This window comes from Triticum aestivum, chromosome 1A (assembly GCF_018294505.1).
Source record: "Triticum aestivum cultivar Chinese Spring chromosome 1A, IWGSC CS RefSeq v2.1, whole genome shotgun sequence".
Lineage (NCBI taxonomy): Eukaryota > Viridiplantae > Streptophyta > Magnoliopsida > Poales > Poaceae > Triticum > Triticum aestivum.
The window spans coordinates 301352605-301424693 of NC_057794.1; the positions used below are offsets into that span (position 1 = coordinate 301352605).

Here is a 72089-nt window from a genome sequence, read left to right on the forward strand (position 1 = left end):
GTTGTTTTTTGCTTGTTTTTTACATCGCAGAAAATCAATACCAAACGGAGTCCAAACGCGGCAAAACTTTTTGGAGAATTTTTATGGACCAGAAGACACAACTTGGGCCAAAGAAGTACCGGAGGGGTGCCTCGAGGGGGGCACAACCCACCTGGGCATGCCTGGGGGCCCAGGTGCGCCCTGGTGGGTTGTGCCCACCTCAGTGGCCTCCCGCACCGCCTCTTAGCCCTATAAATACCCAAATATTCCAGAAACCCTAGGGGAGTCGACGAAACACAATTCTAGCCACCGCAAGTTCTAGAACCAAGAGATCCAATCTAGACACCATCACGGAGGGGTTCATCATCCTCATTGGTAGATGGCTTCCCGTCTCTCTTTTGATTCTCAATACAATAGTCTCTTGGAGATCTATTTGATGTAACTCTTTTTTGCGGTGTGTTTATTGGGATCCGATGAACTTTGAGTTTATGATCAGATCTATATATCCATGAAAGCTATTTGAGTCTTCTTTTGATCTCTTATATGCATGATTATTTATAGCCTCGTATTTCTTCTTCAAATCTTTGGTTTAGTTAGGCCAACTAGATCGATTTTTCTTCCAATGAGAAGAGGTGCTTTGTGTTGGGTTCGATCGTGCGGTGTTCTTTCCCAGTGACAGAAGGGGCAACAAGACACACATGTATCACTGATATTAAGGATAACAAGATGGGGGCTATTCCTACATGAATATATCTCGTCTACATCATTTCATCGTTCTTATTGCATTACTCTATTTCTCCATGAACTTAATACACTAGATGCATGCTGGATAGCGGTCGATGTGTGGAGTAATAGTAGTAGATGCAGGCAGAAGTCGGTCTACTAATCTTGGAAGTGATGCCTATATATTTATCATTGCCTGAATATCATCATAATTATTCGAGATTCTATCAATTGCCCAACAGTAATTTGTTTACCCATCGTGTGCTATTTCTTGAGAGAAGCCACTAGTGAAACCTACGACCCCCGGGTCTATTCTTTATCATATTTGCGTTCCGATCTATTATTTGCCTTTGAGATCTATTTTTTATTTGCTTTTATTTTCAGATCTATTATTCCAAAAACCCAAAAATACTCTGTTGCATTTTTATTTGCATATTTTATTTCACATTTATTCGAGATCTATCTATCCAATCTATCACAATTTTATCCCGTCAACTTGACAACTTTCTACGCCGTTACTCGTAAGAGGGATTGACAACCCCTCGTAAGCGTCGGGTTGTAAGTATTTATTCTTTGTGTGCAGGTACTGTTTACATAGTGTTGCTTGGTTCTCCTATTGGATTGATACATTGGTTTCATACCTGAGGGAAATACCTATTGTAGCTGTGCTGCATCATCCCTTCCTATTTGGGGAAATGCCGACGTAGTTCAAGGGACATCAGACAACTACTGTGCCACTCTTGCCAGTTGCTATCCCCGAGGCAAATGTTGCCGCCGCCACCTAAGAAGCAACATCGATCGTTTGGTCTACCTTGGTCGCCCGGTCGCAGAATGCGGCCGCGCTCACGCAACTTGTTAGCACGTGCATGCGGCTACGGCCGCGCTCTTGCCGGAGTGGGCTGCCGAAGTTGCCCTCACGACGCGGGTCCATGTCCCCATGTTTCACCAGCGACGATTAAACAACAAAATGCTATTTGCAGAGCGATCTAGTGTGCTTGACGCGCCAGCTGTGGACTATAGTCGACGCACCTTCTTGCGTAAGCCATATACGTATTATACTCCAACGGTGCTCCAAGATATTTTGTCGTGCATCTCACACGGTTGGTGATAATAAAATGTGTGCGATCTACTTGATTTTTCGTCTTGATTTGAAATACATAATGGGGTCACAGCGGCAAAGGAATGTGTTTGAATTGCTAGAACTTTTATCTGCGGTGAACATGCAACTATAGGTGTGCTGTCAAAAAAATTGGAATTATTCAGGGTTCGTTTGGACATTTTTATACATGAACTTGGTTTTCTAGGCATTTCAGGTGCATAATTCAAAATTAAACTGCATGCACATGATCTGGTGCACCAAAATGGGTTGTAAAATCATATATGTGGCCATGGGTTGATGCTTATGTCCCATGCAAGAAATGAGTATGAATTTCAAATGCCTCGACATCGTGGCTCACCGGCAAATGTTGAGATGCTTGCTTTTGTAATTTTAGTAAATCCAAAACTCGTCTGGAATTCATGAACCTTGGCATGCTATAATAGAATGCCATCAACATGATGGAGTAAAAAAATCGTCCCATTTGGGGCAGGTTTTGGTATAAGCTTCTCACAAGAAGCCTCATGGTTCCGGTAGGGCATGTGTCACCTTTGTGGATGAAACGATATTAGTTGCCTCTTATTGCTTTCAAAAATGTTCTGGTGTCAACATAGAATAACAGGAGTGTCGTGTTAAATTTTGGAATTTTTCGGAGTTTGTTTGGACAATTTTATATGTGAACTGAGTTTTATAGGCATTTATGTGCATAATTCAAATTTGATCTATAGGGACATGCTCCAGTGCATAAAATGGGTTGAAAAATCAAATGTGTGTCCTTGGTTGCATGCTTAGGTCACATGCAAGAAATGAGAATGAATGTCAAACACCTTACCGCCGTCGCTCGACTGCTAACATTGAGATACATGGTTTTAAAATTCTAGTAAATTGAAAACTTGTCTGATATTCATGAAACTTGACATGCTATCATGAAACGACATCAACATGCTATGGTAAAAATATTGTCCCATTTGGGACAGGTTTGGGTATAAGCTTCTCACAATAAGCCTCATGGTTCTGTTAGGGAACGTGCCACCTTTGTGGACGAAATGATATCTGTTGCCACTTCTTGCTTTCAAATTTTTCTAGTGTCAACATAGAACAATAGGAGTGTTGTGTTAAATTTTGGGATTTTTCGGGGTTCGCTTGGACATTTTTATACATTAACCGAGTTCTCTATGCATTTATGTGGATACTTCAAATTTGAACTACAGGCACATGCTCCAGTGCATATAAATGGGTTCAAAAATCAAATGTGTGTCCTTGATTGCATGCTTAGGTCCCATGCAAGAAATAAGAATGAATGCCAAACACCTTGCCACCGTCGCTCGGTTGCTAACATTGAGATACATGGTTTTTAAATTCTAGTAAATCAAAAACCTGTCTAAAATTTATGAAACTTGACATGCTATCATGGAACGGCATCAACATGGTGTGGCGACCACGGCAACAGACAGTGGGGTGGCGGCAACGGCGGTCGGCAACAACTACCACCGGGCAGCGGCGATGGAGCTTATGGTGGGTGTTACGCGCACACCCAACAGGGACGCCACCCGCACTACACTACGCCAGGGACTGCGCCGCCGCCGCGATGTAGCCTCCTAGCTGGAGCTGTCCTCTAATGACGGCGGAGTGGCCGAGCTACGACGACGGACCGGTGCCATTGGCGATTGTGGGAGAAGCAGATGAGATAAGCTACAGGGAGGGAGGGGAAAATGTGACGCGGGACTCGCCGACCATGAGGGTTTATATAGTAGGTCGGTAAGCATTGGGATTTTGGAGGATTTCGCCGAGTCGGGCAAGAAGCTTGCGCGGTTATGCGTGGGAACCTGCGAGGTTGCGCGGGAACAGGCTCACTGACAATTCATTGGCGCCACTTCAAGCCACCGTTTGGCCAAAAGAACGCCCCTGCGCTGCTCAAGCTTGCGCTCGAAGCCGTCTGCGGTAGCGGGGTGACAAGACGTGCGAGAGGAGGACGAAATGACACATACACATACGGTTAATAAAAAAACATTTGCGATTTAATTACCTACTACACCCGTCCTGGTTTATAAGTCTTCTTTGTATTTTTGTGCCAAATTTTAACTAGAGATTTAACTGATAAAATACGAATGCATGTCGCTAAAGATTATATCATTGAATTTGTATTTGAACATAGTTTCCAACTATATTATTTTTATAACATGCATTAACATTTTCTTAGTTAAATTTAAGGTTAAAATATGGCACGGAATATAAAGGGGACTATTAGACCAAGACGAAGGTAGTAGCACATGGTCGCTCTCTATGCAGTATCGTGAACGATTGTTCGACCACCATGTGATGTGGAACGTGACGCGGTTTCACATCATGCCGCCGTCGCGCAACTGTCGGTCGGCTTGTAGACGACCATTCCCTACGTGTTCAACTACTCTATGCGTGTGGTTGCTTGTGGTTGAGGCGGCCGTGGCGCGCTCTGCTCCCGCCCCGCCGCACACGCTGTGCTCTCGCGTCCCTCCGCACACTCTGCCCATGTCCCTCCACGTGCGCTGCCATTGTTTGGGGCCGGCGCATGATCACGTGCGTTTGTGCTGCCATTATGCATGCGGTTGTGCCGGGCACGGGGCCACGATGCAGTTACCCGCTGTAAAAACTGTCATACGGACGTGACAAGAATTCATGCCGCCCAGCCCCCATTTTATTCCCGTGGCCATTTACCTTCATCTCTCACGCCAGATGACACAATAAGCACACCCATGACGATACACACAGAGAGGACATCCAGCGGTTCCGATGGCGCTCCCCGTGGCTCCAATGGTGCTCCCAAAGGCTGGCGATGACAATGGGGGGTAGTACTGAAGGAATTATGCCCTAGAGGTAATAATAAAGTTGTTATTTATATTTTCTTATATCATGATAAATGTTTATTATTCATGCTATAATTGTATTAACCGAAAACTTAGTACATGTGTGAATACATAGACAAACAGTATGTCCCTAGTATGCCTCTACTAGACTAGCTCGTTAATCAGAGATGGTTAAGTTTCCTTACCATAGACATATGTTGTCATTTGATCAACAAGATCACATCATTAAAGAATGATGTGATGGACAAGACCCATCCGTTAGCTTAGCATAATCATCGTTAAATTTTATTACTATTGCTTTCTTCATGACTTATACATATTCCTTTGACTATGAGATTATGCAACTCCCGAATACCAGAGGAACACCTTATGTGCTATCAAATGTCACAACGTAACTGGGTGCTTATAAAGGTGCTCTACAGGTGTCTCCGAAGGTGTTTGTTGGCTTGGCATAGATCAAGATTAGGATTTGTCACTCCGAGTATCGGAGAGGTATCTCTAGGCCCTCTCGGTAATGCACATCATAATAAGCCTTGCAAGCAATGTGACTAATGAGTTAGTTACGGGATGATGTATTACAAAACGAGTAAAGAGACTTGCTAGTAACGAGATTGAACTAGGTATGAAGATACCGACGATGAATCTCGGGCAAGTAACATACCGATGACAAAGGGAATGACATATGTTGTCATAACAGTTTGACCGATAAAGATCTTCGTAGAATATGTAGGAGTCAATATGGGCATCCAGATTACGCTATTGGTTATTGACCAGAGAGGTTTCTCGGTCATGTCTACATAGTGGTCGAACCCGTAGGGTCCGCATGCTTAACATTCGTTGATGATATAGTATTATATGAGTTATGTATGTTGGTGACAAAATGTTGTTCGGAGTCCCGGATGAGATCACAGACATGACGAGGAACTCCAGAATGGCCCGGAAATAAAGATTGATATATGGGATAATAGTGTTTGGTCTCCGAAAGGGTTCCAGAATTCACCGGAAGGGGTTCCGGATGTTTCCCGAAATGTTTGGGTACTAGAACGCTTTATTTGGGCCAAAAGGGAAAGCCCACAAGGTTTTTGGAAAGCGCAAAAGGAAGTTTTGCGGAGTCCAGGGGCAAGACGCCAGGGTGGCGTCTGGCCCTGGAGTCCGAGAAGGACTCTTGCCTTTCGGGTGAAACCGACTTTGTGGAGGCTTTTACTCCAAGTTTCGACCCAAGGCTCAACATATAAATAGAGGGGCAAGGATAGCACCCAAGACACATCAAGAAACACTAAGCCGTGTGTCGGCAACCCCGTCCCCTCTAGTTTATACTCTATCATAGTTTTCGCAGTGCTTAGGCGAGGCCTGCGGAGATTGTTATTCACCAACACCGTCACCACGCCCTCGTGCTGCAGGAACTCATCTCCTACTTCGCCCCTCTTGCTGGATCAAGAAGGCGAGGACGTCATCGAGCTGAATGTGTGCTGAACGCGGAGGTGTCGTACATTCGGTACTTGATCGGGACGGATCATGAAGGTGTACGACTACACCAACTGCGTTGATAAACGCTTCCGCTTTCGGTCTACGAGGGTACGTAGACACACTCTCCCCTCTCGTTGCTATGCATCTCCTAGATAGATCTTGCGTGATCATAGGATTTTTTCTTTGAAATACTGCATTCCCAATAAGTACACCACACATCACGTAGTGGACACCCACATGAGGGGAAGGACCTTGCGGTGGTCTACACGAACGAGCCGGTCTCGATGGAGAGTCCCATCCAAACTATGGAGTAGTTGCTTACTAAGGACAAGTACAAAGTGGTTGGCTTTGACCTCAAGTTCACTGGCGGTCGTGCGAGGCAAGATCAGAAGGTTGTCATCGCCCCGTTGTGCGTGCGACATGATGTCCTCATCTACCACTACCACCTGGGCACAAGGCCTTGCGAGCGTTTCGTCACGTTTATCAACAACACCGACTACAGTCTCGCTATGGTGGACACCACCAACGATCTAAAAGCGCTCAATGTTTCAGGTTTGACCTGCCAAAATCTTGTCAACATCCGTGACCACCACAAGGTCTGGGGCAGCACCAAGAACAAACATAACTCCCTGATTGACCTCGCCTCGGCCATCATCAACCCGTACCACATGAAGATGGAGGATGAGAGTAAGAAGGACAAGATCGCCTAGCACAGTGCCTGGGATCAGAGACTGGATGAAGAACACGTCAAGTACGCGTACACAAGCTATGAGATGTACATGCGGATCGTTGACATGAGGAAGTGTCTTTGTCCTTCCCCAGACGAGGGATCGAGCCACAGAGCAGTGGTGGGAGCGTCACAAGAAGTAGATGACTAGATGATCGTTTCTCCTAGTTTAGAATGCATGCAATTGTTTTATTGAGGTGTGTGTGAATGATCTGTATAGTCACTTATGTAATTGGATGTTTATTTTAGTTATATATATGTTGTTCTTCTACAGACAGAGCAAATCACACGGCTTATTAGCAGCAATTCTCTATGTTATTATTGGTCTTCGCACACATTTCTCATCACGGACCTATTGCCGTGTACCACACACATCTTGTTCAGTTGAACTGTTTCTGTTGTCTTGGCTCATCGCAAATAGTTCATCTGAATGAACTGTATGCCCTCCATCGCACACACCTTGATCTGGCTGACAGTTTCTGTTGTGTTGCCTAATCACAGGCAGTTCATCCCAGTGAACTGTATCCGTATATCGCATACACCCTCATTTGGCTGACCGTTTCTGTTGTTCTGGATCATCGCAAACAGTTCGTATGGATTCACCGTATACCACGCATCGCACACGCAGCTCTGATCTAAATCGTGTTTGATGTGTGCGCCATCGCAAATAGTCCGTCACATTTTGACGGTTTTCTTACACCACCGTTTGTGATTAATGCATCGCAGACAGTTTCGTCGAAGGGTCTTTGATTGGACTATCGCGTTTGGACCATCTTGTAGTAGTGCTAGCGAGGCATAATGTGTAGTTTGAAGTGTTTTCATATTTAGTTTCTAACTCCTCAATCACACATCCATATTTCCTAGGAGTTCTAGCATACAAGTTTTTAATGATCACACTCCTAGGAACAAAATGAAGAGATTTATTTTCATATATCGGTTCCTTTATCAAATCAACGAAATTGAGGTGAACACTAATCATTTTAAGGTCTTCATTGTTATTGCTAGGTGTAGCACCATTGTTTTTAGGAACATAAATAACTAGCAATTCTTGCTAGAAGGAGTTTTTTCAATAGTTTTAACGGAAGAAAAAGCGGAACCTAAATTATTAATAATTTCTTCCAACTTATCAATCCTAGCGGGACTTTGCTCCACATTTTCATTAATTATCGGTTCTTTTTATTTTAGCATCTTAAGAGTCATTAAGTGACATGATTATAAATCTTTTTATCCAAATTTTCAATATGCTCCACAGTAGGCATTTTATTTTGAATAGCGTCCAATCTTTGCATAACATGTTTCAAAGTTAAAGTTGTTTCATTAATAGTGATAGGTGGTGATCCCACTAAATTTCCCATACCATTGAAAGCATCCATAGGGTGACTACTCAAAAAATTCCCTCCGTAATAGTATCAAGCACAAATCTATACCAAGTAGTAATACCCACATAAAAATTGCGAAGAAGAACGATAGTGGACCGCTTACGAGTTGATCTATTCTGAGCATAGCAAATCCTATATCAAGCATCTTTTAAATCCCCCCTATTGTTTAAAATCGAGAACTTCATTTTCAGGGGTACATGTAAGAAGAGAACTAGCCATAACGATAAAGTGGGCAAGCAAGCAAACAAACAAGCAAACAGAAAAAGGCAAACGGAAAATATTTTTTGTAATTTTTTTTAGAAGTGGGGGAGATGAAAATGAGAGGCAAATAGCAAATAATGTAAATGCAAGGAGATGAAAATTTATGCGTAGGTACTTGATAGATGTTTTGGATGTCTCCCCGACAACAGCGCCAGAAATTCTTCCTGCTACTTGTGAACTACGTTGGGATTTCCCCGAAGAGGAGATGATGATGCAGTACAGTAGAGATAAGTATTTCCTCAGTCAAGAACCAAGGTTATCAATCTAGTACGAGAACTATGCAACACCTTGTTAGCAGTACCTGCACACAAATTAACAAATCTTTGCAACCCAACGCGAACAAGGGGTTGTCAATCCCTTGGCGGTTACTTGCAAGATTAAATGGTGTAGTGATTGATAGATAGATTGAAAAAAATACAAAATAAAATAAATAAATTAAAATTACAGCAAGGTACTTTTAGAATTTTTATGATAAAAGTAGACCTGCGGGTCATAGTTTCACTAGAGGCTTCTCTCTTGAAAATAGCATACAATGGGTAAACAAATTAATATTGGGCAATTGATAGAAAAGCAAATAATAACAACGATATCCAAGACAATGATCATTTATATATGTATCACGTCTGACACAAGTAGACCGATTCCTGCCCGTATCTACTACTATTACTCCACACATCGACCGCTATCCAGCATACATCTAGAGTATTAAGTTTATAAAGAATGGAGTAATGTCTTAATCAAGATGACATGATGTAGACAAAATAAACTCACACATGAATAAACTCTAGTTTTTTTATCCTTAATGGCAACAATACAAATACGTGTCATGTCTCTTTCTGTCACTGGGTTTGAGCATCGCAAGATAAAACCCATTACAAAGCACCTCTCCCATCAGAAAAATCAATCTAGTTGGCCAAACCAAATCAATAGATCCGAGAGAAATATGAAGCTATAATAATCATGCATAAAATAGTTCATAGAAAACTCAAATGATATTCATGGGTAATCTGATCATAACCTCACAATTCTTCGGATCCTAACAAACACACCGCAAAAAATGATTGCATTGAATAGAACTCCAAGAACATCGAGGAGAACGTTGTATTGAACATCAAAAGGGAAGAGAGCGCCATCTAGCTACTAACTATGGATCTGTAGGTTTGTGGTAAACAACTCATACATCATGGGAAGGACTGTAAGGTTGATGTAGAGTCCCTCCGTGATTGATTCCCCCTCCAGCAGAGTGCCGGAAAAGGCCTCCAGACGGGATCTCGCGAGAACTGGAACTTGCTGTGGCAGAAAAGTATTTTGGCTGGCTCCCTGTTGGTTTCCTGATTTTAGAGAATTTATAGAGGCGAAGTTAGGTCAAACGGATCCATGTGGGCCCCACCAGCCACCAGGGCGCGCCCACCCACTGGGCGCGCACTATTGCCTCGTGGGCCACTGCTCCATCTTCTGGTCCTCTCCCGAAGCTTCCATGGTATCTTATGTCCATAAAAAATCTCTAAAAAGTTTCGTGGCATTTGGACTTCGTTTGATACTGATATTCTGAAAAACTAAAAACATGCAAAAAACAACAACTGGCACCGGGCACTGAGTTAATAGGTTAGTCCCAAAAATGATATATAATTGCTTATAAATGCACATAAAACATCCACGTTGGAGACATATCAGTCCATCATCCCCGCCATGCAACTAGCCGCTCCGTCTGATGAAGGATGAGCTTGTCTCGCCCCCGCGCAACCGCAGTGTCCAAATCGAACGCCGCCCCCGCCCTCGCGCAATCGCGGTGTCCAGACTGAACGTCGCGTCAAGGACGAGCTGACATCCCCGCCACGGTACGTTGCACCACCACGCCTCCAATGCCGCGACATCAAGGAGGAGTTGTCGCCTACGATCACAAAGGGGGCCGCATCCTCCATTACCTCGGAGGAGGCGGTTATGCCAGTGCCTTCGCCTCTAGGGCCGCGGTGTTCGAGGCGGAGCACGCAGCGCGGCGGCAGGCGAGGTATGACAAGTGAAATGCTGGTCGTCACTCCGCGTTCGCCAAGAGCGACATGGCATCGGAAATGGATCCAAAACGATCCAGACCTTGTCGCCGCATGGGCGCTCGACCGCTCCGTGACCACCGTGGAGAAGGCCGCCAGGCGCCGTTGTCGTCTTGACGGCGAGCTCGCCAAGATCGGCGAGGATTGGTAGCTTAGCGACCGCTCTGCGAACACCGGTCGCGACAAGGCCGCCTCCAGGGCTCCGAAGGCCATGTCGGCACTGGCCACGACGACCCTTCGCACGACGCATCAGGAGACGGAGAGGCTCCTCCGTGAGTGGAAGGCAGTCGTCGGACAAGGATGCCGCGGCCCTCCGGTGACGTACCGATGCTGGAGGGACGGCGACGACAACACGGACAACAATGATGGTGCGGCAGGGCAGCTGCGCGTACAAGGTGGTCGTCTGGTATAGGGTCTAGTTTTTTTAGTTAAATGATCGAAATATCAATCATTGTATCTGAATGTTAATGAAACTCGTTGTGTTCGCATGACGTTCAGTTGATTCGAATGCGACTAACGTTAGATGACGTCCTCATCATTGGTGTTCGTGGACTGATTCAGCTGTTCCGTGGGGCAAAATTTCGTGTTTTGACCTTTTTTTGAAATCTATTCGTGATCTGACCCTCGATTAAATTTTTTTCGAGATCTGACCCTTTTGCTACCGCCAGAGTCCATGGCGGTAGGGTCTAACAGCCTACCGTCAACGATTTTGACGGTTGGAAACATCACTACCGCCAAACGGGCTGACGGTAGCCTGCACAACCTACCGCCAAAGTGCTTGACGGTAGGCACAAGCACACACTGTGTTCAATACTTAGAAGGTTTTTGACGATAAGGCGTGCAACCCTACCGCTAGGGTCCTTGGCGGTAGGCTGTTATACCCTACCGCCATGATCCCTGGCGGTAGCAAAAGGGTCAAATCTTGAAAAAAAATTCAAACTAGAATCAGATCTATCTTTAATAGGTTTAGAAAAAAAGTCAAAACACGAAATTTAGCCGTTCCGTGGATTGCAGGCCCTTATCGCCGAACAAGCACACGTGCGAACCATCGAACTCGGCCGGGCTGCTAGTAGACTGCTCGGTCGCCGCACGTGCCCCCCTCGACTGGTGAGGCGAAGCGAAGAAGAGGTCGAGACATGGGCCAAAAGGTTAATTAGGGGAGGATCTCCCCTCTGATTGGTTGCATTCTTCATTCGACAGTACCCCACTTTCCACGCTACTCGTACCAAAGAAAAAAAAAACGAGCCTGTCACGGCCTCAGTCGTCGTCTCGTCTCTACACCCAAACACGCCGCCTCCACCGTGCTCCGTCCACCTCGCGCGCCACCTGCTCCTCCCAGCGCGCAGCCTCCTGCTTCCCCCAGAGCTCGCCTCCCTCCCTGCTGACCCTTCCCGCCCCCACCGTCCACCCGCACATCTCCCCGCTGCGCCGCCCTCCGTCAACAACGACGTCAATGGCGGCAGGGCGGTGATCCAGCGGCGACGGCGACCGTGACCGCATGATCGAGCGGCGGTATTGACGAGGATTTCGGCGGCAAACATGGTACGTTGCTTCTGTTCTGTGCGAGCGGCGATCAGCGAATTCGAGCCCCGATCTGGATCAGTCCAGCAGGGTCCGGGATCGGGGTTCCACGGTGGTCTGGACAATCCGATAACCGTGCTTGTATGCTTCAAGGGGAAGAAAGGCACCAATAGTGCATTTTCTGATACATATGTTTCATCGTATGATGGTCTGACCATGACACTAGCTGCTGGTTTGGTATGAATTTTCTGGGTATTTTTTTGGCTGTAATAGCTTAAAAACAGAGCGAGTGGGTTCAGTGTAGAACTGAAATGCTTGAGTCAGATACATATTGCAGTAGTTCTTACTTTAGTTTGATCCAGTCGGTAACTGATTACTGATGGCTAAGCTTCGGCCCTGTTGGTAACATCTCCGTATCCTCAGTTTGTCAAATGTATTGAAGATTTGACGCATCACTTCTTCCCTTGCCCAAGTCAGCTCGAACATCACCACATTGTACCTGGCACACATCCCACACACACTGGTCCTAGCTAACATTTTCCCAGGCCTCGACTTCCAGCTCAAGGATGCTCTTACATGCATCTCAATTGGCCTCCCAACTACTCCACCTTAACCCAAACTACGAGTGCCAAAAAGATGAAACAATGCGCAGCAGCCACAAAGAACTGGCATTTCGTCAACCTCAACAAGCGACAAATATCCGAAGCTGGTTCCTACTCCACTTTGGGCAGTTGACTAGTTAAGTCTTATGAGTACAATGTCATTTAGCAGAAATGTTCTCTTTAGGACTCTACATAGGGAATTGAGCCCAATGGCACTGACATAGGGGTTATATGATATTACTGACTAGCATCACTTGAGAAAATTAGGATTTGTACTCACTTTTCTGTTCCTCATCTTGAATCATGTCCACCTAAATAATGGGATAATGTATAATGATGCTTTCTGAAAATTTATTTTCATTTCCAGTTTACGTTTTATTCTTTGATGAACAAACTTAGGTTGTGTATTTGTAATTACTAGTTGTAACACTGACACAATGGGCCTGTAGCATTTGGTATTCCATAACTGCTCGACTCTCTGTTTGTCAGTAATGTTGCTCCAGGGTTGTGATCATTCGTTGATATTTTGGCTTGTTATCATTATTATTTTCAGTTTTTGATTCAGTCAGTTAACAATGTCATTCGTTCACAATGCCATGCCCTCCTCACGCGTTTATGAATATTCAATTGTAGGCATCCATGGGCCGCTTTACAGTGGGTTCTCAGGTTTGGGTCGAGGATGCTGATGTGGCTTGGATTGATGGTCTGGTGGAGGAGGTCCATGGGGATGAATTAATAATAAACTGCACTTCTGGGAAGAAGGTACTCTCAGTTTCTCGATAACTTGCATTCTTTCTTGAAAATTAAAATTTAAGAATGTGTATAAACCAAACGTGGATCATTTCTACTCATGCTACCAGGGCTATTACGTTTTTCTCCTGAAATATTTGTTAAATCTCAATTAATCATTATTTAGCTTCCAACTGTGAATTTGCTAGTGCCAGAATCCTATGCCTGTAGCTTTTAATTGTAAGTTAATGCACTGAAAGAAATTCCTAACTAAAATCAAACATTTGTGCACTTACTCTCAAGTTTTTATCTTATTACAGGTTACTGCCAATGTGTCAAGTGTCTATCCTAAGGATGTAGAAGTAAAACGATGTGGTGTTGAGGATATGACAAGGCTAGCTTATCTGCATGAACCAGGAGTTCTCCGGAACTTGAAGTCAAGATATGGAATGAATGAAATATATGTGCGTTGAGTGGTGCAGTATATGATTTCTTCTTATGCTATTGATATTTGATAATGCACACATTTTCTCTAGGCTGCTAGTTGAATTATCTGATGAATTTACACCTGTACAATTGTCAGTTCTTATGTTTTGTAGTCTACAACATTTCACTTGTGTAGTTGTGTTTACCATTTAGTGTTTGTAGTTTGTACAATTATGGAACTTGGAATTTATCAACACTATTTATGTTTGACCTGCTCTAATTGGTTAGTTGTTAATATGGTGACATTTAATTGATTAAACTGTTCTTCCAGACTTATACTGGGAACATATTGATAGCTGTAAATCCGTTTCAAAGACTTCCTCACCTTTATAATGATCATATGATGGAAATGTACAAAGGAGCCGAATTTGGTGAGCTGAGTCCCCATCCTTTTGCCATGGCAGACCGTGCATATAGGTGTGTTTTCAGAAAACAATGAGCTTTTGAGTTTTTTTTTTGTGTGTTGGAATTTGTATATATATCTTAATATACCCATGGTGCAGGCTTATGATGAATTATGGTACCAGTCAAGCCATTTTGGTGAGTGGCGAAAGTGGAGCTGGTAAGACAGAAAGCACTAAAATGCTTATGCAATATCTTGCTTTTATGGGTGGCAAAGTTGAATCTGATGGGAGGTCAGTGCAACAACAAGTACTGGAGGTGAGGCCCTCATTATTGCTCTATTTCTCTTAAACAACCATGAAATAGTGGATACATGGATTATGGGCTATCATTTTTGACTATTTTGTAATCCATCCCTTCATTCTTCAGGACTGCATCAAATTCGTATTTCATTAATTAAAGATAATGTTATATCACTGACTTATGTTTTCTAATTTACCTGTTCGATTACCACAGTCCAATCCTGTTCTCGAGGCATTTGGAAATGCAAAAACAGTCAGGAATAATAATTCGAGGTAATTAACTTCAATGGAACTATGATTCTGTTACTTTACCTTGTTTTCCTTGATAGTGTTTGTGTATTTAGCAGAAGTTTACGTTTTTCTTCTTACAATATGGCTCTACACATTTCTTGTGCCTCATAATGCAGTCGTTTCGGCAAATTTGTTGAGCTTCAGTTTGATCAGAATGGGAAGATCTCAGGAGCTGCTATAAGGACTTACCTTTTGGAAAGATCTCGTGTCTGTCAAATATCTGACCCAGAAAGAAATTATCACTGCTTTTACATGCTATGTGCTGCACCACCAGAGGTAACATGGCCGACACAATCAAATTAATGTGTAGGATACTGTAAGTGAAATTTGTGGAATCACTATATTTTCTAACTGCCAGAGCCATGAGTTGGTTGCGAGATCTTATGGGTTTCACCTCTAGCCTACCCCAACTTGTTTGGGACTAAAGGCTTTGTTGTTGTTGTTGTTGTTGTTGTTGTTGTTTGTACTATATTGTCTAACTTTCTGCATGCCATCATATGGGGTGCTTTTATGATATGATACCAATATGTTTCTGGATAATCTGTGTAAGAGAAAACTGCAAACTGGGTACAAACATACCATCTGTACATAATCTGTGCCATCAGAGATACTGCGTTATACACTTAGTCAGTTGAGATGCCACATTATTAAATTACTTTCTCTGTAGGAAATAGTTCTTTGCTATTAAGTTCTTCAGGCATTTAACAGCAAGCATAAATAAAATATATAATACACTGTGTTGGTATTGCCTCTTATTTGCTTACCTGTTTCAGTTAGGGTAGCCATTATGATTTGTGCTCTTAGTTGCCATTTTTATCTTTTTTGGCGAACCACATTAACTACAACTTCTGATCTGTACTCAAATACTTGTGTTTCAGGACCGTGAGAGATATAAATTGGGAGATGCCTCATTGTTTCACTATCTCAATCAGTCTAACTGCATTAAGCTTGATGGAATGGATGATTCTTCAGAATATATAGCAACCAGGAGAGCAATGGATATTGTAGGCATTAGTTCTGATGAGCAGGTAGCCCAAGGTTTTGTTTGAAACTAGCTTAGTTCATCAGAAAGGTCATCTTTGCTTAGGATTTCTGTTGCATCGCAGGATGCCATATTCAGAGTTGTAGCTGCTATTCTTCATCTGGGCAATGTGGAATTTTCAGAAGGGAGCGAAGCAGATTCTTCTGTACCCAAAGATGACAAATCCCAGTTCCATCTCCGGACAGCTGCGGAGCTTTTCATGTAATACTCCTGGTCCAGGGTTCTGTCCACTGTATTTTTCGGTCATCTTTGACATGACATGCATTTGGCAACACTCTGCAGGTGTGATGAAAAGTCTTTGGAGGAATCTTTATGTAAGCGTGTTATGGTAACACGTGGTGAGAGTATTGTAAGAAACTTGGATTCACGAGCAGCAGCTCTTAGTAGAGATGCATTGGCCAGAATGGTTTACTCCCGTTTGTTTGATTGGTAAGTTTCAAAACATTAGTCTAGAAGGTACTTGTCATGTTGCCACCTATTATGTCACTGCCATTGCCAGAACAATAACTTTCACTTCTGTTCTTTAGGCTTGTGAATAAGATCAATACTACAATAGGACAGGATCCTACTTCGAAGCTTTTGATTGGTGTGCTGGATATTTATGGATTTGAAAGTTTCAAGACAAACAGGTACTTGTCTGGAATGCTTTTGCATTTGGCCCTGTGTTAGGCTCAGTTTGCAGTTGCTGAACTGTGTCGTGCTGAACTTGTTTATAATCTGTTGTTGGAAAATGGCAGCAAGAATGAACATAATTTGGTTAGCCAACATAAAATATGTAAAAACTGGTTAGTCTAATAAGATTATCACATCCACCACTATGCTAAATGCAGTCTTAATCTTAAGAAAACAATAAATTAGAGTATTTGCTGCAAAGAAATATTCGTTTTATTCGTTGAGTTCCTTTCAGTCAGCAGGAACGTCATTGTATAAATATCTCATTAACTTCACTGCTTAGGCTGCACTTCTGCAAAACAGAGAAACTTGGCTTATTCCACCAAATGAGATATAGCTATTATGTTAAATGTATGCAGTGACTTATATATGCAGAATCAGAATCATAGTTAAGATTTCAAGACGTTTTTTACTGTAAAACATTACCCCTAATAGGAAAACCTTGATGGACTAAACATTGTGTAGCTGACATTAATGAGGACATCATGTAGGCTGGAAGTTATATGCGTTCTTTTTTTTTCAGTTACATGGATGTTCTGTTGCAACTGGTTGTAGCAACACGACAACAGGGTTGCTAATATAGTATTGGCATTTTTAGAAAGATCTCATTATTGGATGGTAGCATTCACATCTTTGCATGTTGTTGCTACAAGCTGCTATATAGTCAATTGCTCAGTTGCACAGAAACATGCTGCTGCTACGAAAGATTGAGTGTGATTTTGCGATTATGCTTTGACCGGGTATCTGTATTACAAAACTGAACCAGCACTGGTTAGATTTATTGATGGCGTTTATTGGGCAAGAAAGAGCTCCCATTTGATTGCTGTAAAAAGTAGAAAGTGGTGTGTGTCTCGGTACAAATAGTAGACATGGCATGTGCCTCAGAGGAAACTTGTGAAAGCACGTGAACATGGAAGAAAAATAGGGAAGCATGCTTTTGCTTTTAGGCATGAAAATACAATAGTGTAGAGATAAATCACTATAATATCTTCAACTCGATGCTATCTGCAGAATAATTCTCTAATTAGTAATTACTACCAGTTGACATGAAACTATCTACTCATGATATGGGGGATGATACCTTCTGTATGTTGATTTTTTGCTATGCCACAGTTTCGAGCAGTTCTGTATCAACTTAACTAATGAGAAGCTCCAGCAACACTTTAATCAGGTTAGGGAGTTGAGGTCTAACTGATAAAATGTTCTACTTATGTTATATTATGGTCATTAAGTTTTACACTAATTCTACAATTTTCTGTGAGCAGCATGTTTTCAAGATGGAGCAAGAAGAATATACAAAAGAAGAGATTGATTGGAGTTACATCCAGTTTGTGGACAACCAAGAGATTCTTGATCTCATTGAGAAGGTGAACTGTTAAGTATACTAGTTGTACTACTGTAGTTGTGTAGTTTCTCTCTTGCATATGGTGTTACTTGCATTTTTGCCATACTCTTGTACATGTGCATATCCCGGCCTTTTGGCCCAATAATAAATAATCTAAGGCCCAATTGCTACAACATTTGGTGTTTGTTGCAACATATCTTCTTATTATCTATATACACTTTCCTATATTGATAGTTTGCACTTGGCACACAATAACCTCTCATTTTGACCCTTTTTTCTATATAGAAGTAAAACCCAGAACTGGATGTGAAATTGGCTTTTGGTCAGAATTGGTAAACAGACTAGAATATCTCAGTTATATGCATATCTTGTGATTACATAGGATCCACTGATCGGTTCCAATGAGGTTGAGCCATGCTATGAAATATCATGTCTGATTTCTGATTTCCTGCAATGCAGAAACCAGGGGGGATAATTGCTCTACTGGATGAGACTTGGTATGTACAAGTACTGGTGTAGGTTCCTTTTCTGTTTGATTATTATCTGATTCTTTCTAACATCCCTTATCTTATACTTCAGCATGTTGCGAAATTCGAACCATGAAACATTCGCTGAAAAGCTATATCAAAAATTCAAGGACAATCCACATTTCAGCAGGCCAAAATTTTCACGGTCTGATTTTACTATTCATCACTATGCGGGAAATGTAAGTGTCAAATTTCTCAAGTCTGTCTTAGTGAATAGACAGTTGTGTAGAACACATGTTGGATTTTGTACTGCTGATGCATTCGTCGTAGTGAGTAGTGACAGCAAAACAGGGAATCTCAGACTATACCAGTTTGAATGAAATATAGCTCAAAATCTGTTGGAGCTCTACATAATCAAGAGCCAACAACAAATAAACATACTTCTGCCCTATAATGGGATTTGTATTTTTAAACATTGATTAAACAAGAATTTATCAAGTTGAACTCCCAAAGCTTGATGTCTGCTAAAGAAAGTTTTGTGTGCTGCCCTCTGGTCTATTGAGTTACATTGTTGGATTATAAAACATGGTGAATGCCAAATAACCGTCTAATTTACACGGAGATTTGTGTGATTTTTTCTTTTTTGGGGTTTCTGTTTGTTCCTTGTTGCACGTTTTACGCCTTTCTTACTTTCTTTTATGGGTTTCCATTTTTTTTTGTTTTCCATTAGTGGAACTACAGTTGCATGTTCGTCGGCTCTGTGTGCAACTGTTGTTTCTGGTTTTTCCCATTCCTTGGTACACGTTTTACGCCTTCTTTATCATTTTTTCTACTTTTTGTTTCTGTCCAGAACTACGGTTGCACGCCCGTCTGGCCGCGCACAACTACACTTGCACGCCCGTCATCCCCATGCAACTAAAGTTGCACGTCCGCTGCCCACACGCAACTACAGTTGCACGCCCGCGTACAACTGAATTGCATGCGCCACACTCCACGCGCCTAGTGGTTCTTTTTTATTTTTGCTTTCTATTTTATTTCACAGATGCAACCAAATTTTTGGTTGATTTTTTTTTTGAAAATTTCCTATAAGTTGCACACCGCCCCCTACAGGCTAATCTACTAAGCAGGCTTCAACATGCTGAAGCCTGCCCTCCAATAAATCAAACTTTTCTACTAATACCATTCTTGCTCAGCCCATCAGACCAGCTCTCAGCCCGTGCAGTATGCCATGCCATCCACGGCTTCACACACGCACAACCGCCAGTAGGAGTGAACGCGGTGATTGAACAGGAAGCTCCAACCCTAACGAGCGGACGCGGGGCAAGCTGCAGCCGATGACCGGTGAGGCAGCGCCACTGGTTGCCCTGTCCGGTGGGGAGTGTTGCACGCCCACACGCTTGCGCCTGCGCCCGTGCACTCAGCTAGTGAGCCTAGGACTGCGGCGCCCGCGCCCACGCACCGACGGCCAAATCTCTAACTAGTTCATGAACTGTTAATTGACGTTCAATGCAACTTATTTGTAGATTTACAAAAATGAAGAGAAAGAATATGAATATGCACAATTTCTATATGAGTAGCTCAAGCAGTCCTCCTGTCAAACCTGAAGCTGTCCCAGTTAATTGTAAGTCAACTACTGCAAGCTTTGCAAAGGAAAAATCAAAATATTTGGACAAAAGGATTAAGCAGATATTGGCTAGTTTGCTAGACAGATTTAAATGTTGATTGGAAATTTGATATTTTTTCAAAACATTCAGATTTTTTTAGTAAACTAGTAATAATGTACGTGCAATGCACGTTTATATTAGGTAGGATATTAGTTGCGCGTTATATTAGGTAAGATATATCTGTTGCACGTTGGTATTTGTTAAGATATCAATTACTTTTTCGCGGGAATGGTAGGATATTAATTACATGGCAGATTTCAAGGGATAGCGTTGAGTCAAAACGTGTTTATAGCCAATGGCAGTGGTGGGTAATTAGAGTGTTAAACGTGTTTGGTGCTCAACATTGGAGCGATTTGAATCGCTAGATAGCATGACTTGACGGTCAATATGGTTTGGATCTGCCCATTTGGGTCTTTTTATATTGGTATAGATATAGATACTATATGTTCCAGGTAGTAATGTTGGAAATTTTGAGCCTATTTGGATAAAAGGATTAGCATATAATGGCTATTTTACTAGACAGATTCAAATTTTGGTTTAAAATTTAATATTTCCATCCAGAAAAATTCCAGCAAATACTACATGTTTCTAATAGTATATTCTGGGAATTTTTGAGCTTATTTGGACAACATAGGAGGTAATGGTTGTTTTCCTTCAAAAAGGCGTTCAGTTTTCCCGCCGTTAACTTTGAGCCCACCCTCCATTTTCTTCCTAGCTTCATCATTGCCGGCCCCTTCGCGTACAGTTGCACGAGGCGCACCCTGCGCGTAATTGCAAGTGCACCAACATGCGTGCAACTAGGGTTTTTCTTTTTCACCGCGTGCTGCGGGCATGACTTTTTATTTCCTATTTTTTTTCACTTGCAACTGAAAAAAGTAAAACATAAAATACAAAAATTACTTTTAAAAACATGCTGATGTCTGCTGTCTTAGACTTAACCAAGTCTAAGTCGAGTGAGCTTTAGTCACACCCTGTTTTATTATCAATCTAATGAAACTAATTTGGTGTTGTAGATGTTATATTTTTTTAGACTTGTTCAATTTTCTTTTTACTAACAAAGCTAGAACTTCAATTAATTTGGAATGGAGGGAGTATTTGTGATAGTACGCTGACCACCTTTTCCAGTCATATATGTCTTCATCTCTTTTCGCTTGGACATCAACTATAATATAATCAATGCTGTAAAAAGAAGAACTCCCCCAAAACAATCATACAACGTAGAATCTGTACTTACACTGGTGATGGATTAGTCAGTTGGGCAAGGTAGTGCCACCACATCTGAGTCTCTACAGTTGAGATTGACACGCTTATGTACTAAGAACTTCTTTCTTTTGCAGGTTACATACCAAACGGATCTATTCTTAGATAAGAACATAGATTATGCTGTCAACGAGCATCAAGATTTGTTACATGCTTCTACATCTCCATTTGTTTCAAGTCTTTTTCCTCCTTCTGAAGAATCGACTAAATCGAATAAATCCACAAAGTTCACATCAATAGGTTCGAGCTTTAAGGTAAAGAAGTCATTGCTTGTTTTATTTCAGCCTGTACTAGATTTGTTATGACAATTTTTTTTATCTGTAACATAACAGCAACAATTACAAGGTTTGTTAGAAACTCTCAGCTCAACAGAACCACATTACATGCGCTGCATAAAGCCTAATAATGTTCTCAAGCCAGCAATTTTTGAGAACAGTAATGTTCTCCAGCAACTTCGATGTGGGGTAAGAAATTAATACCGTTTTTAGTTATTTACTGGAAGTATGTACTTGGATTATTTTTCTTTTCTTACTGCAGTGTACATACTGATATTTATACAAGGTCCAAGAGAACATCAAGTCATCTTTTTATGTATACAAGTATTCCATACCATTGGCCGACCTGGAAATGAATCAAAGGGTTACTAACTTGCAAATTTCACTAGATTGCAGTTAACTTAAATTATAGCAAAAGCAAATTACACCACTGAAACAAACACCAATATTAATATAGAAATGAAAATAGACAAATGCTATGAAATGATGTATTCTATCTAGGCAGATACCGATTAAGTAAGATTCGATCTACCAAAGCTTGTGACATGTCTCCACTCTACATTGGCACCAACTTCCTCTGTCAGTCACCCCCGCCCTTTATTGTAGCACTGCCAACTTCCTGTCAGTCACCATGTCCACAAAAGGCACTACAGCAGCTATGCATATATACATATACTGCTCTTGTTTCGGAAAGAATTAAAAACAAATCCCCATCGACATCACTAACAAAAGCTGGGTAGCCGCTACCATCCATCCCGAAATCTTCTACGTGGTGTAGAAGTATACATTCGGTGTAGCTGTTCTTTCCACAAACATAAATACAACTTCTATCATTGAATAGGAGGAAAGGTGGAGAACCAAGAGGAAGCATAAGCACCGGCATTGGAAGAGTTGAAGGAAGGTGCAACTAACTGGCACACTATGTTGGCCAGAGCCCGGGGGAGGGAGTGGCTACCCTTGCAGCCTAGCAAGGTCGGGATTGAGGATTTTCAGCTGCTGCATTGTGTTATTGTGTGGTACATGCGGGAGAGTGGGCAGTGAGAGTTGAGGCATTACTTATTGGGAATGAGAAGTAACAGTGCACTCGCTTGGGAGGGTGGCTTAGTGCAGGCCTAGGGTTTCTGGGAGGTTGTGCTTCACAATTTTGGGCCAATTATGAAAACTTGCTATCGACCCCCATTGGGGCAACTATGCCAAAATTTGGGCTTTCTGCAGTTTTCTAAGAGCTAGCGTTTTGAGAGTGACACTGTTATATTTTGTATACAGGGGGTGCTAGAGGCAATAAGAATAAGCTGTCTAGGATATCCGACAAGGCGGACTTTTGAAGAATTTGTTGATCGCTTTAGTGTTTTACGACCAGAAGTTCTTGGTTTATGGTAATTCTAAGGTGTTTTGATTCGTGTTTTTGGATTTTTTTTCTTTGTGTTTAAGCACTCTAAACTAATCCTCCATTGGCAGTTATGATGAAGTTACTGCCACAAACATGGTCCTTGAGAAAGTAAACCTCACAGGTTATCAGGTGACTACTAAGTACTGAAACGAGTGGTGGTAATGTGTCCAGTTTAATCCATATCCTGTTCCAGCTGTACAAGATTAGTCTTTCTTTGGCTTCTCATATGTTTTCCTCTAATGTCAAGGCCGCAATTTATTTCCTATTTTCCATATTGTAAACATGCCAGTCAGATAAGCAGTTTAAGTTGCATCTTGCATGGTCTATCTGTATATATGTTCACGAACTTAACCTTTACGCGGGTTACTGCAAATGCCTAAAATAATAGAGTAATATATGTTGTAGATATCATATTATTCTATCACAGAGGTTACTCTTTTGGAGCAGTGTTATTGTAGTTTCTTAGTTGAATGCAAACCAGACTTGGCCAAATCCAATTCAGACACAGGATCTTGTGGTACTACGATAAAATTATTACCAAGCATCCCAGAAAGGTTGAATCACTGACCACAGAGTTTCATGCATATTCTGTCAATAGATCCATCAAATTTATTGGTAGGATGAATAATAAGTTTAATGCGGTATCACATCCCTATCTGCACAAATTATTTCTTCTATACTTCAATGCTGATGTTGGTTTTAATTCCTTTTGGTTTATCCTATGGTCTGATGTCCAATCTACAGATAGGGAAAACAAAAGTGTTTCTGCGTGCTGGCCAGATGGCTGAATTAGATGCTCGGAGGACTGAGGTCTTGAGCTATTCTGCTAGTAAAATCCAGCGAAAAGTTCGGTCGTTCCTGGCTCGCAGAAATTTCATTCAGCTGCGAATGTCTTCTGTTCAGCTTCAGGCAATGTGCAGAGGTAATTTTTCTTTGATTTATGTGGCAAATAGTATCACATTTCAGCATTTGATTTTTCTGTGGAGATAATGACTTTTGAGCTGTGATAACTGAAGGACAAATTGCAAGGCATTATTATGAAGATCTCCGTAGGAAGGCTGCTTCATTAAAAATTCAGACCTACTATCGTATGCACTTTGCAAGGAAAAACTACAAAGCTCTCTATTCTGCATCAACTACTATACAATCAGGTCTACGTGGTATGGCTGCTCGCAACGAATTCCATTTCCGTCAGCAAACAAAAGCGGCAGTGATTATTCAGGTGTGTTTTCGGGTCTCATGTTATCGTGGGTAATAAGATGTTCAGAATAGAATGGTCAAGTTTCTTTGGCTACTCAAACTCATGTAGTGCTCTTTGTATGAGTAAAATTTTCAGATCATAATTCTAATACGGCCTAGATATTACGGTGTTGGCTTTTCAGTATCCAAAATCTTTTGTTACCTTAAGTTGTATTCGTGGCACTTGTACTCCCAACAAAACATGCACATTTAGGTGATATGTTAAATGCCACATTGGATGAACTATAACTTTGTCTAATTGGAAGTACTCTACACATTATATCATGCAACCACATCTTACTAATGTAAGATATTGAACGTAGTAGATGAAATAACTGTTAGCTAGTAAAATACATGAATCTTTTTTTTTCTGAATGGAAAACTGTAAAGGAGGCCCATGAATCATGGTTCTTTTGTTCATGTTAAACAATTAAACCTTCCTGCCATTTGTCTTAATTGCCATAATATTCTCCCATTTCCAATATCTCTTCTTCTTCAAGTGTGTATCTATCTTGGTGATATACTCAAGCCTATGCATATGTATATCTCCCTTTTCTTACCATTCACTCTTAACCTCATATATGTTACATTATCTTAACTTTAATCTCAATGATTTCGTCCACCGCAGAGTTGCTGCCGTAGTGATTTAGCAAGCTCACGGTATATGGGCTTAAAGAAGGCAGCGATCACAACCCAATGTGCTTGGAGAGGAAGGGTGGCCAGAAGAGAACTTAGAAAACTTAAAATGGTAGGAAAAAATGTCCCGACTATCCTTATCTTTCATTGCCCGCTGTTATAGTATTATTTGATTCATTAGTAATGTGCCATAAGAGATCAATTATCTCTAGTGACATGCGGTGCTGTCACTGTCATTGTGAATTGCTGTTGGTCACAGGAAGTTCAAAACTTGGTCAATTCATAATGTAGCAATGCTATTTGAAAATTTGAAACTTCACCGGTGCTACTAGAACTTATAGCTTCATTAATTTATGTTGAACATTCTCCAATTGTATATTCTACCTTAGATTACCTCCTATAGATGAAAAATATCACCATGCTAGCTTAAACGTTGTTCCTAAAACCCTGTTACCTGCAAGCTCACTTAATGTCCAATATGTCCACAGCTGTCACTCTTCTGGTACTCTGGAAGTCTGGATCATCAATGAGCACATATATAAGGGTTTAATACATGCTCTATTGACATGATTTCTTCTTTATTATTTTTAGGCTGCAAAAGAAAGTGGTGCTCTGCAAGCTGCAAAGAATAAGTTAGAGAAGCAAGTTGAGGAGCTCACTTGGCGGTTGCAACTGGAGAAACGCATGAGGGTAAACTACTGGATTACTGTACTTTACTGTCTTACTATTTATGTTGCACAGGCCTATGTTTGATAAAGTATTTGCTATTATGTCATGCATACTGGATTGTTATTCTTCTCAATAAGCTATTATCAGTGTCTGTGTGTGTGAGAAAGGAGATGCCTCCAAAGGAAAAAAGGCAGGATTATGTGAGCCAGCCTGATCTTTTCACTCGGTGTGAACGCATCTCCTGTCGTTTTGCCCTCATCAATCGTGACTCTTGCACCCCCACGGACAGATTGGCCAGTCCCCACCAACCGATGCGTGTGTGTGCTCACGTCCGCCTGATTAGATCGGATGGCAGCGACAAGCACGCACTCTGTAGCACACAAGGCTGCACAGTTAAGAATTAGTTTTCTCGAAAGCATAATAGTAAATCTGCCACTAGCTTCTAATTCTATGACATATACAATCTACAATGCCATTGTAGCCATTTCATCTTGCCGTTTTATCAAGGTGATTTAGCTTGGCCTTCGAACTTATCCCAGTCCAAGCTGTGGATGGGCAGACTCGCTCGACGGGCCTGGCCTGAAAGCCCGGTGCCCGGGCTGGCTTGGGCCTCATTTTTTGCCAGAAGCCATACGCGAGAGCCCAAAAAAGGCCGGGAGGAGTCATTTCCCCCCCTAGAAATTAGCTATATACTAAATTATTTTATCCCAAAATGATAATTTAATATTTTCTTAATATGAAATAAGTGTTTTTCCAGGCCTTGGGCCAGGCCAGGCTTGGCACTTTCAGGTCGGGTTTTGCAAGTCCCGGCCTGGCCCGGGGTATGACCAGGTTTATTCTCAAGGAGGAGGTTATTCTCAATTATGCGGCCAAGTTAGATGCAATTTGCCGAAATCAGCACAGCGTCTTGCTTTGGGAAGAGTAATGACCCACTTAGGCTCTGTTTGCGGTTGCTAAACTATTTTGTGCTAAACTTATTTTATAACTGTGCTGGAAATAGACACAGAAGCAAGAAAATGGTTGTTAGACAAATGAAAGTATAAGCAAAAGTTGGTTGGAAAAGCTGGATTCAGATTATAATATCCACCTCAATGACAAACGCAGCCTTTAGACGGAATTAGGGAGGTAAATCTGCGTTTTGATAGTTGTGGGTATACTTGTGAATGCGGTATAAGTTTTGGGACCAAGAGTGCACTTCACTCTACTCAATCAATGTGTTTTGAAAGCATAGTAAGTACATTCTCTAGACAATGCATCTGTTCTTCCCCAGAACTTAGAATTTCATAACTTGTGCATTTTGTTGGTGAATTTTGTTTTTTAGGTGTTGTTTTCCCCCAAACTAATGAAATTAAGTAACACTAGAAGTAAAATGTGAACAACGAGCACTTTTACAAGACGATTAAAGTTAATATGGTTCCAAGAGCATGATAACTTCATGAACAATGTTTTTTAGTTTCATGCTGCATAATGATGTTTACATGGCCATATGAACCATTATTCACTTTTGCATCTAGACAAGCCTGCAGTTGCTTTAACACATGAATGCATTTGAGTAGGTGTTTGCAATTTATTAGCATCATATGTTTATTTGTGAATTGGTAAATGGACATAAGTTCCTTCCAGTCGAGCTGCATTTTTTTATAATGATACTTTATCATGGTCATTCTTGCGGTTCCAAATTAACAATTACTTATTCTTTTTCAACTCCATATGCTGCTCATATCAATTGCTTGAACACGCGAATACATTTGAATGAATGCGCGTATCATGACCATTCTCCTATTTTTGCACTGTGAATTGCTAAATGAATGTAGATCCTTTCCAGTCCATTTTAGAGTCAATTGCAACTATTCTTTATAGTGATACTTTATCGTAGTCAACTTTTTGCATCTGATCTGCACATCTTGGCGACTGGTAGATTTGTTCCTAGTATCGAACTTCTAATCACACTATGTCAATCGAGTAGTCCGTTATAAAATTACAGTACCACGATATATCACAATAACTGAAATTCACACTTAATCTAATACACAATTAAGTTAAATTAGTGGGTAACTATGTAAAATGGATATTACTGTTGGCACAACCTAGGTCGTAATAAGCATTCAATCTAGTTTCCCTTTTAAATCATTATTTAAGTGCCTTGTGCATTTTGCTGGCCTGCAGACTGACATGGAAGAAGCCAAGACACAAGAAAATAAGAAGTTGCAACAACAATTACAGGAATTGCAATTCCAGTCCAAGGAGACAAAAGATATATTAAGAAGGGAACAGGAAAACACAAAAACAGCATTGGAGAAAGCTGCCTTAGTACCAGAGATCCAAATTGATACAACTCATGTTGACAAGCTTACTGCTGAAAATGAGAATCTTAAGGTGAACGTGATACTGATAGTATCATCTTTTATCTTTACTGCAGTAGTTTCATTGTGTTTCTCAGTCTGTCCACTCTGGTGGAGTCATGGTAACCTGCAAAACCATTCGCCGTGAGTGGAATGTATGATGTCAGGCCATTATATGTGCTGAGTTGATTGAAGGCAATATATGCATCACAATATGTGATGAGAGTTCAAGCACAATTAAGAGAGTGCAATGTTTCACGGCCTAACTTTAAGCATGAGCTAACTAGTTGTATGTGGTATAACGGGGATATTTATACCGACTCCCCAAGCATGACGGTTCTCTAGCTGGTAATGGTGCTGCTACCTTGACCAGTGTAGAAAACATTATCCCATGCTAATAGTGTCACTTGTTAGGTCCTAATGGATATTTTCTCCGAACTATTTTTTATGAACATATTACACATGCAAAACCATAAGTTGGAGCTAACACAATACTTTAATCATTTTTGGAAGTCATGGTATTAGGCTTGATTACCATTGATGCAAATTAACTAAGTCGCTTCAGTAGTGAAAACTAGAACTGAGAACAAATGTATTGTCTAGTTTAATTCTTTGATCTGTTAAAAGTGATTAGACTTTGAATCCGTTCTAAAAACAGCTAATTTGTTTGGCACACTATGCAAATAATCATTTCTTCTCCAATAGTTTTTGCTGCCTCTGCATGGCTTCATATACCTATATTTTAGACTAACTCGACGCCTAAGAAACTGTCATAACTTATTTAATAATGACTAAAAAGGACCATGATGAAATACCCATCCTAATCCTGCACCATTTGCTTGAAGGAAAGTTAACTCGACAAGCGAGTAATGCTGATCAAATGTGTTCCCGAGCATTTTTTGGCCCTTACAGTAAACCTAGTGACATTATCAATTAATTTCTCCTATTCATATCTATATATTGTTATTTCAAGTGAATGACTGAAACAATTTCCTTTAATATTTTTAGACACTGGTGATTTCTCTTGAGACAAAAATTGAAGAAACAGAACAGAAGTTTGAAGAAATGAAGAAAGGCAGAGAAGAATTGCTGAAGATAGCTACAGATGCCGAGTCAAAGATAAATGAACTGACCAACACAATGCTAAGGTTACCTCGATCTGGATAAATCTTGTAAAGGCATTGATTTTCCAATTAGCTTACACAATTTTCTTTATATTGTGTGACCGGCAGTTTTCAAGAAAAGTTGACTAATATGGAAGCTGAAAATCAACTTCTCCGGCAGCAGGCTCTGTTGCATTCTCGCCTGAAAACAATATCTGAGAACACTTCTCCGAAATCTGTACGTGGTCTCTATGTCTAACCCTGCTTCCTTCCATCCCAACCTTGTTCATTATAGCGCATTTTTTATTTACATGCAAGTGTTTGAACACAGACATAGGTCTGCTGGTATTTATTTTCCATTTATACATGTTTCCATGTTTTTATTACTGACATACTTCTATTGCCTTCCACCTTTGCAGAATTCGACTAATGGCAGCCCACACTATGAGGAACAGATGGTCAGAAGAAATTGTCTTATACAATATGTTAAGTCGCTTCACTGTTTGTTTCTATGTTTGAATCTAAACTGGTCATTTCTACCCAGACACCTCATGGCACTCCTCGAGCGCCCAAGGATTATGGGAACTTCGCACATCCAAGGGCATCCTTTTCTGAGAGGCAGCATGTATGTTCAATTTGTTATATTTAAATGTTTAAACAACGTAGTGAAGTTATAAAACATATACCTTATGATGATTGGTTTTGCCCTTTTATTTTTCTGCAGGATACTGTGGATGCACTTATAAACTGTGTTACTGAAAATATTGGCTTTAGTGAAGGAAAGCCAGTTGCTGCAATTACCATATACAAATGTCTTGTTCACTGGAAGATCTTTGAAACAGAAAAAACATCTGTTTTTGATAGGCTTATTCAAATTTTTGGTTCTGCGATGCAGGTATTCTCTGCTGCTTTTGATCCTATTTTTTACAATGAATTGTTTTGCAAGATTTTTGTTTCTCGTGCATCTCTACCAGTTTAACCAATCTGTTCTTAAAGCATGGCATTGTCTGTATTTCAGAATCATGATAGCAATGAGGATCTTGCATACTGGCTATCGAACTCATCGACTTTATTGATTATACTACAAAAGAGCCTAAAAGCTGTTGGCTCAACCGGAACCACTCCACATAAAAGACCACAGAATCAGTCATCGTTCCTTGGGAGGATGGTATGTTTCATTGCTTATGTACTATAGGATCAGCATATTGATCATATGGGTCGGGAAGCCCTTGAAATTTAGAGTAACCTGTGTTCTAAACTATCAATACTGATTCTGTTCTTTTTTTTAACTACTAAAATAATTTGATCACTCATGTATCTGAATGCCCCCTATTTTTCATAAAAAGGAGCATGTGAAATGACATTAGTAGATTTGTTAATACTACCTTCACCGTGTCATATTTGATAATTTCAGCAACATTATAATTGAAGAAAATTATCAAGATAAGAGTAGGAGGGGGGTATAGTGGATGAAAGGTCTTGAGTGTGTAACAAATAGTTAGTACTCCATCTGTGATTCCATGAGAGATGTTTTACATTCGTGCAGTCAAATTCTCTGAAATTTGCTCTCTGAATCTGAGAGCACTTTTTGGCCTCCTGCTTCGGCGGACTACCAATAATCCACCCCTACATCTCCTTTTTCTTATATTTCCCTTATATTGTGCATCTGCAGAAATGTAGGGAAAGGCTGCGTACAATAGACCCAAAGTGGTCGGACCCTTCCCCAGACCCTGCGCAAGCGGGAGCTACATGCACTGGGGCTGCCCTTTATTGTGCATCTGCACCATGTTGATGTCATTTTCACGTCATAATAATTCAAACTTCTATGTTTGTAGCACATACAATTTGACAACGTTTCAAATTCATAATTTTTTAAATTCAAACATAACACAGGGTCCAAATGTATTAACATGATCATCCAAAACAAAATATCATTCATCTAAATTGCATCAGATGTTGAAATATATTGCCCGCCTCCTCCATCAGTTCGGACTTTTGGATGAGTTGGCTGGAGTATAAATTCAATATGGTATCCGAGCCAAGAGGTCTTGAGTTCAAGACCCTTCCAACGCAGTATTAAATAAAATAAATAAAATGATTCTGCGGCCTACATCGATCCCACGTCTAAGGACTAAAATAGCCTAGACGTGAGAGGTGTTAGAGTTATAATATAAGTCATGTACCCCTTTATATTTATCTCGTTGTATGAGGGGTTTCCTGCATATGTTCCACACCTGTACATGTATATATATATCGGCCTATGGCCTCATGGGAATACAAGTTGCATATTCCTAACATGGTATTAGAGCTAGGTCAATTTTTTTGCACGCTGCAACTCGTGCTTTTTGATCCGTCTGTTCGATCGAAGCAATCCGCTCGATCTCCTCTTCGTCTCTCGATCGAAGCAGGGGGCTCGTCCGCAGGAGCCCCCGATCTCCTCTTCAGCCAGCCGCTAGCAGGGCTTCTGCTGCCGGCCCCGTCCCGATCGGGTGTCTTCCAGCCGCTCGGCTGCCGGCCCGTCCCGCTCCCGTCCAGCCGGCGCTCAGGAGCCCCCGATCTCCTACCCAGCCGCCCGTCCCGCTCCCGTCCAGCCGGCGCTCAGAGAGCTCGGCTGCTGGCCTGTCCCGCTCGGGCGCCACCCAGCCGCCCTTCCCGCAGGCGCCCAGGGCGTCAGATCGGCCCAGGGGGCTCGTCCTGCAGGCGCCCTTGATCTCCTCTCCCGCCGGCTCTCGCTGCTCCCGTAGCAGCGCCTGATTCCGATCCGGTCGTTCTCATCGGATCTAAAAAACAAAAAAAAAATGTCTGCTGCATCGGGTTATGTTGCTGTTCCTCGCTGTCCGGTGATCTTTGATGGTACTAACTACACCGAGTTCACTGGCTTCATGCGCATTCACATGCGTGGCATCCGTCTTTGGGGTGTTCTTTCTGGCGAGGTCTGTTGTCCGCCACGTCCAGTTCCTCCGGTGGCCCCTACCCCGCCAACTCCATCGGTTCTTCCTACGGATGCTAATCAGGCTGCCAAGGATGCGGCTAAGGTTGCTGATGAGGTTGCTGATCGTGCTTATGATGAGAGGGTTTTGGCTTATGAGGAGGCTCTTCAGTTGTATCATGGTGCTCTGTCTGCTTACACCCAGTGGCTTGCTGATGATGCCCGTGCTGCAGCTGTTCTCACTGCTAGTGTTCTGCCTCAGTTTGCTTCTGAATTTCTGGGTCTTTCTACTGTCTTTGAGATGTGGACCCGTCTTCGTGAGCGCTATCAGCCCTCTGGTGATGCCTTATACCTCTCTGTGATCCGCCAGGAGCATGCTCTTCAGCAGGGTGACTCTACTGTTGATGACTTCTATGCACAGAGTTCTGCTATCTGGCGTCAGCTTGATTCTCTCCGTAGTGCTGGGTGTCGTACCTGCCCCTGTTGCCAGGCTGTCCAGGCCAATTTGGAGTTTCATCGCGTCTATGAGTTCTTGTCTCGGCTTCGTAAGGAGTTTGAGCCCCGGCGTGCTCAGTTGTTTGCTCGTGGCCGTATTTCTCTCATGGAGGCGCTTTCTGAGATTCGTGCAGAGGAGACTCGCTTACGTGGTGCTGGTTTGCTGGAGGTTCCCTCTGTGCTTGCTACTCGTGCTCCTCCGCCACCTGCTCCATCGACCACTTCTCGCTCGAGTGCTCCGCCGCTCTTGCCCACTCCTTCTGGAGGCTCCGGTCGCCCCCGTCCACACTGCGCCTATTGCAACAATGATGGTCATCTTGAGTCTCAGTGCTACACGAAGAAGAAACACCTGCGCAAGGCTCGATCATCATCTTCAGGGACTTCGTCGTCTACCTCGACAGCTTCAGCCATTGCTTTGACTGAGCAGGATATTCTGAGACTTAAGCGTCTGCTCGCGGCTTCAGGTTCTTCCTCGACGGGTACTGCCGGTTCTGTGACTGATGCTTCCCGCACTGAGCAATCACCCTCTACACAGTCAGGTACATCCCCATGGGTTCTGGACTCTGGAGCTTCTTTTCATATGTCTTCTCATTCCTCCACTTTGTCCTCTCTTCGATCACTGGATTCTCCTCTTCATGTCTTCACTGCTGATGGTACTCCACTTTCTGTTGCTAGTAGAGGCAATCTTACTACTCCTTCTTATTCTGTTCCTGATGTTGCTCATGTTCCTCGACTTACCATGAATTTGTTTTCTGCTGGTCAACTTACGGATTCTGGTTGTCGTGTCATCCTTGACGTTGACTCTTGTTCTGTTCAAGACCGTCACACGCACACTCTGGTTGGGGCTGGCCCTCGCCGCCGTGATTCTCAGGGTCTTTGGGAGTTGGACTGGCTTCATGTTCCTTCTGCTGCTACCACCATCGCCAGTTCTTCCGCTTCTGTTGCCTCTGTCACTGGTTCCTTCCAGCAGTGGCATCATCGCCTTGGTCATCTGTGTGGATCTCGGTTGTCTTCTTTAGTTCGTCGAGGCCTTCTGGGGTCTGTCTCAGGAGATGTCTCTTTAGAGTGTCAGGGTTGTCGTCTTGGTAAGCAGATTCAGTTACCATATTCACATAGTGAGTCCGTGTCTAAGCGTCCTTTCGATTTAGTCCATTCTGATGTATGGGGTCCGGCCCCTTTCGCTTCGAAAGGTGGTCATAAATACTATATTATTTTCATAGATGATTTCTCTCGTTACACATGGCTTTATTTCATGACTTCTCGTTCTGAGGTGTTGTCTATTTATAAGCGTTTTGCTGCCATGGTTCATACTCAGTTCTCTTCACCCATTCGTGTTTTTCGTGCTGACTCCGCTGGCGAGTATATCTCTAAGATGTTGCGTGGTGTTCTTGCTGAACACGGGACTCTCTCTCAATTCTCTTGTCCTGGTGCTCATGCTCAGAATGGTGTGGCTGAGCGAAAGCATCGACATCTTCTTGAGACGGCTCGTGCATTGATGATTGCTGCCTCTCTCCCGCCTCATTTTTGGGCTGAGGCCGTCTCCACATCCACCTATCTTATCAATATACAGCCTTCCGCTGCTCTACAGGGTGGTGTTCCTTTCGAGCGACTTTTTGATCGTTCTCCCGATTATTCGATGCTTCGCTTGTTTGGTTGTGTTTGCTATGTTCTTCTTGCCCCTCGCGAACGCACCAAACTGACTGCTCAGTCTGTTGAGTGCGTTTTCTTAGGCTACAGTGATGAGCATAAGGGCTATCGTTGTTGGGATCCTATTGGTCGTCGGATGCGTATCTCTCGAGATGTGACTTTTGACGAGTCTCGTCCTTTCTACCCACGCCCATCTTCCTCGACTTTTTCAGTGCAGGATATCTCTTTCCTCACTTTTCCTGACACACCTATCACCCTCGCCGACACTGTACCTCTCTGTTCCACTTCCTCTCCTTCTCCACATCTCGTTGACTTGCAGTCACCTTCCTCCCCGGTCTCCTCGTCTAGCTTGTCACCGGGTTCTCCACCTTCATCTCCGGTGACTTCCTCTCCCAGTTTGTCACCGGATTCTACACCTTCATCTCCGGTGACTTCTTCGTCGTCACCCCCTGATTCTACCTTGCCGATTCCTCCTTCTATTATTCCATCTCTTCCTCAACATTACACTCGTCGTCCACGACCAGTTGATGCCTCCGTGGATGGGTCGTCATCTTTCTCTCAGCCTACTTATGGTTTGCGTTCTCGTCCTCGTCCGCCTGTTGATCGCTTTGGATTTCCCACTGCTGGTGCTGCTGTTCTTGAGCCGACTTCTTACCGTCAGGCTGTTGTTCATCCTGAATGGCAGTTTGCGATGGCAGAGGAGATTGCTGCTCTTGAACGCACTGGTACTTGGGATCTTGTTTCTCTTCCTCCCGGAGTCCGTCCGATCACTTGTAAGTGGGTCTACAAGGTTAAGACTCGCTCCGATGGTTCTCTTGAGCGTCACAAAGCTCGTCTTGTGGCTCGTGGTTTTCAGCAGGAGCATGGTCGTGATTATGACGAGACTTTTGCTCCTGTGGCTCATATGACCACTGTTCGTACCCTTCTTGCCGTTGCCTCTGCACGCCACTGGTCTATATCTCAGCTTGATGTTAAGAATGCCTTTCTTAATGGTGAGTTGCGTGAGGAGGTGTACATGCAGCCACCACCTGGGTATTCTGTTCCTGATGGCATGGTATGTCGTCTTCGTCGCTCTCTCTATGGCCTTAAGCAAGCCCCCCGCGCCTGGTTTGAGCGCTTTGCCTCTGTGATCACTGCTGCTGGTTTTTTAGCAAGTGCTCATGATCCCGCATTGTTTATTCACCTTTCTCCTCGTGGTCGGACTCTTCTTCTTCTTTATGTTGATGACATGATCATCACGGGGGATGATCCCGAGTATATTGCCTTTGTAAAGGCCCGTCTTAGTGAGCAGTTTCTTATGTCTGATCTTGGACCTCTTCGCTACTTTCTTGGGATTGAAGTCTCTTCTACCTCTGATGGCTTTTTTATATCCCAGGAAAAGTATATCCAGGATCTTCTTGCTCGTGCTGCTCTTACTGACGAGCGCATTGTTGAGACTCCTATGGAGCTCAATGTTCACCTCCGTGCTACTGATGGTGATCCTCTCCCTGATCCGACGCGTTATCGTCATCTTGTTGGCAGTCTTGTCTATCTAGCTGTCACTCGTCCGGACATCTCTTATCCGGTTCATATTCTGAGTCAGTTTGTCTCTGCCCCCACCTCGGTTCACTATAGTCATCTCCTTCGTATTCTTCGATATCTTCGAGGCACGATCTCTCACCGTCTATTCTTTCCTCGCTCCAGTTCTTTACAGCTCCAGGCCTATTCTGATGCTACGTGGGCTAGTGATCCTTCCGATCGCCGTTCACTTTCTGCTTACTGTGTTTTTCTTGGTGGTTCTCTCATTGCCTGGAAGACGAAGAAACAGCTTGCAGTTTCCCGTTCGAGTGCCGAGGCTGAGTTGCGAGCAATGGCTCTTTTGACGGCAGAGGTGACTTGGTTACGGTGGTTACTTCAGGATTTTGGTGTTTCTGTCACTACACCGACTCTGCTTCTATCTGACAGTACAGGTGCTATCAGCATTGCACGCGATCCTGTGAAGCATGAGCTCACCAAGCATATTGGTGTTGATGCTTTCTATGTGCGCGCTGCTGTGCAGGATGAGGTTATTGCTCTTCAGTATGTGCCTTCCGAGTTACAGTTGGCGGATTTCCTGACAAAGGCTCAGACTAGAGCACAACATGGCTTTTATCTCTCCAAACTCAGTGTTGTTCATCCACCATGAGTTTGAGGGGGGGTGTTAGAGTTATAATATAAGTCATGTACCCCTTTATATTTATCTCGTTGTATGAGGGGTTTCCTGCATATGTTCCACACCTGTACATGTATATATATATCGGCCTATGGCCTCATGGGAATACAAGTTGCATATTCCTAACAAGAGGGAGTGTTGAAATATATTGCCCGCCTCCCTCCCATCGGTTCGGACTTTTGGATGAGTTGGCTGGAGTATGAATTCAATATCAGACACTTTCACTGCCACTACCGCCCATAACCCCCCCCCCCCTCTTTGAAGCCAAGATCAACATTCACATATGACATCTTTGGATCATCATGGTCAGCCGTGCTCATCTCCATCTTGGTAAGAACCTTCTCGATCATGACCCTCAGCTCATCCTCAATAGCATGTGTTCCTCGATGACCTTTTAGCTCCATCCACCTTGCCTCCTTCTCTTGCTTCCTCCCAGCATCCATTTCTTTCGTTCCTGAGATCAAATCTTGGAGAGCATCCATGTAGGTAGCATCCTGTCCTCCTCTCTTCAACTTCTCTTTTCTCTTGCTTCCTCCGTGGAGGTCTACTCATTGGCGTCAGGGAGCTTGGAGGGCAACTTCTATCGCTCTCCTCAACATCAAGATTATGGCCGGACGGTGTGGGATACCGCGGCAGCTGGCGGTGACGGATAGAGGGGAGGGGCTTGCGCGTGCGCCCGCCCGGGGGGGGGGGGGGAGTGTTGTGGCCTTTGGCGCTGCTATCTTGCGTGTGGTGGTCTTCCGAGCTGCCTACCACATTGGGTCGGTACCGGGAGTGACGGTGCCGAGGGGGCGGATGGGAGTGGCAGAGGCAGTGGTTGGCATGACGACATCGTCTGCAGTGACTTCTGCTCACCGGCTCCGTGTCAGCCGGGTGCTGCCCTTGGTGGTGGCAACAGCAGCCTGGAGGTGGTGAGTCTGGGGTGGCTTGATGGGCGAAAATTTCAGCTTGCCAAAAAATGTTGGTATTAGGGTGTGGGGTGTCAGAGCATCTCCAGCCGTTCGGCCCCCCAGGACGCCGAAAAAGCGCTGTCTGGGGCCGAACCGGCGTTTAATTTCGGCATGGGGGCGATTGTGTTCCCAGGCGCCGCCCCCAAATCGGCGCAAACACGGCACAAACTCAGCGATTTTCATTCAAATTTTTACAAAAAAAAAGAAAACAACTACGCCTAGCCCTACTATGCCGCTGCCACCGCCCGCCTTCTACATGCCGAGGAGCCTGTAGAACCGGGTTTAGTCACCGCCGCCGCCGTCGTCATTGTCGCCGCTACCCTGCGTCCCGCCGGAGCCGCCACCGTCCTTGCTGCACCCCTGACCGGCCCGGGCGTGTCCTCGTCGTCGCTATCGAGGATGACGACGCCGCCCTCGTCGCGTCCGCGGCGCCGAGCTTCGCCCACTTGAGGGCGGTTTCGTCGTCGACGGCCATCTCCGCGCGCTCCTTCTTGATGGGGAGCAACCCCGACTCGGTCTTCGGCCGGACGAGGCGGAGGGAACGGGGGGAGGGGCCGCCCTTGTTGATGACGAGGGCGCCACCGCGGGTGCGGCGCCCAAGTGGCGTCTCCTGCGGCTCCGGCTTGACGGGGCAAAGCGCCGGCGAGCCGGAGGACAGAGAGCCGGAACCCGACGGCGACGACGTCGCCGTCTCCATTTGCCGCGGCGTCCAGGAGCTGCCGCGGCGGCGAGAGAAGGAGGGGGGCGCAGGGTACTCCAGGCGCGGCGTGTTGCCGACCTCGATGTGCTCGAGGACGGCTTCAAGGGTGCAGCCTGGGACGCCCCACCATAGGCGCCGTCCCTCGGAGTTGAGACGGCCACGGGGCTCGACGCCGTTGGTGGCGGCGACCTGCTCCTTGTGCCGCCGCTCGAAGTACGACGTCCACAGCGGGTTGTTGTCGGGGGCGAACCTCGGCTGGTTCCGCTGCGGATTCGGCAGCGAATCCCGGATGCGGGCGATTTCGGCGCGCCGGGCTGCTCCGGTGGGCGTGGGTGGCACCGGGACCCTGCCGGCGCTGAGCCTCCAGGTGCCCGGCACCCGCATGTCTGGGGGCGCCGGGTAGTCCGCCTCGTAGAGAAGGCGTGCCTCATCCTCGCGCAGATGGCGGGGGCCGAAGCCGTTCGCTGCTGCGCCGTCGCCTGGGAAGCGCTCGGCCATTGCCTTCGGCGGGGGAGAGAGTGGGAGGGAGAGGCGTCGGCGGCGAGATGTAGAGAGAAGGGCGTCGGTGGTGAGCTTTGTGCGTTCACCGGCGAGGGGGGCGGCTTTTATAGCTGCAGATGGGCGGTGGGAGAGCTGCCGCTGTGTGCCGCGTGGCGGGAGCGGGCGGGACACGCGTCGCGGCGCCTTCACTGTGCCGCCCGTGAGGCATCAATGGAAGGCTGACCGGCGCGGCAGCGCGGCAGCCTTGGCTTTGATTCCTGCTGGAACCGAGGCGATGAGGACGTCGAAGGCGGCGAGTCACTGACTCGGCGGGCCCACTCCTTTTCGCGCCAAAAACGTTTCCCCAGCGCGCCGGGTTCGGCCTGGGTTCGCCGGCGCCAAAATCGGCCTGAGCCGGCGAAAATTGGGCTTCTGGGGGCGCGGCTGGGCTGAATTTTCGGCGCCAGCGCGAAAAAAGGGGCCTGTGTGTGTGTGTGTGGGGGGGGGGGGGCTGTTGGGGGCGCGGCTGGAGATGCTCTCACACCCTATATGGAGGGGGCAAGTGAGAATATAGTGTATCACCCTAAAAACTACAGTTACTGCAAGTGGAATTGGTAGTCTGCTGGAGCAAAAAAAGTAGGCTTTTGGGAAGTTTTTAGGTATTGGGGGTGGAATTGGTAGCTTCTTGGAGATGCTACACTTTTCCCAATTAATACTTATATCTTATTTTCAATATAAATGAGTAAGACATTTTGTGCTCTGACTCTTAGCATGGCATGGCACTAGTGTTTTACTTCTTCCTGTGATTTGATGGTGGTCAGTACTTGATAATTGCGCTGTTATGCTGGTGTTTTATGGTCAGGTATTTCGTTCTTCGAACATTACTGTCGATATGGATCTTGTGCGTCAAATCGAAGCCAAGTATCCTGCATTTCTTTTCAAGCAGCAACTTGCAGCATTTGTGGAAGGCTTATATGGAATGATCCGTGACAATGTCAAGAAAGAATTATCTGCATTGCTCTTGCATGCTATTCAGGTACTCATGTGATCTTCGCCGGTTAATCTCATCTATTGCACATTCTGGATATGCATCTTTCTTTCACTAAGCCCCCATTATTTGTTAACTAGGCTGTCCTTTATTACGTTCGAAAATTTGCTATTTTGATGCATTCGCCAAAACATGTTTGCAATGTTCTACTATTTTACTTTTAGGGTTAATTTTTGGATTATGTTGGAACTGCAGGTCCCGAGAATTATAAAAGCCAGTATGGTAAGAGGACGTTCATTTGGGTCATCAAGTTTGAGGGGGCGTTCATTTTCAAATCAAGGTAGCTATTGGCTGGCGATAGTTGACAATTTGAATGAACTCTTGAATATCTTGCGAGAAAATTGTGTAAGTGTTTACTACTTACTATACATAAAATCCTCGCAACTAGTGAATAGTACTCTTAATATCTTCTCACATTTTAGGTCCCTGCTATTTTTATTCGGAAGATATTTACCCAGATTTTCTCATTTATCAATGCTCAACTTTTCAATAGGTAATTATCTGCTGATTCTTGCATTAGCTTTGCCATTTTCTTCCCAATGCATAAATTGGTTGTTCTGATAATGCATCGCTCTGCAGTCTTCTTGTGCGCCATGAGTGCTGCTCTTTTAGCAATGGAGAATATGTAAAACAAGGATTGGCACAACTAGAGGTGTGGTGTGGAGAAGTGAAACCAGAGGTAATCATATGACACTGCTTCATATATTTGAAATTCTAGTACAAGTGCATTATTGGCATAATCCAGTAATGATATTGCTAACACTCACGAAAATATAAAGATGGTCATATTTTTTTCCTGCTCCAACCTAACTGTTAAATGCTAACAGTATGCAGGATCTGCATTGCATGAACTCAGGCACATAAGGCAAGCTGTTGGTTTCTTGGTATGTTACTAGACATGTGCTTTTAATTACTAGACCAGTTCCCACGTATTATCATTGCCTATCTTTAAATTGCATTGCTCCAAGTTGCATACGGCATATCAAATGGTGAAGCTGTTGCAAGAGCTAAAGTCTGGACATAATATCAAGAGATAATGTGCACATTCAATAATTATGGTCAGTGTAAAACATATTACGGATTGAATCCAGTTCATAGGTGGTCTTAGAGTCCAAGATGTTGATCGATGCCGTACAAATGTTGCCGTACAAATGTACGAGTGTGATCAGTATAGTTAGTTTTCTAGGGTGTAACACTGCTTTCTTGAGTGGGAGACAAGGAAATATATCAATGTTTCATACTTTTTTTTCTTCGAGAAAACGCAAAAGACCTTTGCGTTTCATTTCATTGAAAAGATAGGGAGTCGGTTACAGTCGTCCTAGGACGAACAAGCAGCGGGCAAATACAGTGCTCAGTGCACATCCCATGAAGGGGGCAGGACTACTCTAAGACCCGTCGCTCCGGCGCTAGCCCAGCAGCCGGCCTCCTCCTTGATCCGGTCCATCAGCGTGCCAAGGGAGGGCGTCATGTTGTTGAAAACGCAGCTGTTCCTGTGCTTCCAGACCAACCAAGGCACAAGAAGTGCTACGGAATGCAGGGCCTTGCGTTGTGCGTGCGGCGTGCCAGCCTTGGCGTGCTGCCACCACTCCTTGAGAGTTGCATGTTGGTGGGGGGTCGGCGCTGGTATGCGCAGCCAGGCCAGGGTCTCATGCCAAGCCTGCCTGGATAAGGGGCAGTCGAGCATAAGGTGTCGCATCGTTTCCGGCGCCTGGTTGCATAGCAGGCAGCGCGGATGGTGTTGCAATCCGTGGCGTGCCAGCCGGTCGGCAGTCCAACAGCGATCCAGGTCGGCAAGCCAATGGAAAAACTTGACCCGAGGGGGAGCCCACGCCTTCCAGATCAGCTTCCAGGAGTATGAGTGTAAGGATCCCTGGAAGGTGGCCTCGTAGCACGACTGCGCCGTGTATGTGCCGCTCGCCGTCCACTTCCAGATCAGCCGATCAGGGGCATCGCTGAGTGTGACCTGCTGCGCCAGATGCCAGAGTTGTAGGTACTGACCAATCTCGTGAATGCCAAGGGCGCCTTGGATGTCACGGGCCCAGGAGTTGCCGTTGAGACCTTCCGCCACCGTTCTGACCTTGCGCCGGCGCGTGGGAATACATTTGTATAGCAGCGGCATGAGCTCGCCAATCGAGCGCCCATTGAGCCATCGATCTTCCCAGAACAGAGCAGTCGTGCCGTTTCCGATGGACATGCAGGTAGAGGCAAAAAACAGGGCGCGCTCGCTGCTGGAAAATTGGAGGTCCAGGCCTTGCCAGGCGCGGTCGGCGTCCGTGCGTGAGAGCCAGAGCCACCTCAGTCTGAGCGCGAGGCCGGCTCGCTCCAGGTCACGAACCCCAAGGCCGCCCAGAGCTAGGGGGCGAGTGACTTGACGCCAGTTCACGTGGCAGTGCCCGCCGTTGGCGGCGGCTCGCCCGGCCCAGAGGAAGCCTCTTTGAATCTTCGCAAGCTGCTGTAGCGTCTTCTTCGGGGGTGCGAACGCAAGCAGCTGGTGCACCGGGATGGCGCATAGGACGGACTTGACAAGCGCCAGCCTGCCGGCCCGGTTCATGAGCCAAGCTTTCCAGGTGGGTAGGCGCCCAGCGACCCTGTCGACGAGAGGCTGCAACTGTCCCGCGGAAGGGCGACGCGTCGTCAGGGGTATGCCGAGGTAGGTGACCGGGAGCGCGGCGGTAGCACATCCGAGGTTGGCAATCATCTCGTGGGCGGTCTGGTCCCCATGCAAGACGGTGGCGGAGCTCTTGTTGTAGTTCACCTTGAGCCCCGATGCTCTGCCGAACAGGTCAAGAATTTCCTTGACAGCGGTCACGTCGCTCTCTGTGGCATGGCAGAAGAGCATGACGTCGTCGGCGTATAGAGATATCGCCGGTATCGGTCTTCGCGGGTGTCAATGTTTCATACTTATGTACTACTCCCATTATCTCTACTTAAATGGCGCACATGTATTTCAAGGTTCGACTTTGACCATCAATTTGACCAACAAAACGTGGGTATGTCTCACAAAAGTATACCATTAGCACATGCAGGAACAACGAGGGTACCATGTAAATAGAGACAGGGGAGTAGGCTATAGGTTGAATATTTATATTGTGTTTTCTGAAAACTGATCTAAAGTTAAGTTACCAAAGTAACATTTTATAAAACTTAACAATATTACACATTTTTCAAATCCATATTGCTATCGGAGCAATGTTTTAAGTTCATACACCGAATTCATAATTCTACATATGGGCTGCCTAGGCCCTTTTGGTATGTCACCCTAGCCAGCAAATTGGCAATATTGTGTTATCGTATCTGCTTGATAAGGTGATGCAAAAAATGATGCGAATTTAGTTTCTTTTCCTGGCTTTCATTGATAAACCTGATATGCCAGTAGATGCTTGTATTTTATGTTCTATGTCTTGCATGGAGTTTGACATGAATGCTATATAGTCAATGCACATATTCTTGTTGTTATGCAGGTCATATTCAAGAAGTTCAGGATTTCATATGATGAGATAGTCAATGATCTCTGCCCAGTGAGTTATTTCCCTCCCTGTGTGTGTTGGGGGTGACATGCGCATGTCACATATGCAGGAACATATAATTAGACATTGCATTTTCTATGTTATTATGCAGGTGCTAAGTGTCCAGCAGCTCTACAAAATATGCACTCAGTACTGGGATGACAAATATAACACAGAGAGTGTATCTGAAGAAGTAAGTGGAGAAAGTCCAATCCTGTCATGTAATGATAATCATGAAAGCTGGTCTTCTTTGTCTACTGAATGTGATGCAGTTATTTACTCCATATTACAAAATATTTCCACATTGGTTCCTCTGTTCATCCAGCTTTTCATATCCAGTCCCTACATTGTAAAGCACCCCAAAGCCCAAACAGCTAAAATTTCCACTCTGTACTCAAATTTAGATAACCAAACTGAGCACAACCTGCACATGCTTTTTGCTATGCTCGGAGAGTGTGATCGTCAGGTTAAATTTGCACTTCACTGTGAGCAGCACATACCTAAAACACAATTTACATCTATAATTCTGGCAGTTCTTCCAACTCCACCTAAATGTAGTTAACAACCTGGGTTTATACCAGTCTGTGATTTTGTGAAGTTGTGAAAATTAGTCAAATATGTCAGCCCAAAAAATTCTACCTTATATGCAGCTTGGATGGACTCCCTCCATTTTTCATGGTAGCCATGGTGTTATTGTCTAGGAAACACGAGAGAGAATAATTAGTATGCATGTTAACCATAAATGAGTATTGGGGTCAAAAGAGGGAGGCAATCTTAATCTACGTGCAAGCCTTATTTTTTGAAAGAAGATTGAAAACACAGTATGCCTTTATATAAGCAACATTCATACAAGCCTATCGAGGTGCCGTTTCAAAAGTTTGTATTGCTATGAAGTGCCACTTCAAAGTTTTGAATCTATCCAATATCACTCCAAAAGCGTTTCTACATTTTCGTGTTGTTATCCTGGTTTCAAACTTTTAATCGACTTCTCATCCATTTATATGACATTGGGTAGGCTGGGGCTTATTGATTTGCTTCTTGATTGTAGGTTCTTGACGAGATGAGAACTTTGATGACAGAGGAATCGGGCCATAATGCTTCAGAGGGCGCCTTTTTACTGGATGATGAAATAAGGTACATGTGTTTTTTTTACAATGCCGGGCATACTTTCAAGGATATGCTAAACACTGGGCTTTTGGGTTTTGTTTGTTTGCTTGCAGCATGCCGATATCACTTGAGGAGATAGCAGATTCCATGGATGTTAAGGAATTTCAAAACGTGGCCCCACCATCAGAACTCGTCGCAATGTCTGCCTTCCAATTCTTGAAAAGTTGACAGGGCCCTCTCCCAATTCTTGAAAAGCTGGTCGAGCACTCCAAGATGCGGTCTGTTCGTTCCCTTGGACATATTCTGTGAACTGCGCCAGCAGATCTCTGTATTCTTCCGCATCAATGTTGTAAATTCAACCTAGGGTTTCCCTTCTGCCCTGCAGTCCCGTTGTGCCATGTAAATCATCATTCTTTCCTAGATAGGTTGGTCTTTTCTCCCAATTTTTTGTTGGTTGGGTTGGGTTGGGAATAATTTCTTCACCCTCCCAAATCCATGTCACAAAAAGAGTGGAATTATTCATTCTTTGTAGCATATGGAACAATGAGCAACACTTAACCATGTCTATCCATATTTTGTCACATTTGATGTGAATAACTGTATAGTTAAACTTTTTTTTTTCCAATTCATCGTTGTGTTGTGAATGTCTGTATTTCTTATAATTTCGGAAATTGTCACTTCACTTTTCTGTGGATATTTTTCTGCGGCCCGTGGGGTATTGTCTGTTTTCTTTTGTGGGAATCACCAGAGGGGGGGGGGGGGGGGGGGTGGATTCTGGGTTTTATGGAAGCTGAGGGACAAAATCCAGTTCTTTTTAGCTTCTACAACTGGGCCTTAGACACCTTACAAGTACCATGATAAATGTAGTGGCCTTTTCTTATCTATGCAAATCCGTATCTGGGTTTTATGAAAGCTGAGGGACAAAATCCAGTTCTTTTTAGCTTCTACAACTGGGCCTTAGACACCTTACAAGTACCATGATAAATGTAGTGGCCTTTTCTTATCTATGCAAATCCGTATTAGTTAATTGCACAAAACCACAACTTCACCTAGGATAAACAGAAATTTTGCACGCGGTGCGTCTGAAAAGAGTTGTAATATTGTTTTACCATTTTGCAGGCACAAATAGGCCATGGCGATGATGTTGGATAAAAAAGTGATGAACATGAAATTTATTCACCTTGACAAAAGAACAACTTTGCTTTGGGGGGTCATTGTAATCCAAGATAATATGTGACCTCCATGACCGGCGGAAGAGGGCCACTTTACACAAATTGAGATAGAACATTTATTTTGGTGGGATCTGAGTTTTTTTATACGGGAAGTCCAGCTGTCTTAGAAGTGACAGGACGATTGAACGACAGATAATTGATATACCAATATATCACTTTTTAGCTTTACCTTTTCCTCCTCACTTAATTTTCTTCTTCCTTGTGTTGGAAATATGAACAATTTACCGAATGATTTTATTAACAGAAATACTAGATAAAGGACGACCAGTATAGCAGTGATAAAACAAGTCATGCAATTTGACAAAGAGAAGGTAAACAACAACTTCATATATGAACTATAACCAAACACATCTAGAGCAGACAGTATAGCAAATTGCATATATGAAACAGAGTCTAACATATCTAGGGCAAACACTAAAACAAGGAACTGTAGCAGGGCCTCTAACAGAAAGAGGAAGAACACATACGGGATAACAGCAACAAAAGCGCTGGATTTGGGGTCGGTGTCCTCGCCAGCCATGTCGTCGAGGAGGTTGTCGACGTCGGGGAAGAAGTCGTCGTCAGGGAAATAGTCGTCGGAGTCCGGGGCGTCCGTGACGAAGAAGTCAGTAGTCGCGCTGAGCGCTCCCCAAAAACCTTATCACCCTTCTCCCATGCAGGACTCAAAGAGGTGGAGTTTCGGAGGCCTACTGTCTCGACCTGCGGTGCACGCCGCAAGCCGGGATGGGGAAGATCGTAGTAGCAGCGCAGTGCTCAGGAACTTTGTGGCGAGAGGAAGAGGACCTTCTGGTGCGTATCTCTGAGAGGAGCGTCCTTCCTTTTATAGGCGCAAGAGAAGGAGGCAAGAGGTTGCGCCGGGAGCTGAACAAGCAGCAGGCGAAGAGGTGCGCCATTTGTATTTAATCTCCACTACAACAAAACGTTTCAGCTTCCGCGTGACCTTTCGTATACCCGTCGTGCGTGGCAAAAAATTTAGACATCGACTCGGCTCATTCCCGCGGCGCGGCGCGACGTGACGAGGCGAGGCGAGGCGTGGCGAGGCGGGCGGCGGAGGAGGAGCGCGCGTGGATGTCTCTTTTGTTCTCATCCTCATACATGTGGAGAAAGAGCCTCCCTTATAAAGAGGCCCAACTCCCTCTAAACTAGCAATGTGGGACTAAACTTTAGTTCCATCTCTTGCCTTGCACGAATGGGCTGCGTGGGCCTCTAGGATTTATTAGGAATTTCTGAAACTGCTATTGGGCTAGGCCCAAAATAGACAAAATTCCAGCAATCCCCACCAGATCCCAGAGGCACACAAAATTTGTCTTTGGTTCCAAAACACTATTTTATATAACGGTACTGCAGCGGAGATTGTTAAGTTGAACTTCCACCTAGAACTCTATGCTACACTAGTAAGCAACTTGAACAGTGGACTGGGCCTTGAACTGCAAGTTTTCTGTGAATCTAGCTTCATATAAAGCCTTGACCGATACGTGGCTACCGTGGGTCTTCCCCGCGGGTGGAGCTTGTGCGTCATACTCCGAGACCTTTCATGAGTTTACTAGAGAGAACCCTCTCATAGATTGCGACGTTTAACAATCAGACTCATATAGGTGCGTTCTTCAAAAGATGTTCTGCAGGACGACATCTCTGCTTCAATGAGCCACTTAGAACACATTAAGATATACATCAACCTGCCATGCAGATTAGGAGAGTATTGCATCTTCATGGAGTGGTATTGGTAATAGTAAGGATACTCTCCTCTCAGTTGACCAACATCTTGTCTTCCACATCTAATTCACGGGATCTCCAATCACATAGACTAGGTTACCATTATGAACAACTCATATTGTGGGTCTCATACCCATCTCCCTCGATGCATTATCTATCACATTACGTGATAGACCCTTAGTGAAAGGATCTGCCAGATTTTTAGACGTTTGGATATAATCCAATGCAATAACTCTGGAGTTTCTCATTTTCCTGACAGACTTTAACCTTCTCTGAACGTGTCTTGATGACTTCATGTTATCCTTTGAGCTGCTCACTTTTGTGATTACAGTTTGATTGTCGCAGTTCATAAGGATACCCGGTACAGGTTTCTCAACAACCGGCAAGTCATTCAAGAGCCGACGAAGCCAATCTGCTTCGACCGTAGCTGTATCTAGTGCTGTGAGTTCTGCTTCCATTGTTGACCTTGTTAAGATGGTCTCCTTGCAAGACTTCCAAGAAACAGCTCCACCTCCATGAGTGAATACATATCCGCTCGTGGTCTTTATCTCATCGGCATCTGAGATCTAGTTTGAGTCACTATACCCTTCAAGCACCTTTGGGTGCTCGGTGTAGTGAATTCCATAATTCGTAGTGCCTTTCAAATAATGCAAAACTCTCTCTAGAGCTCTCCAATGCACATCTCCTGGTTTTGAGACAAACGGACTCAGTTTGCTAACAACAAAAGAGATGTCGGGTCTTGTAGCACTGACTAAGTACATAAGCGAGCCAATAATCTGAGAATATTTCAATTGATCTCTAGCAATTCTTCGATTCTTTCGAAGTAACACACTCGAATCATATGGTGTTGGAGAGGGCTTGCAGTCACTATAGCCAAAGCGACTCAAGATCTTTTCCACATAGTGAGATTGAAGCAATGTAATCCCACCATCATCGTCTCTCAACAACTTGATGTTCAAAATGACATCAGCCACTCCTAAATCCTTCATCTCAAAGCAACGAGATAGAAAATCCTTGACCTCCTTAATAACATTCAGATTTGTTTCGAAAATCAGTATGTCATCAACATAGAAGCAAAGGATAACTCCCTCACCCTCACCATGGCGATAGTACACACATTTATCAGCTTCGTTTACAACAAAGCCTGCAACTATTAAAGTTCTTTCAAACTTCTCATGCCACTATTTGGGTGCTTGCTTGAGTCCATACAAAGACTTCAGCAACTTGCACACTTTTTCTTCCTGGCCATCTAGTACAAACCCATCTGGTTGTTCCATATAAATTTCCTCGTCCAACTCTCCATTTAGGAAAGCAGTCTTAACATCCATTTGATGAACGAGAAGACCATGTGAGGCAGCTAGTGAAAGTAGAACTTGAATAGTGGTCAGTCGAGTCACAGGTGAGTAAGTATCAAAGAAGCCTCCCCTTCCTTTTGGGTATAACTCTTAGCCACGAGCCGAGCCTTGTACTTTTCAATAGTACCATCAGGCCTAAGCTTCTTCTTGAATACCCATTTGCACCCTATAGGTTTGCACCCATAAGGAGAATCAGTTATCTCCCAAGTTTCATTTGCCAAGATGGAATCCATATCGCTACGAACCGCTTCCTTCCAGTAGTCAGCATCTTCAGATGCATAGGCCTCTGAAATAGAATTGTGAGTGTCATCTATGAGATACACAAGAAAATCATCACCAAGGACTTTGCAGTCCTCTGTCTCTTGCTCCTAGTAGGAACTTTATTGTTCTCCTCCATAGGATCTTCAAAGTGTTCCATCGAAATGGCAGGTTCGGTAATTGTAACTGGTTCCTGATTCGATGAACTAGGCATCTCCTGATTAGATGAGGTAGCCATTGTTAGAACGTACTAATTTCAAAAAAATTCCTACGCACACGCAAGATCATGGTGATGCATAGCAACGAGAGGGGAGAGTGTGTCCACGTACCCTCGTAGACCGAAAGCGGAAGCGTTAGCACAACGCGATTGATGTAGTCGTACGTCTTCACGATCCGACCGATCAAGCACCGAACGCACGACACCTCCGAGTTCTGCACACGTTCAACTCGATAACGTCCCTTGAACTCCAATCCAGCCGAGCTTTGAGGGAGAGTTCTGTCAGCATGACGGCGTGGTTACAATGATGATGTTCTACCAATGCAGGGCTTCACCTAAGCACCACTATGATATGACCGAGGTGGATTATGGTGGAGGGGGGCACCGCACACGGCTAAAAGATCAATTGTTGTGTTGATGGGGTGCCCCCTCCTCCGTATATAAAGGGGGCGAGGAGGAGGGGACCGGCCAAGAGGAGGAGGCGCGCCCAAGGGGGGGGGCAATCCTACTCCAAGTAGGTTTTGCCCTTGAGGGAGTCCTAGATTAGGGGGTCTCCAGACAGCTGGACTATATCCTTTGACCGGACTGTTGGACTATGAAGATACAAGATTGAAGACTTCGTCTCGTGTCCGGATGGGACTTTACTTGGCGTGGAAGGCAAGCTAGGCAATACAGATATGTATATCTCCTCCTTTGTAACCGACCTTGTGTAACCCTAGCCCCCTCCAGTGTCTATATAAACCGGAGGGTTTTAGTCCGTAGGACATACCATAGGCTAGCTTCTAGGGTTTAGCCTCTTTGATCTCGTGGTAGATCGACTCTTGTAATACTCATATCATCAAGAACAATCAAGCAGGACGTAGGGTATTACCTCCATCAAGAGGGCTCGAACCTGGGTAAACATCGTGTCCCCTGCCTCCTGTTACCATCCGCCTTAGACGCACAGTTTGGGACCCCCTACCCGAGATCCGCCGGTTTTGACACCGACATTGGTGCTTTCATTGAGAGTTCCACTGTGTCGTCACCATAAGGCTTGATGGCTCCTTCGATCATCACTAGCGATGCGGTCCAGGGTGAGGCTTTCCTCCCCGGACAAATCCTCGTATTCGGCGGCTTCGCACTGTGGGCCAATTTGCTTGGCCATCTGGAGCAGATCGAGAGCTACGCCCCTGGCCATCGGGTCAGATTTGGAAACTTGAACTACACAGCCGACATCCGCGGAGACTTGATTTTCAACGGATTCGAGCCCATGCCGGACGCACCGCACAGTCGCGACGAGCAAGACGTAACTCTGCCGTCGGACAGTGTTCGGGAGATCGCACCCGCAGCTACTCCGGCCTTTAATCCGGAGCAAATCGCGCAATCCGAGAGCGGAGGGATAGACCCCGCCATGGAGTCCGCACTCTCAGTGGCGATAGAGCCAGATACTGACTTCACCCCTTATGAGAGCCGTGGCGCCGAACCACTGGATTCATCTCTGGCCACGGACTCTGAGCCGCTCACATCCGTGCCCGTCGAGTCCACTGGGCGCCGATCATGGAGTTCACCTCCGCGGATATCTTTCAGCACTCACCTTTCGGAGATGTGCTAAATTCATTAAGTTCTCTCTCCCGGACAGGAGAACCTTGGCCGAACTATGTCCGGCTAGAATGGGATGCGGACAACAAAGAAATTCACTGCCCACCCACCACCCACTTAGTAGCCACTGTCGACGACTTAACCGACATGCTCGACTTCGACTACGAAGACTTCGATGGTATGGACGACGAAGCCGGAGACGAACAGAAACCACTGCCCTCAGGGCGCTGGACCGCCACCTCATCATATGATATATACATGGTGGACACTCCCAAAGAAGGCAATGGCGACGAGACAGCAGAGGATGACCCCTCCAAGAAGCAACCCAAGCGCCGACGTCAGCGGCGCCGCTCTAAGTCCCGCCACAGCAAGAGCAGTGATACCGGCAACAGGAGATAATAACACTCCGGATAGCACGGAAGACAACAACAATCCCCTCTAGCACGGTGTAGAGCTAGAGGATGAACAAGCTAGCCCTCCAGAGCAGGCAGCAGATGGAGAACCGGAGGAGTTTATCGAGCCTGAGGACCCCGTCAAGCAAGAGCGCTTCAAGCGCCGGCTTATGGCCATGGCAAATAGCCTGAAGAAAAAACATGAACAACTTCAAGCTGATCAAGACTTGCTAGCAGACAGGTGGACCGAAGTCCTTGCGGCCGAGGAGCATGAACTCGAGCGCCCATCCAAGAGTTACCCAAAACGCATGTCGCTACCGCACCTGGAGGAGGAAACATTGAAACCTCATTCACCAGTGTACGATGCGGCTGACCGGCCACTACGCGGCCGAGCCAGAGAGGCGTTTCAGCCTAAAGTTCAGACCGCACCCCGTCACCACTCAGTCAAAAATACTAAGGCCCAGGGCAATACAGAGGACCCGCGAGACATCTTGGACAGTAAGGCAAAAATCGCAAGGTCAATATACGAGACACGGGCATGTGCACCCACATAGGACGATGATCGTCGCGTCGGATACACCAAGAGTAAATCCGGCCAGGCTGAATACAGCAGACAAGACTCATACGAACTACGTCGGGATATAGCCCGACATAGAGGTGCCGCACACCCCCTATGCTTCACTGATGAAGTTATGAATCATGAATTCCTGGAGGGTTTCAAACCCGTAAATATCAAATCATATGATGGCACAACAGATCCCGCTGTATGGATTGAGGATTTCCTCCTTCACATCCACATGGCTCACGGTGATGATCTACATGCCATCAAGTACCTCCTACTAAAACTCAAAGGACCAGCTCGGCATTGGCTGAATAGCTTGCCAGCAGATTCCGTCGGCAGTTGGGAGGATCTAGAAGACACATTTCTTGATAACTTCCAGGGCACTTATGTGCGGCCACTGGATGCCGATGAGTTGAGCCACATAACCCAGCAGCCAGGGGAATCGGCCAGACAATTCTGGACATGGTTCCTGACTAAGAAAAAACAAATTGTAGACTATCCAGATGTAGAGGCCCTAGCGGCATTCAAGCATAACATCCGCGACGAGTGGCTCGCCCGCCACCTCGGCCAGGAGAAGCTGAAATCTATGGCAGCCCTCACGACACTCATGACCCGCTTTTGCGCGGGCGAGGACAGCTGGCTGGCTCGCAGCAACAACACATCGAGGAATCCGGATACCTCGGATACCAAAGATGTTAACGGTAGGCAGCGTTGTAATAAACCAAAGCGCCGCAATAACGGCGATAACACCGAAGATACGGCAGTCAATGCCGGATTCAGAGGCTCTAGATCCGGTCAGCGGAAAAAGCCATTTAAAAGAAATACTCCGGCTCCGTCCAGTCTGGATCGCATACTGGATCGCTCGTGTCAAATCCACGGCACCCTCGACAAGCCAGCCAATCACACCAATAGAGAATGCTGGGTGTTCAAGCAGGCCGGCAAGTTAAATGCCGAGAACAAGGACAAGGGGCTGCATAGCGATGACGAGGAGGAGCCCCGGCCGCCGAACACAGGAGGACAGAAGGGGTTTCCCCCTCAAGTGAAGACGGTGAACATGATATACGCAACCCACATTCCCAAGAGGGAGCGGAAGCGTGCACTAAGGGACGTCTATGCGATGGAGCCCGTCGCCCCAAAGTTCAACCCATGGTCTGCTTGTCCAATCACCTTCGATCGCAGGGACCACCCCACTAGCATCCGTCATGGCAGATCCGCCACATTGGTCCTAGACCCCATCATTGACGGATTTCACCTCACCCGAGTCTTTATGGACGGCGGCAGCAGCCTGAACCTGCTTTATCAGGATACAGTGTGAAAAATGGGTATCGATCCCTCGAGGATCAAACCCAGCAAAACCACCTTTAAAGGCGTCATCCCAGGCGTAGAGGCCCATTGCACAAGCTCAATCACACTGGAAGTGGTCTTTGGATCACCGGATAACTTCCGAAGCAAAGAGTTAATCTTCGACATCATCCCGTTTCACAGTGGCTATCATGCACTGCTCGGACGGACCACATTTGCAAAATTCAATGCAGTGCCGCATTACGCATACCTCAAGCTCAAGATGCCAGGACCTCGCGGGGTCATAACAGTAAATGGAAACAGAGAACGCTCGCTCCGTACGGAAGAGCACACTGCGGCCCTTGCAGCAGAGGCACAAAGCAGCCTGTTCAGGCAGACCACTCATTCGGCGTCACAAACCCCAGACACCTTCAAGCGAGTCCGGAACAAGCTGCAATAGGATCGCCTGGCACGATCAGAGCTCGCCTAGCAATCCGGCCCCCGTCCCAGTCCCAGTGAAGCGACGAAATCCGTGCCGCGTGTACATAACTACGCATTGAAAATACCATGGACATAGGCGGGGGCACAATCAGGACACGCCCCGCATTGTGGCTTAACCACACCAGGGGTTGTATACCTTTGACATTCCTTTTCTCTTTCAGGGCCTAACTCTTTGGAAGCCCTTTCTGGCAGTATGATTGCCGGACACATTCCGGAAGCAACAACCAAGGCGGCAAGAGGCTAAGATGAACACGGGAACCGCCAGGTGGTCTCTAGTAATACTTGATATACCCGCTTTTCACTATTTATGTGTAGCTTGCCCTGGGATAGGACATTTCAAATTGTCCTACTTTATGCTTATTGCACTACTTGTACCAGTACGCTTCGACGTATTATTCAAATAACAATGCATATCATTAATCTGTCATTGCATTATTTAAGTTTTTCTCTTTCTCTTATATGTCCATTTACGACAATCCGCACCCGCACGTTCGGGTACGGTTAGTATGCCGGGGGCTCTCGTTTACCCCATAATACGGCGCAAGAAGTCCGAACACATTCGACAGTGCGGCACCCCGAACTTATATCATTATATGCATCAACTCCGAATCATGTCTTTGGTCAACTGTTGGGTTGCCCGGCTCCCATGCTTTGGTACCTTACGTTCCGCTACGTCGGCTAAGGTAGAGGTGGGAGAACTACTACGATTGTGTCCCGGTTCTTCCGGATGAGCACCTCAGTAGAGAAAGCCAAAAATTAACTGTCATGATAAGGCGAGAGACTGGTCGTTGTTCGAGAGGTCTCAAGTCCTTAAAGACTTTTTCCGCTTCGGGCGAGGAGTCGGCCTTGTCCGTCTTAGGCGTGTATAGCGCCCCAAATTCGGCCCTCCGAATACCAGGGGCTTCGCCAAAAATTTAAAATCATAGACTTCTATGGCTAAGTGAGAGTGATAAAGCATTATAGTCCGATTGCCTGGTTCGTTGCGCTGAACACCTCCCTTGAAGGACCCAAAATTAGGGTAAAGAGTGTTCAGATTTACCCCGAACACCCCAGTACTAGTTACATGGGGTAGAAGCCGACGACTGGCCAACTCTCAGATTTTATAAACGGCCGCACAGAAGGTGATATGTTAAATTAAGAAAGCGTCGCATGGCGTAAACGAAATCGTTTCATATTACATGATCACATGAGCATATTCATTCAAAAATTACATCCTTGGCACACTCATCTGCCACTAAGCGGGAACCCTTCAGGACACTCTCATAGTAATTCTCGGGGCAGCGATGCTCCTTGCCCTCCGGCGGCCCTTCCTTCACCAGCTTCACGGCGTCCAGCTTCGCCCAGTGCACCTTCGCCTGGGCAAAAGCCCTGCGTGCACCCTCGATGCAGACGGACCGCCTGATGACTTCAAGAGCCGCCTCACCAGACCGAAGTAGCTGCCGGACAGGGGCTCGCCAGGACACATCCAGACTATAAGGCCCCTCATGGCCTGTTCGGCCGCCTTGTGAAGCTCGACCAACTGCTTCAGCTGGTCGCTCAAGGGCACGGGGTGTTCGGTCCCAGTATATTGAGACTAGAACAACTTCTCCGTTGAGCTTCCCTCCTCAGCCTGGTAAAACTCCGTGACATCCAGTACACTGTGGGGAAGATCTTCAAACGCTCCTGGAGAGCTCCGAACTCGGGTAAGAAAAAGGAAAGTCTCCTTCACGTGCTTGCTATGCATAACAAATGCCTTACCCGCTGCTATTTTCTTCACCGCGTCAATCTCCTAGAGGGCCTTGTGGGCTTCGGCCTTGGCGCTCCGGACGCTCTCAAGCGCCTGCGCGAGCTCGGACTCTCGCGTCTAAGAGTCAAGCTCCAAGGACTCGTGCTTTTTGGCGAGAGCCTCGAGCTCTTGCTGCACCTCGCCTACTCGAGCTTCTTGCTTCTCCCGTTCAATGTGTTCTTTGGCCACGTTGTCTTCGGCCTCGGACAACGCCTTCCTCAGGGTCTCCACCTCGGTCGTGGCCCCAGACAAATTCATGATGATCCTATTACTTTACACCCAAACTTCTTTTTAACTATATAGACAGGGGTATATCTTACCTTTGCTCTCTTCGAGCTGCCTCTTGATAAGGCCGAGCTCGTCCTTGGACCGCTTCAGGTCCTGCTTCAGCGCAGAGACCTCTGCAGTACATGCGGCAGCGGCCAGCAGTGAAGCCTGCACATACACATAGACATACTCTAATTAGACTCCTGAGTTATCATTTGATACTCTATTCGGCTTTTCTTCGCGAACGCCGAACAGAGCATCAGGGGCTACTATCTATGCGGTAATATTTTCTTATATTTTGAATGCTTACCTAAAAGCCTGTTAGGAGGCTGGCGCAAGCTTCGGTCGGTCCATTTTTGGCGGACTGAACCTTCTCGACCACCACACTCATGATAGTGCGGTGCTCTTCTTCGATGGAAGCGCTGCGAAGCGCTTCTAGCAGGTTGTCCGGTGCCTCTGGTTGGACAGAGTACACCGGCACGAATGGTTGGCCCCCCTTAATGGGGGGCACCTGCCGGAGTCTGGAACCATCGAAGGTTCCGGCGCAGTGTCCGGCTGGGGCCCGAACTCGAAGCCTGTAGGAGCCTCGCTCCCTTGGTACCCAAGGTCCGGGAAGTCACCGCGAGGCGCCCCCAGGACCACCTCCCCTTGGCTCGGTGCCTTTTGAGACAACACCTCGGCGTTGTCAGTAGGGCGATGGGTGGAAGCGGTCGAAGGAGAATCTGACGAGTCCAAAGAGCCGCTCGACGAGGGTACATCGAGATGAGCTCGGGACGGACTGCATGATCATGTTCGGCATGAGGAAAGTGATACGTCTCCAACGTATCTATAATTTTTGATTGCTCCATGCTATATTATCTACTGTTTTGGACTATATTGGGCTTAATTTTCCACTTCTATATTATTTTGGGGACTAACCTATTAACCGGAGGCCCAGCCTAGAATTGCTGTTTTTTTGCCTATTTCAGTGTTTCAGATAAACAGAATATCAAACGGAGTCCAAACGGAATAAAATCTTCGGAAACATGATTTTCTGGCCGAACGTGATCCAAGAGACCTGGACCCTACTGCAAGGGATCAAAGAGGTGGTCACGAGGGTGGGGGCGTGCCCCCCTACCTCGTGGGCCCCTCGGTGCTCCACCGACGTACTCCTTCCTCCTATATATACACACGTACCCCCAAACGATCAGAACAGGAGCCAAAACCCTAATTCCACCGCCGCAACTTTCTGTATCCACGAGATCCCATCTTGGGGCCTGTTCCGGAGCTCCACCGGAAGAGGGCCGTCATCACGGAGGGCTTCTACATCATCCTAGCCCCTCCGATGAAGTGTGAGTAGTTTACCTCAGACCTTCGGGTCCATAGTTAGTAGCTAGATGGCTTCTTCTCTCTCTTTGAATCTCAATACAAAGTTCTCCCCCTCTCTCGTGGAGATCTATTCGATGTAATCTTCTTTTTGCGGTGTGTTTGTTGAGATCGATGAATTGTGGGTTTATGATCAAGTCTATCTATGAATAATATTTGAATCTTCTCTGAATTCTTTTATGCATGATTGGTTATCTTTGCAAGTCTCTTCGAATTATCCGTTTGGTTTGGCCAACTAGATTGGTAGTTCTTGCCATGGGAGAAGTGCTTAGCCTTGGGTTCGATCTTGTGGTGTCCTTACCCAGTGACAGAAGGGGCAGCAAGGCACGTATTGTATCGTTGCCATCGAGGATAACAAGATGGGGTTTATTTCATATTGCATGAATTTATCTCTCTACATCATGTCATCTTGCTTAAGGCGTTACTCTGTTTTTAACTTAATACTCTAGATGCATGCTGGATAGCGGTCGATGAGTGGAGTAATAGTAGTAGATGCAGAATCGTTTCGATCTACTTGTCACGGACGTGATGCCTATATACATGATCATGCCTAGATATTCTCATAATTATGCACAATTCTATCAATTGCTCAACAGTAATTTGTTCACCCACCATAGAATACTTATGCTCTTGAGAGAAGCCACTAGTGAAACCTATGGCCCCTAGGTCTATTCTCATCATATCAATCTCCATCACTTTTATATTGCTTTGCTATTTACTTTGATTTTACTTTTTACTTTGCATCTTTATATCAAAAATACCAAAAATATTCTATCTATCAGATCTCACTCTCGTAAGTGACTGTGAAGGGCTTGACAACCCCTAATCGTGTTAGTTGCGAGTAGCTATCGCTTTGTGCAGGTACGAAGGACTTGAGCGTGGGCTCCTACTGGGTTGATACCTTGGTTCTCAAAAACTGAGGGAAATACTTATGCTACTCTGCTGCATCATCCCTTCCTCTTCGGGGAAAACCAACGCAAGCTCAAGACGTAGCAAGAAGGATTTCTGGCGCCGTTGCCGGGGAGTGTACGCAAAAAGTCACATATTAAGTACCCATCACAATCCCTATCTCTCGCATTACATTATTTGCCATTTGCCTCTCGTTTTCCTCTCCCCCAATTCACCCTTGCCGTTTTATTCGCCCTCTCTCTTTATCCTCCCTTTCTATTTGCCTCTTTTGCCCGTTTCTTGTTTGCTCGTATGGTTGGAATAGTCATTTATTTATTACTAAACAGAGAAGCTAATATCTATGGATCCTCATCCGCTTGCCAATCTTTTTAAGAGATCCAATTATGATGAACCAATTCCTAGTGATTTGGATGCACTAGATTATCTTTATAAGCTTTTGCCTGAAATCCATAAATCTGAAAATTGTGATGAAGTGCTTCACGATAGATCTTTGAATTAAAAGCATGATTGCAATGATTTTATTATAAATTCTCTTGATGTCAATTGTGCTAATAATATGCAAAACCCTAAGCTTGGGGATGCTAGTTTTGCTATGTCCTCTACTTGTTGCAATGATCATGATTGGGGTGATTCTTCTTTTGATCTTGAAAATTTATTTAAACCCCATGATGAATATGAGATTGATTATAATGTTTGCAATAATATTAAAAGTGGGTTTGGAAAGGTCATGACTTTAGTTTTTGTTAATCCCACTATTTCTGAAAAGTGCCAACTTTGCATGCATGTGGATCATGTTGAGAATATTTTATGTGATAGATATATTGTTGAATTTGCTTATGATCCTACATGTAATTACTATGAGAGAGGAAAATATGGTTGTAGAAATTTTCATGTTACTAAATTACCTCTCGTTGTATTGAGATTGCTATTGTTTCTTTCCGTTTCCTTGCATATGCTAGTTTTTGCTGAAGGAAATATGCCCTAGAGGCAATAATAAAGTTATTATTTATTTCCTTATATCATGATAAATGTTTATTATTCATGCTAGAATTGTATTAACCGGAAACATTATACATGTGTGAATACATAGACAAACAGAGTGTCACTAGTATGCCTCTACTTGACTAGCTCGTTAATCAAAGATGGTTATGTTTCTTAACCATGGACAAAGAGTTGTTATTTGATTAATGGGATCACATCATTAGGTGAATGATCTGATTGACATGACCCATTCCATTAGCTTAGCACCCGATCGTTTAGTATGTTGCTATTGCTTTCTTCATGACTTATACATGTTCCTATGACTATGAGATTATGCAACTCCCGTTTGTTGGAGGAACACTTTGTGTGCTACCAAACGTCACAACGTAACTGGGTGATTATAAAGGTGCTCTACAGGTGTCGCCAAAGGTACTTGTTGGGTTGGCGTATTTCGAGATTAGGATTTGTCACTCCAATTATCGGAGAGGTATCTCTGGGCCCTCTCGGTAATGCACATCACATAAGCCTTGCAAGCATTGCAACTAATGAGTTAGCTATGAGATGATGTATTACAGAACGAGTAAAGATACTTGCCGGTAACGAGATTGAACTAGGTATTGAGATACCGACGTTCGAATCTCGGGCAAGTAACATACCGATGACAAAGGGAACAACGTATGTTGTTATGCGGTCTGACCGATAAAGATCTTCGTAGAATATGTAGGAGCCAATATGAGCATCCAGGTTCCGCTATTGGTTATTGACCGGAGATGTGTCTCGGTCATGTCTGCATTGTTCTCGAACCCGTAGGGTCCGCACGCTTAAGGTTTCGATGACAGTTATATTATGAGTTTATGAGTTTTGATGTACCGAAGTTAGTTCGGAGTCCCGGATGTGATCACGGACATGACGAGGAGTCTCGAAATGGTCGAGACATAAAGATTGATATATTGGACGGCTATATTCGGACACCGGAAGTGTTCCGGGTGATTTCGGGGAAAACCGGAGAGCCGGAGGGTTACCGGAACCCTACCGGGAGAAGTAATGGGCCTTATGGGCCTTAGTGGAGAGAGAGGGGCAGCCAGGGTGGGCCGCGCGCCTCCTCCCCCTTGTCCGAATTGGACTAGGAGAGGGGGGGGGGCGGCGCCCCCCTTTCCCTCTCCCTCCCCACTTCCTTCCCCCTCCTAGTAGGAGTCCTACTCCTACTAGGAGGAGGACTCCTCCTGGCGCGCCTATAGGGGCCGGCCGGCCTCCTCCCCTTGCTCCTTTATATACGGGGGCAGGGGGCACCCCTAGACAAGTTGATCCACGTGATCATATTCTTAGCCGTGTGCGGTGCCCCTTCCACCATAGTCCTCGATAATATTGTAGCGGTGCTTAGGCGAAGCCCTGCGACGGTAGTGCATCAAGATCGTCACCACGCCGTCGTGCTGACGGAACTCTTCCCCGACACTTTGCTGGATCGGAGTCCGGGGATCGTCATCGAGCTGAACGTGTGCTAGAACTCGGAGGTGCCGTAGTTTCGGTGCTTGATCGGTCGGGCCGTGGAGACGTACGACTACATCAACCAAACGCTTCCGTTGTCGATCTGCAAGGGTACGTAGATCACACTCTCCCCTCTCGTTGCTATGCATCACCATGATCTTGCGTGTGCATAGGAAAATTTTGAAATTACTACGTTCCCAACAGTGGCATCCGAGCCTAGGTTTTATATGTTGATGTTATATGCACGAGTAGAACACAAGTGAGTTGTGGGCGATATAAGTCATACTGCTTACCAGCATGTCATACTTTGGTTCAGCGGTATTGTTGGACGAAGTGGCCCGGACCGACATTACGCGTACGCTTACGCGAGACCGGTTCTCCCGACGTGCTTTGCACATAGATGGCTTGCGGGTGACAGTTTCTCCAACTTTAGTTGAACCGAGTGTGGCTACGCCCGGTCCTTGCGAAGGTTAAAACAACACCAACTTGACAAACTATCATTGTGGTTTTGATGCGTAGGTAAGATTGGTTCTTGCTTAAGCCCGTAGCATCCACGTAAAACTTGCAACAACAAAGTAGAGGACGTCTAACTTGTTTTTGCAAGGCATGTTGTGATGTGATATGGTCAAGACATGATGCTAAATTTTATTGTATGAGATGATCATGTTTTGTAACCGAGTTATCGGCAACTGGCAGGAGCCATATGGTTGTCGCTTTATTGTATGCAATGCAATCGCGCTATAATGCTTTACTTTATCACTAAATGGTAGTGATAGTCGTGGAAGCATAAGATTGGCGAGATGACAACGATGCTGCGATGGAGATCAAGGTGTCGCACCGGTGACGATGGTGATCACGATGGTGCTTCGGAGATGGAGATCACAAGCACAAGATGATGATGGCCATATCATATCACTTATATTGATTGCATGTGATGTTTATCTTTTATGCATCTTATCTTGCTTTGATTGACGGTAGCATTATAAGATGATCTCTCACTAATTATCAAGAAGTGTTCTCCCTGAGTATGCACCGTTGTGAAAGTTCTTCGTGCTGAGACACCACGTGATGATCGGGTGTGATAGGCTCTACGTTCAAATACAACGGGTGCAAAACAGTTGCACACGCAGAATACTCAGGTTATACTTGACGAGCCAAGCATATACAGATATGGCCTCGGAACACGGAGACTGAAAGGTCGAGCGTGAATCATATAGCAGATATGATCAACATAGCGTTGTTCACCAATGAAACTACTCCATCTCACGTGATGATCGGACATGGTTTAGTTGATTTGGATCACGTAATCACTTAGAGGATTAGAGGGATGTCTGTCTAAGTGGGAGTTCTTAAGTAATATGATTAATTGAACTTAAATTTATCATGAACTTAGTCCTCGTAGTATTTTGCAAATTATGTTGTAGATCAATAGCTCGCGTTGTTGCTTCCCTGTGTTTATTTTGATATGTTCCTAGAGAAAATTGTGCTGAAAGATGTTAGTAGTGAGAGTGCGTTATATCGACTAGAGGGGGGGTGAATAGGCGATTTTTATGAAAGTCTTCAGAACATGGGAGTTTTGAAGACAAACTATAAAATTAAACCTATTACCATGCAGCGGAAGGTAGACTACACTAGGCAAACCATAGTCAAGTATTCAATGAAGTGAAAGCACAAAGACTAATAGCAGCTAGGTAGTAAGGATCAGGTAGGAAGATATTGTGAAGCCAAACAGAACACGCAGTCACTCAGTGAAGACAAATGATAGAGCAAACATACAATGACTTCACAAGGAGTAACAGTAAGTAAAGTGAAGTGAAGATGAAACCAGTGACTCGTTGAAGACAATGATTTGTTGAACCAGTTCCAGTTGCTGTGACAACTGTACGTCTGGTTGTAGCGGCTAGGTATTTAAACCTTAGGACACACAGTCCCGGACACCCAGTTCTGAACACGCAGCTCAGGACACCCAGTCCTCACCGTATTCTCCTTGAGCTAAGGTCACATAGACCTCGCCCAATCACTCTGGTAAGTCTTCAAGGTAGACTCCCAAACCTTCACAGACTTCGTTCACTGGCAATCCACAATGTCTCTTGGATGCTCAGAACGCGACGCCTAACCGGCTGGAGGATGCACAGTCCTCAAGTGTAATAAGTCTTCAGATCACACAGACAAGAAGACTTAAGTGATGCCCAATTCTCTCTGGCTCTGGTGGTTAGGGCTTTATCCTCGCAAGGAATTCTCTCTCAAAGGCTTCGAGGTGGGTTGCTCTCAAACGACAAAAGCCGTACTTTAATCCGAGCAGCCATCCATTTATGGTTGTAGGGGGTGGGCTATTTATAGCCACTTGGCAACCCAACCTGATTTGTCCGAAATGACCCTGGGTCACTAAGGAACTGACACGTGTCCCAATGGTCAGATTTCAAACTCACACGGCAACTTTACTTAGGCTACAAGCAAAGCTGACTTGTCCGACTCTGGACAAGATTCGCTCTCATAGTCTTCACTCGAAGACATAGGTTTTTGGTTTAGGCATCACTTTAGTCATTCTGACTGGTTCTCTTGGACCCCACTTAATAGTACGGTGGTTCCTATGACTCAACACAAAAGAAAGAGAACTACGAAAGATCTAAGTCTTCGAGCTCCATAGGCTTCATATCGTGTCTTCTCTTGTCATAGTCTTCAATGTGAATATCTTCATATACCACCTTTGACTTCAATGTCTTCATACATTTTTAGGGGTCATTTCTGGTAGTAAAACCGAATCAATGAGGGACTTCTACCTGTGTTATCCTGCAATTCTCACAAACACATTAGTCCCTCAACTAGGTTTGTCGTCAATACTCCAAAACCAACTAGGGGTGGCACTAGATGCACTTACAAGTAGCAATGATGCGGATTGGATCCGTGATCTGAGGTTTATCCTCATTGCTGCACAGAAGAATTATGTCCTTGATGCACCGCTAGGTGACGGACCTATTGCAGGAGCAGATGCAGACATTATGAACGTTTGGCTAGCTCAATATGATGACTACTTGATAGTTTAGTGCACCATGCTTAATGGCTTAGAATCGGGACTTCAAAGACGTTTTGAACGTCATGGAGCATATGAGATGTTCCAGGAGTTGAAGTTAATATTTCAAGCAAATACCCGAGTTGAGAGATATGATGTCTCCAACAAGTTCTATAGCTAAAAGATGGAGGAGAATCGCTCAACTAGTGAGCATGTGCCCAGATTGTCTGAGTACTACAATCGCTTGAATCAAGTGGGAGTTAATCTTCCAGATAAGATAGTGATTGACAGAATTCTCTAGTCACCATCACCAAGTTAGTAGAACTTCGTGATGAACTATGATATGCAAGGGATAACGGAAACGATTCCCAAGCTCTTCATAACGTGGAAATTGACGAAGGTAGAAATCGAGAAAAACATCAAGTGTTGATGGTAGACAAGACCACTAGTTTCAAGAAAAGGGTAGAGGGAAGAAGGGGAACTTCAAGAAGAACAGCAAGCAAGTTGCTGCTCAAGTGAAGAAGCCCAAGTCTGGTCCTAAGCCTGAGACTAAGTGTTTCTACTACAAAGGGACTGGTCACTGGAAGCGGAACTACCCCAAGTGATTGGCAGATAAGAAGGATGGCAAAGTGAACATAAGTATATTTGATATACATGTTATTGCTGTGTACTTTACTAGTGTTTATAGCAACCCCTCAGTATTTGATACTAGTTCAGTTGCTAAGATTAGTAACTCAAAACGGGAGTTGCAGAATAAACAGAGACTAGTTAAGGGTGAAGTGACGATGTGTGTTGGAAGTGGTTCCAAGATTGATATGATCATCATCGCACACTCCCTATACTTTCGGGATTAGTGTTGAACCTGAATAAGTGTTATTTGGTGTTTGCGTTGAGCATGAATATGATTTGATCATGTTTATTGTAATACAGTTATTCATTTAAGTAAGAGAATAAATTGTTGTTCTGTTTACATGAATAAAACCTTATATGGTTACACACCCAATGAAAATAGTTCGTTGGATCTCGATCGTAGTGATACACATAATCATAAATTTGAAACCAAAAGATGCAAAGTTAATAATGATAGTGCAACTTATTTGTAGCACTGCCGTTTAGGTCATATTGGTGTAAAGCGCATGAAGAAACTCCATGCTGATGGGATTTTGGAATCACTTGATTATGAATCACTTGATGCTTGCGAACCATGCCTCATGGGCAAGATGACTAAGACTCCGTTCTCCGGAGCGAGCAACTGACTTATTGGAAATAATACATACTGATGTATGCGGTCCGATGAGTGTTAAGGCTCACGGCAAGTATCATTATTTTCTGAACTTCACAGATGATTTGAGCAGATATGGGTATATCTACTTGATGAAACATAAGTCTGAAACATTTGAAAAGTTCAAAGAATTTCAGAGTGAAGTGGAAAAACATCGTGACAAGAAAATAAAGTTTCTACGATCTGATCGCAGAGACAAATATTTGAGTTAAGAGTTTGGTCTTCAATTAAAACAATGTCGAATAGTTTCACAAACTCATGCCACATGGAACACCATAGCATAATGGTGTGTCCGAACGTCATAACCGTACTTTATTGGATATAGTGCAATCTATGATGTCTCTTACCGATCTACCACTATCGTTTTGGGGTTATGCATTAGAGACAGTTGCATTCACCTTAAAAGGGCACCATCTAAATCTGTTGAGACGACACCGTATGAACTGTGGTTTGGCAAGAAACCAAAGTTGTCATTTCTTAAAGTTTGGGGTTGCAATGCTTATGTGAAAAAGTTTCATCCTGATAAGCTCAAACCCAAATCAGAAAAGTGTGTCTTCATAGGATACCCAAAAATTTACTGTTGGGTACACCTTCTATCACAGATCCAAAGGCAAGACATTCGTTGCTAAGAATGGATCATTTCCAGAGAAGGAGGTTTTCTCGAAAGAAGTGAGTGGGAGGAAAGTAGAACTTGATAAGGTAATTGTACCTTCTCCCTTATTGGGAAGTAGTTCATCACAGAAATCTGTTCCTGTGACTACTACACCAATTAGTGAGGAAGCTAATGATGATGATCATGTAACTTCAGATCAAGTTACTACCGAATCTCGTAGGTAAACCAGAGTGAGATCCGCACCAGAGTGGTACGGTAATCCTGTTCCGGAGGTCATGCTGTTGGGGAACGTAGCATAAATTCAAAATTTTCCTACGTGTCACCAAGATCTATCTATGGAGTCATCTAGCAACGAGGGAGGAGTGGATCTACATACCCTTGTAGATCGCGCGCGAAAGCGTTCAAGAGAACGGGGTTGATGGAGTCGTACTCATCGTGGTCCAAATCACCGATGATCCTAGCGCCGAACGGACGGCACCTCCGCGTTCAACACATGTACGGAACGGAGACGTCTCCCACGCCTTGATCCAGCAAGGAGGAGGGAGAGGTTGATGGAGATCCAGCAGCACGACGGCGTGGTGGAAGTAGCGGGATCCCAACAGGGCTTCGCCAAGCGCTGCGGGAGGAGGGAGATGTGTCATGGGAGGGAGAGGGAGGCGCCAGGCCTTAGGTATGGTTGCCCTCCCTTCCCCCCACTATATATAGGGCCAAGGGAGAGGGGAGGGTGCAGCCTTGCCCCTTCCTCCAAGGAAGGGTGCGGCCAAGGGGGGGAGGAGTCCATCCTCCCCAAGGCACCTCGGAGGTGCCTTCCCCCTTTAGGACTCTCCCTTTTCCTCTACTCTTGGCGCATGGGCCTCTTGGGGCTGGTGCCCTTGGACCATGTAGGCCAAGGCGCACCCCCTACAGCCCATGTGGCCCCCCGGGGCAGGTGGCCCCACCCGGTGGGCCCCCGGGACCCTTCCGGTGGTCCCGGTACAATACCGGTGACCCTGAAACTTGTCTCGATGGCCGAAATAGCACTTCCTATATATAATTCTTTACCTCCAGACCATTCCGGAACTCCTCGTGACGTCCGGGATCTCATCCAGGACTCCGAACAACTTTCGGGTTACCGCATACTAATATCTCTATAACCCTAGCGTCACCGAACCTTAAGTGTGTAGACCCTACGGGTTCGGGAGACATGCAGACATGACCAAGATGACTCTTCGGTCAATAACCAACAGCGGGATCTGGATACCCATGTTGGCTCCCACATGTTCCGTGATGATCTCATCGGATGAACACGATGTCAAGGACTTAATCAATCCCGTATACAATTCCCTTTGTCTAGCGGTACGATACTTGCCCGAGATTCGATCGTCGGTATCCCGATACCTTGTTCAATCTCGTTACCGGCAAGTCTCTTTACTCGTTCCGTAACACATCATCCCGTGATCAACTCCTTGATCACATTGTGCACATTATGATGATGTCCTACCGAGTGGGCCCAGAGATACCTCTCCGTCACACGGAGTGACAAATCCCAGTCTTGATTCGTGCCAACCCAATAGACACTTTCGGAGATACCCATAGTGCACCTTTATAGTCACCCAGTTACGTTGTGACGTTTGGCACACCCAAAGTACTCCTACGGTATCCGGGAGTTGCACAATCTCATGGTCTAAGGAAATGATACTTGACATTAGAAAAGCTTTAGCATACGAACTACACGATCTAGTGCTATGCTTAGGATTGGGTCTTGTCCATCACATCATTCTCCTAATGATGTGATCCCGTTATCAATGACATCCAATGTCCATGGTCAGGAAACCGTAACCATCTATTGATCAACGAGCTAGTCAACTAGAGGCTTACTAGGGACACGGTGTTGTCTATGTATCCACACATGTATCTGAGTTTCCTATCAATACAATTCTAGCATGGATAATAAACGATTATCATGAACAAGGAAATATAATAATAATCAATTTATTATTGCCTCTAGGGCATATTTCCAACAGTCTCCCACTTGCACTAGAGTCAATAATCCAGTTCACATTGCTATGTGACTAACACTCAAGGTCACATCCCCATGTGACTAACACCCGAAGAGTTTACTAGAGTCAATAACCTAGTTCACATTACCATGTGATTAACACTTGAAGAGTTCTGGGTTTGATCATGTTATGCTTGTGAGAGATGTTATAGTCAACGGGTCTGAATCTTTCAGATCCGTATGTACTTCGCAAATTTCTTATGTCATCTTGTAGATGCAACTACTATGCTACATTTGGAGCCATTTCAAATAACTGTTCTACTTGGAGCTATTCTAAATTGTTGCTCGATTATACGTATCTGGTATCTCTACTCAGAGCTATCCGGATAGGTGTTAAGCTTGCATCGGCGTAACCCTTTACGACGAACTCTTTTACCACCTCCATAATCGAGAAAATTCCTTAGTCCACTAGTTACTAATGATAACTTTGACCGCTGTCCTGTGATCCATTCTTGGATCACTCTTGTACCCCTTGACTGACTCATGGCAAGGCACATTTCAGGTGCGGTACACAGCATAGCATACTGTAGAGCCTATGTTTTAAGCATAGGGGACGACCTTCGTCCTTTCTCTCTATTCTGCCGTGGTCGAGATTTAAGTCTTAGTTTCATACCTTACAACTCAGGCAAGAACTCCTTCTTTGACTGATCCATCTTGAACACCTTCAAGATCATGTCAAGGTATGTGCTCATTTGAAAGTACCATTAAGCGTTTTGATCTATCCTTATACATCTTGATGCTCAATGTTCAAGTAGCTTAATCCAGGCTTTCCATTGAAAAACACTTTCCAAATAACCCTATATGCTTTCCAGAAATTCTACGTCATTTCTGATCATCAACAACATATACTCATCAGAAATTCAATAGTGCTCCCACTCACTTCTTTGGAAATACAAGTTTCTCATAAACTTTGTATAAACCCAAAATCTTTGATCATCATCAAAGCATACATTCTAACTCTGAGATGCTTACTCCAGTCCTCAGAAGGATTGCTGGAGCTTTGCATACTTATTAGCATCTTTCAGGATTGACAAAACCTTCCGGTTGTATCACATACAACCTTTCCTCAAGAAAATCGTGAGGAAACAATCGTTTTTGACATCCTATATGCAAGATTTCATAAATAATGCAGTGACTGCTAATATAATTCTAACAGACTCTTAGCATCGCTGCGAGTGAGAAAGTCTCATCGTAGTCAACTCCTTGAACTTGTTGGAAAACATCTTAACGACAAGTCGAGCTTTCTTAATGGTGACATTTACCATCATTGTCCGTCTTCCTTTTAAAATCCATCTGTACTCAATAGCATTACGACCATCGAGCCGTTCTGCCAAAGTCTACACTTTGTTTTCATACATGGATCCTCTCTCGGATTTTATGGCCTCGAGCCATTTATCGGAATCCGGGCCCACCATCGCTTCTCCATAGCTCGTAGGTTCATTGTTGTCTAGCAACATGACTTCCAAGACAGGATCACGTACCACTCTAAAGTAGTACTCATCCTTGTCATCCTACGAGGTTTGGTAGTGACTTGATCTGAAGTTTCATGATCACGATCATAAGCTTCCACTTCAATTGGTGTAGGTGCCACAGGAACAACTTCCTGTGCCCTGCCACACACTAGTTGAAGAGACGGTTCAATAACCTCATCAAGTCTCCACCATCCTCCCACTCAATTCTTTCGAGAGAAACTTTTCTCGAGAAAGGACCCGATTCTAGAAACAATCCCTTATTGCTTTCGGATCTGAGACAGGAGGTATACCCAACTGTTTTGGGTGTCCTATGAAGATGCATTTATCCGCTTTGGGTTCGAGCTTATCAGCCTGAAACTTTTCCACATAAGCGTCGCAGCCCCAAACTTTTAAGAAATGACAGCTTAGGTTTCTCTAAACCATAGTTCATACGGTGTCATCTCATCGGAATTATGTGGTGCCCTATTTAAAGTGAATGTGGTTGTCTCTAATGCCTAACCCATAAACTATCGTGGTAATTCAACAAGAGACATCATGATATGCATCATATCCAATAGGGTGCAATTATGATGTTCGGACACACCATCACACTATGGTGTTCCAGGCTGTATTAGTTGTGAAACAATTTCCACAATGTCTTAATTCTGTGCCAAACTCGTAATTCAGATATTCATCTCTATGATCATATCATAGATCTTTTATCCTATTGTCACGACGATCTTCCAACTTCACCCTGAAATTACTTCAACCTTTCAACAATTCAGACTCGTGATTCATCAAGTAAATATACTCAACATCTACTCAAATCATCTGTGAAGTAAGAACACAACGATATCCACTACATGCCTCAGCACTCATTGGACTGCACACATCAAAATGTATTACTTCCAACAAGTTGCTTTCCAGTTCCATTTTCCTGAAACCGAGGCTTTCAGTCATCTTGCCCATGTGGTATGATTTGCATGTCTCAAGTGATTCAAAATCAAGTGAGTCCAAACGATCCATTTGCATGGAGTTTCTTCATGCATATACACCAATAGACATGGTTCGCATGTCTCAAACTTTTCAAAAACGAGTGAGCCCAAAGATCCATCAACATGGAGCTTCTTCATGCGTTTTATACCGATATGACTTACGTGGCAGTGCCACAAGTAGGTGGTACTATCATTACTATCTTTTTGGCATGAACATGTGTATCACTACGATCGAGATTCAATAAACCATTCTTTTTAGGTGTAAGACCATTGAAGATATTATTCAAATAAATAGAGTAACCATTATTCTCCTTAAATGAATAACCGTATCACGATAGACATAATCCAATCATGTCTATGCTCAATGCAAACACCAAACTCGATGGTAGAGGGAGCGTACGATATTTGATCAACCTTGGAAATACTTCCAACACATATCGTCATCTCACCTTTAGCTAGTCTCCATTTATTCCGTAGCTTTTATTTCGAGTTACTAACACTTAGCAACCGAACCGGTATCTAATATCCTGGTGCTACTAGGAGTACTAGTAAAGTACACATTAACATAATACATCCAATATACTTCTATCGACCTTGCAAGCCTTCTTATCTACCAAGTATCTAGGGTAATTCTGCTCCAGTGGCTGTTCCCTTTATTACAGAAGCACTTAGTCTCGGGTTTGGATTCAACCTTGGGTTTCTTCACTAGAGCAGCAGCTGATTTGCTGTTTCATGAAGTATCCCTTTGTTCCCTTGCCCTTCTTGAAACTAGTGGTTTCACCAACCATCAACAATTGATGCTCCTTCTTGATTTCTACTTTCGCGGTGTCAAACATCGCGAATATCTCAAGGATCATCATATATGTCCCTGATATATCATAGTTCATCACGAAGCTCTAGCAGCTTGGTGGTAATGACTTCGGAGAACCATCACTATTTCATCTGGAAGATCAACTCCCACTTGATTCAAGCGATTGTTGTACTCAGACAATCTGAGCACAAGCACACCAATTGAGCTTTTCTCCTTAGTTTGTAGGCTAAGAAAATCATCGGAGGTCTTATACCTCTTGACGTGGGCACGAGCCTGAAATTCCAATTTCAGCCCTCGAAACATCTCATATGTTTCGTGACGTTTCAAAACCGTCTTCGGTGCCTCAACTCTAAACCGTTTAACTGAACTATCATGTAGTTATCAAAACGTGTATGTCAGATGTTCGCAACATCCACAAACAACGTTCGAGGTTCAGCACACTGAGCGGTGCATTAAGGACATAAGCCTTCTATGAAGCAATGAGGACAAACCTCAGTTTACGGACCTAGTCCGCATAATTGCTACTATCAACTTTCACTAAATTTTCTCTAGGAACATATCTAAATAGTAGAACTGAAGCGCGAGCTACGACATAATTTGCAAAGATCTTTTGACTATGTTCAGGATAATTAAGTTCATCTTATGAACTCCCACTCAGATAGACATCCCTCTAGTCATCTAAGTGATTACATGATCAAAGTCAACTAGGCCGTGTCCGATCATCACGTGAGACAGACTAGTCAACATCGGTGAACATCTTCATGTTGGTCGTATCTACCATACGACTCATGCTCGACCTTTCGGTCTTCTGTGTTCCGAGGCCATGTCTATACACATGCTAGGCTCGTCAAGTCAACCTAAGTGTTTGCATGTGTAAATCTGTCTTACACCCGTTGTATGTGAATGTTTGAATCAAACACCCAATCATCACGTGGTGTATTGAAACAACAAACTGTCGCAACGGTGCACAGTTAGGGGGAACACTTTCTTGAAATTTTAATGAGGGATCATCTTATTTACTACCATCGTTCTAAGCAAATAAGATGTATAAACATGATAAACATCACATGCAATCAAATAGTGACATGACATGGCCAATATCACTTTGCTCCTTTTGATCTCCATCTTCGGGGCTCCATGATCATCGTTGTCACCGGCATGACACCATGATCTCCATCATCATGATCTCCATCATCGTGTCTCCATGAAGTTGTCACGTCATCTATTACTTCTACTACTACAGCTAACAGTTAGCAATAAAGTAAAGTAATTACATGACGTTTATGTTGACACGCAGGTCATAAATAAATTAAGACAACTCCTATGGCTCCTGCAGGTTGTCATACTCATCGACATGCAAGTCGTGATTCCTATTACAAGAACATGATCAATCTCATACATCACATATATCATTCATCACATCCTTTTGGCCATATCACATCACATAGCATACCCTGCAAAAACAAGTTAGACATCCTCTAATTGTTGTTTGCATGTTTTACGTGGCTGCTATGGGTTTCTAGCAAGAACGTTTCTTACCTACGCAAAAACCACAACGTGATATGCCAATTGCTATTTACCCTTCATAAGGACCCTTTTAATCGAATTCGATCCGACTAAAGTGGGAGAGACAGACACCCGCTAGCCACCTGATGCAACTAGTGCATGTCAGTCGGTGGAACCAGTCTCACGTAAGAGTACGTGTAAGGTCGGTCTGGGCCGCTTCATCCCACGATGCCGCCGAATCAAGATAAGAGTAGTAACGGCAAGCATATTGAACAAAATCAACGCCCACAACTACTTTGTGTTCTACTCGTGCATAGAAACTACACATAGACCTAGCTCATGATGCCACTGTTGGGGAACGTAGCATAAATTCAAAATTTTCCTACGTGTCACCAAGATCTATCTATGGAGTCATCTAGCAACGAGGGAGGAGTGGATCTACATACCCTTGTAGATCGTGCGCGGAAGCGTTCAAGAGAACGGGGTTGATGGAGTCGTACTCGTCGTGATCCAAATCACCGATGATCCTAGCGCTGAACGGACGGCACCTCCACGTTCAACACACGTAC

The 72089-nt window shown here is 44.7% G+C and overlaps 1 protein-coding gene across 1 annotated transcript; it reads left to right on the plus strand.

Annotated features, from left to right (window-relative positions):
* Positions 1 to 11720: 11720 nt before the first annotated feature.
* Positions 11721 to 44582, plus strand: LOC123047057 (myosin-6). The gene is made up of 39 exons (XM_044470553.1): positions 11721 to 12065; positions 13280 to 13408; positions 13696 to 13839; positions 14133 to 14278; positions 14365 to 14521; positions 14720 to 14778; positions 14913 to 15072; positions 15675 to 15824; positions 15903 to 16039; positions 16121 to 16267; positions 16366 to 16467; positions 17624 to 17681; positions 17776 to 17877; positions 18315 to 18352; positions 18435 to 18561; positions 21324 to 21500; positions 21579 to 21710; positions 22788 to 22897; positions 22980 to 23040; positions 23656 to 23833; positions 23928 to 24133; positions 24779 to 24898; positions 25378 to 25476; positions 27622 to 27831; positions 28806 to 28945; positions 29030 to 29138; positions 29320 to 29358; positions 29445 to 29525; positions 29625 to 29795; positions 29919 to 30068; positions 39155 to 39328; positions 39536 to 39685; positions 39763 to 39833; positions 39920 to 40019; positions 40168 to 40224; positions 42802 to 42858; positions 42959 to 43039; positions 43895 to 43980; positions 44067 to 44582. Exons 1-39 carry the CDS (start codon positions 12063 to 12065, stop codon positions 44179 to 44181), a joined length of 4533 nt encoding a protein of 1510 aa, XP_044326488.1. The 5' UTR covers positions 11721 to 12062; the 3' UTR covers positions 44182 to 44582.
* Positions 44583 to 72089: the final 27507 nt, after the last annotated feature.

What these genes read in the sequence shown, in the direction of transcription:
- LOC123047057 (XM_044470553.1), top strand. An exon ending in TAAACCTCACAGGTTATCAG is followed by an intron (nt 23,041 to 23,655) that starts GTGACTACTAAG and finishes TCCAATCTACAG; the next exon opens with ATAGGGAAAACAAAAGTGTT. An exon ending in AAGCGGCAGTGATTATTCAG is followed by an intron (nt 24,134 to 24,778) that starts GTGTGTTTTCGG and finishes CGTCCACCGCAG; the next exon opens with AGTTGCTGCCGTAGTGATTT.